This window comes from Henckelia pumila, chromosome 3 (assembly GCF_033568475.1).
Source record: "Henckelia pumila isolate YLH828 chromosome 3, ASM3356847v2, whole genome shotgun sequence".
Taxonomy (NCBI): Eukaryota; Viridiplantae; Streptophyta; class Magnoliopsida; order Lamiales; family Gesneriaceae; genus Henckelia; species Henckelia pumila.
In genome coordinates, this window is record NC_133122.1 from 87,644,710 (window position 1) to 87,706,040 (window position 61,331).

At 38.8% G+C, this 61,331-nt stretch overlaps 1 protein-coding gene and 1 long non-coding RNA gene across 3 annotated transcripts; one reads left to right on the forward strand and one right to left on the reverse strand.

Moving 5' to 3' along the window:
* Positions 1-31,541: 31,541 nt before the first annotated feature.
* Positions 31,542-33,712, reverse strand: LOC140892154 (uncharacterized). The gene is made up of 5 exons (XM_073300919.1): positions 33,565-33,712; positions 33,361-33,484; positions 32,590-32,691; positions 32,134-32,294; positions 31,542-31,923 (listed from the first exon to the last, which is right to left on the reverse strand). The coding sequence occupies exons 2-5, from the start codon at positions 33,455-33,457 to the stop codon at positions 31,807-31,809; spliced, it is 477 nt and encodes a 158-aa protein (XP_073157020.1). The 5' UTR covers positions 33,458-33,484; positions 33,565-33,712; the 3' UTR covers positions 31,542-31,806.
* A 20,510-nt stretch (positions 33,713-54,222) lies between these two features.
* Positions 54,223-58,158, forward strand: LOC140891205 (uncharacterized). 2 transcript variants are annotated; one of them, XR_012152452.1, is made up of 4 exons: positions 54,223-55,242; positions 56,132-56,253; positions 56,535-56,569; positions 57,817-58,158. It is a non-coding gene; the product is annotated as an uncharacterized lncRNA (long non-coding RNA). The 2 variants fall into 2 exon arrangements; XR_012152451.1 differs by having other exon boundaries at positions 54,223-56,253; positions 57,817-58,156.
* The last annotated feature ends 3,173 nt before the right edge of the window (positions 58,159-61,331 follow it).

Sequence of the window (61,331 nt, forward strand, 5' to 3'; positions counted from 1 at the left end):
TCGTTCAACAAAAGACAGATCTGGCTCTAGCTGAATATCAGTAGACTGAATCACATGAGATTCATCAGCTATGTACTGTCGAAGCAACGAAACATGAAAAACATTGTGTATACTGGAAAGAGATGGCAGTAAAGCCAAACGATAAGCAACATCTCCGATCTTCTCCAGTATCTGGAAAGGCCCAATGTAACGAGGAGACAACTTGCCTTTCACACCGAATCTCATCACCTTCCTGAAAGGTGATACTCGCAGAAAAACATATTCACCAGGCTCAAACTGAAGTGGCCTGCGGCAAATATTCGCATAACTGGCTTGTCTATCTTGAGCAACTTTGATCCTATGCTTGATCAAATCTACCTTGTCTACAATCTGCTGCACCAATTCAGGACCCTCGACTTGCCGTTCCCCGACTTCATCCCAGAATAACGGAGTACGACACCGTCGACCATAAAATGCCTCGAAAGGTGCCATATCAATACTACGATGATAACTGTTATTGTAGGCAAATTCAATCAAAGGTAACTGATCCTGCCAAGATAAGCCAAAATCCATGACAGAAGAACGTAGCATATCCTCCAGCGTACGAATAGTGTGCTCTGACTGCCCGTCAGTCTCCGGATGATACGCCGTGCTCAAACTCAGAGTGGTACCCAACGCTTGCTGAAAACTACCCCAAAAACGTGAAGTAATCTCTATCACTGACAATACTCACTGGAATCCCATGTAATCGCACAATCTCCTGGATATATAAGCGTGCCATGCGATCATAAGAATACTCCCGGTTATAAGGAATGAAATGTGCTGATTTTGTCAAACGGTCAACGACAACCCAGATAGCATCACACTGACGTGAAGTCATAGGCAAGTGGGTAACAAAATCCATAGTCACGTGCTCCCACTTCCATTCGGGAATCTCAAGATTCTGCAGTAATCCACCTGGTCGTCGATGTTCAGCCTTGACCTGTTGACAAACCAAACATCTCGAAACAAATTGATACACACTTCGCTTCATCCCCTTCCACCAGAATCTAGTTCGCAAGTCCTTATACATTTTCATACTTCCAGGATGAACTGATAATCGACTCCTATGAGCTTGAGATAGAATATCATTCCTGAGCTCCGCAACATTAGGTACAACCACTCTATTGGATAGGCACAATAAACCATCTGCCTGAAAATGGAATCTAGATGTATTAACTCTATTGGCTAGACGTGCCAATCGCTGAGTCTTAACATCAGATATCTGAGCATCTCTGATCCGAGAATACAATGCTGGCTCAGATAGAATAGTATACAAACGAATCCCATTCCTCCCTTTCTTGTGCTTGAGCGTAAAACTCAATGAACAGCACTCTTGAATCATATGAGATATTTCATTAGTTTGAAGTGCAGACAGTCTCACCTGCCGACTCAAGGCATCAGCAGTAAGATTAGCAGAACCTGGATGATATTTGATTTCACAATCATAATCCTTCAGGAGATCCATCCAGCGTCTCTGTCGCATATTCAACTCTGCCTGAGTGAATAAATACTTCAAACTCTTGTGATCCATAAATATCTCAAATTTCTCGCCATAAAGATAATGTCTCCAAATCTTGAGCGCAAATACAATGGCGGCTAACTCGAGATCATGCATTGGATAGTTATTCTCATGCGTCTTCAACTGTCGAGAAGCATAGGCAATAACATGTCCATGCTGTGTCAACACACATCCCAACCCCTGACCAGAGGCATCAGTATAAACCACATAACCTCCTGATCCAGAAGGTAGAGCTAGCACAGGTGCAATAGTAAGACGTCTACGCAGCTCATGAAACGACTCCTCACAATCCGAGGACCAAATGAAGGTAACATCTTTCCGAGTAAGCTGAGTCAAAGGCCTGGCCAACTGTGAAAAATTCTCGATGAACCGACGGTAATATCCCGCTAGACCCAAGAAAATACGAATCTCAGCAACCGTTGTCGGACGAAACCAGTTCAGCACTGCCTCTATCTTACTAGGATCAACAGATATCCCTTCACTCGAAATCACATGACCGAGAAATACTACCCGATCAAGCCAGAATTCACACTTGCTCAATTTCGCATATAGCTGCTTATCTCGTAACATCTGTAGAACAATCCTCAAATGTTGTGCATGCTCATCCTTGTCATGAGAATAGACAAGAATATCATCTATGAAGACGATGACAAATCTATCCAGATATTCTCGAAATACTTGATTCAACAGATTCATAAAGACTGCCGGTGCATTCGTCAAACCAAATGGCATCACCAGAAACTCATAATGCCCGTATCTGGTCCTGAAAGCAGTCGTAGATATATCTGAGTCTCGTACCCGCATCTGATGGTATCCAGATCTCAGATCTATCTTCGAATAAACAGAAGTACCCTATCATTGATCGAATAGATCATCAATCCGCGGCAAAGGATACTTATTCTTGATGGTGACACGATTCAACTGCCTGTAATCAATACATAATCGCATCGATCCATCATTTTTCTTGACAAACGAAACAGGTGCTCCCCACGGAGAAACACTCGGACGAATATATCCCTTATCAAGCAGATCTTGCAACTGCTGTTTCAATTCCCTCATCTCTGACGGTGCCAGACGATAAGGTGCTCGGGATATAGGCGTAGTTCCTGGTACTAGATCAATACCAAATTCAACCTCTCGAACCGGAGGAAAACCAGGAATCTCATCAGGGAATACGTCAGGAAACTCGCTGACAATCGGTAGCTGATCAATACCCGGACTACTCGCAGACATATCAACCGCATAGATGAGGTAGCCCTCCCTACCTGACTCCAAGACATGACATGCCTTCAGAGCCGAAACAAGTGGCATCGAAGGTCGCGCACCCTCACCATAAAAGTACCAGCTATCACCCTCAACGGGATGAAACTGTACCAGACGCTGATAACAATCCACAGTAGCGTGATACAAAGTCAGCATATCTATTCCCAAAATACAATCAAAATCCGTCATCGCTAATATCATCAAATTAGCCGATAACACATTACCCTCAAATTCCAGAAGGCAACCCATCACTAGACGCTTAGTTACTACCTCCTGCTCTAACGGAGTAGATACAACTAAATCCATATCTAATGATACGTAAGGTAATCTATGTCTCTTAACGAAGCGACTAGAAATAAAGGAATGCGATGCTCCAGTATCAATTAATACAAGTGCAGGAATACCACATAACAAGAAGTTACCTACCAACATGCGATCGCTTCCCTCAGTAGCGTGCTCCTGAGACAGAGCAAACACCTGCCCTTGAGTCTGGGAACGAAAACCAGAAGAACTCTGTGGTGCTGGCTGCTGATGTGGAAAAGTAGAAGCCTGAGATCCAACCTGGGATCCCGATCCACTAGCAGAACCCATGCGCTGAGGACAATCTCTCCGCAGATGTCCCTGCTGACCGCAAATATAACAAGCACCAGTAGCTCTCTGACATGAAGCTGCAGGATGCTTCCCTCCACAATGGCTACAAAACTCCTCCTTCTTCTTCTTCTTCTTCTTTCCGAAACGGAACATACCTCGTGAACCACGAGATCCAGATGAAGTAGTAGGAGTAGAAGAAGACGTAGGTCCAGATTACACAACAGATTGTGCTCGAGGCTCAAAAGATCCACTAGGCTGTGCTGGCATCATCAACTGTGCCCGCCTGTTGCTAGTCTCCACAAGACGACAACGGTTCACCAGAGTCTCAAAAGATACCGGGTCATCACAGACGACAACCTGAGAGTAGATATCTTGGTTCAAACCTTGTAGAAAGATATCATACTTCGATGCATCACTCTCATTGATATAAGGACTGAAAGGTAGCAGATCAAGAAATCGTTGCTGATATTGATCAATAGTCATTGATCCTTGCCTCAGAGTAAGCAACTCCATAGATCGTGCTTAGCGAACAGCCGGAGGAAAATACAATTTCTGAAACTCTCGACAGAAATCCCCCCAAGTCACCTGTCCTCTCTCAGTACGTGCCTGAGCAACCTTGGCATCCCACCAAAAACGTGCTCTATCCTCTAGAACGAATTCTAGAACTTCCAGTTTCTGCTCCTCAGTACACTCGAAAGCTCGGAACGTACTCTCAAGTTTAGACATCCAGCCTCTAGCTTGTTCAGGATTCTTGCCTCCCACTAAGGGTTTCGGTCCTACCTGCATAAACTTATTAATAGTATAGCGACGTCGACCCTCATGAGGACGATGTCGATCATCCTGATGATGATGGCGACGATGATGATGACCACCTCCCTGGCCAACACTACCGTGACTCTCGTCAGCCATATCCTGAAAAGAATTGCACATTAAAATCCCAAATGCGCAAGAATTACTCAAGACTAAACTAAATCCCAAGTACCAATCCCAAAATCTATGCATGCTCTGATACCAAAAATGTAGTGACCCTGCATGGAATCACTTACTAACTGACAACTAATAACATGCATTAAACTTAATACAGCAAAATACTTAACAGAGTAAAAACGTGCGGAAACTTAACCATAATTTACATATCAGCTTAGTAATATAATCCAGGCTTAAATCTGTAGTGATACAACCATATCGAAATTTTTAAAAGTAAACATTATACAGCTAATAAATCATGCTGTATAAAAACTTTCAAAGCTCCTGCTCCCTAGTCCTGCCTTGAACTACTAGTTCCGTCCATCCTGCAACCTGCTCCATGGAATAGGGTGTCCAAGATAACAACTAGGACGTGAGCGCTACGCCCAGTACATAGACATGAGTAAACATATGTATATAATGCATGCAACATGATGACTGGTAAAAGATCATCTGAAAAGTCATGCTCAGAACCGGCGCCATATGAGTGCTGCCACCGCACGGATCAACCTCTGGGTGCAACCACACTCGTCTAGTACACCAGAGTAGACAGACATAAATGCCCCCGCCATCGCGGTACTCTCAGTGACTGACTATCGAGTATAGAGTTGAGCGGCTCTATAATCAGGTATAACAAGGTATAGGCTCAATGTGTATATGCACATGACATATGAGTATAGAAAATGGTAAATCATACATCATGCCATATAATAATGCCAAATAAATGCAACATATAAACATGTATACTCGCTGGCAATCTCAGTCAATGTGTACGTACCTCTAGGCTAGTTCAAGTAAAGTAGATCCTAGGTTCCAAGCCTATATTCAAAAGTTCACCGTATCACTACACAAGTTCTATAAGCCTTAACTAAGCTAATAAGTACTCCCAAAACTTAAATCGATTCTCGGACCATACCTTCGTCCGAAGTAAGCCCTTTGAAGACGCTAGTCCCGGATGACTATAACCACAACTTGGTTATTCCAGAACTTTGATTAAAACCGATAAGGCCCTCAAGTGTATATCTCATACTATATAACTGAAGAAGGAAACTCGGGAATTCGTAATTGAAATGAACTCAGAACTGCTCTATTTATAGCCAAATTTCTCGGCCAGGATCGGAACTTCCGATTTCGGAATCGAAGCTTCCGATCCAGCTCATTGCGTGCATGTCTGCCACGCCAGGATCGGAACTTCCGATCTACGATCGGAGCTTCCGATCTGCTCTATGATCGACACTTGTCAAAACTCGCGACTGAGTCATCGATCATTGCTGGCAGCTGGGGATCGGAACTTCCGTTCCAGGATCGGAGCTTCCGTTCCGATCGGAGCTTACTATCTAGGATCGGAGCTTACTATCTGGGATCGGAGCTTACTATCCGACCCAAAATTAAAAAGCCCAAAATTTTAATTCTGAAGTCCAATAACACTCCGAAATTGGTTAAATACCTACCCTTAATCATGCTTAACATATTATTATCTTAAAATGGTTTTTGGGTTACTACACTTAAACTATATTTAAGTCAACTATCCACAAGCTCAACTTATTATAAAAAACTACACTAGACAACGGAAATATTCAAGGGACAATGATTGGAAGCAGTTGAATTTATGACGGCTATAAACCACGACTAAGCGTATCACCTTGACTGTACCATAACTGGATGATTTTCTCGACTAGTCAAGGATGCTCAACTGAAAATACCACAACTGAAGCAAAATAAAACTAACGCACTTAAAGGAATATTCCAGAATGTCAGTCAAGATTTTCATAGAATAATCAATTGTGATTCAAGCTATTTGATATTATTCTCCGTACATCCAAACGATAATATTTAAAGCCTGCAGCCACTAACAGTGTACAAGGAATATTACAAGTGATGTGGACAAAAAACACTCAAACGTCTATTGTTCTCCACAACATATCTACTTGAAAAATGTGACTATTACTTCAAGCTTCCTATAAATAGCCGAAGAGATTTAGTTGAGTTGTCTCTCGCATTTTATGAAGTACAAGAATATTATCAAGATTTCAACAATCAATTGAATCATCAAAACTCAAAGTTTCAAAGCACACTAGGAGTTTCACTTGTAGATATTTGTATCTTTAGATCAGTCGAGGATTGTTATTGTAAGCAATTAAGATACCAAGAGTTTCAATTTTGGTAGTGTTAAGTCCAAGACTAAACTAGGTTTTGAAAATTGTTTTAACACTAAAAGTCTTTTAATGAAATCCTTCCAACGTTGGAATAAGGGGTAACGTTGGAGCATTTGAGTCTTCGAACATCCAGAAACAACCCTTGTGTACTTATTTTCAGTTGTCATCTACACTTTTGTTTATTAACTCACATCATACTTTGTTATAATCTACCAGTTAACCTTTTTTTCCACACATTTACTTGTTTTTCAATTGATATCGACAGCCGAAAAAGATAGATCGTTCAGTTGCCAACCAATCTGAATTCAAATTTGAAGGAGAAAAGTTTTTAGTATGTGTCTTTTCACCCTCCCTATACATACTCATCCGATCCAATAGTTTTGAAAAACAAAATATAATAATTAATATACTTAACAATTATTTTGAAAGAATTTATATCTTAAAAGCATATGCACTTTTTCAAATTAGCACAAATATCTAACAGATCTTTTACTTTATACAATGTTGAAGGACCAATCACTCGGCTTTACCAAAAGATATAACTGGTGGTAATGGTCCAACTCAAATATTTTAAATTTCACATTAACCCAAGCGCCATTGTTCGATCTTTCTACCCAGAAGAGACAATTATTGCACCTCAATAATATCTCTCTCAATAATTGCACTCCTTGCAATCAATGAGAATCGAACTCATGACCTTAGCTCTGATATCAATTGTAGGACCGAACACCTATCACTTTACAAAAATCTATATCTGGTGGTAATGGTGCAACTAAAATCATTTAAACTGAAAATCCAATCGACATGGTTCGATCGCTACCTAGTAGAGACAATTATTGCAGCTCAACAAATGTCATTTGATCTATCATAAATGCTATTTCACAATAAATTTTGTCCTATATTCGTCGGAGCATATAAGAAAATAACATTTATAAAATATTTTATCATTCATTAGAACTTTAAAATAAATGCTATTTTTAATCAAATAATTTGGGAAGATCATTTTCTTTCGAAAAAGAAGATTAATTTCACTCTATTTGTTTGCCATACTATTTATCACTAGGCTAGATGTTATCATTGGCTTCATGATCACCACACTATGTTTTGCAAAATAAATACCTTATTTAAAAGTACGTCAAGTTAGACACAAAATTCTTATGAGACGATCTTAAAAAATCAATTTTATGATATGGATCTCATACTCGACCCGACCATGAATATGCTGTGAGTATGAGCTGCGTCGACCGTCTCATGGGTACAGATATAAAAGACCTGCTCAGATTAAAATTGAGATCAATGAAAACAAAAATGATCAAGATAGGAATGCATACATATATATGTGCATGGAGACAGATGCAATAAAGAAATGACACACTCTAACCTTCCTCTGTACACATCCAAAATTACATAATAGAAAATCCTAATCTCACTACAATGATCGTTCAACTAGGGTTTTGTGATCTTTCAGTTGAAATATCACAAAAGAATGTGATTGAACTTGGATACACATTGGCAAGACGAAGAGGTTGAATGAGGCACAAAACCCATGAAAGGCCTCGAACTGAATTTGTTTCTCCTCGTCTTCTATATCTGCGAATTCCTTCCGTATGCGTAAATCCAATTCTTGAAAATTAGTAATTTGGAGATTCGAGTCAAAAACTTCGAGTCTAAAGGCGTGAGGTCGGATGATCACATAGAGAAGAAAGATGCACGTGATGGATATAAGTTATTTTGATTATTCTATAATAATTCTAATAAAGGAAAAATAAATAAAAGAAATTGGTAAATAAATTTGTAAAATTGATCCTCTAAGAGGATTGGATATTAATATTTAAACTTGAAAGTGTTTATTTGCAGTTTAGATCTATCTTAATTTGACTGTAAATATCATGAGTTCTTCTCATTAAGAGATATTTTGAATAGAAGCAGCTCTTTACTCTTGGGTGTTTCAAGAGGTGATATATAACGCCCAAAAAAATCTATGAATCTACTCACGAATATTAAAAGATTTTAAATGATTTTATTTTATTTATTATGAATTAAAAGTTATGTTTAATTAAATACTTTTATTTGATATATTAATGATTTAAAATTTGTGTTTAAAAGATTTTATGCTATGTATACTGCATGAGATTTATGTTTCAAAATTGAGTTTTTAGGTGTCAAAATATATTTTTAAATATTGTGTTAAATGATTTTATGTTATGCAAATTTTTTTATGTTTAATGATCGCAATTTAGTTTTAATGTGTTTTAGGTACGTATGAGTTTAATCCCTATGACGAATGAATCGAGATTAGCCTACGAATGAGGGTTTAAGAATTTTAAAGAGGTAAATGGCCATTATGTAGCTTTTTGATTAAAAAATGATGTATGTTATTTAAGTTTTAAGTTAAATGTGTATTTGATGCAAATTATTTAATGTTGAGTTTGACAACCAAGTTCTAAAGTAATTGAGGGAGAAATTTAAAAGTAAATATTTATTTATTTAGTGGGCCAACTTTTGGCCCATTAGATAAAAACATAAATTGGCATTCAAGGGGAGAATTCTCTCCTCTCCTAGCCGCTAACTCTCATTCTCTTATCCCCAAATTCAAAAAATGCACCTGTAGAGTTTTGAAGAAGAAATCTTTCGATGATCCATTCATGGAAAGGCTAGATCGAGTTCCTGAGTTACCAATTACTCGCTACCAAGGTGAAAATATAATTTTTAAACGCTTTTGAAAACACCATTCAAGGTATATGTATTTTGATATGAATATATGCATGTTGATGTGTATATGTATTCATTTGCATAGATTTTGAAGAATGTGATGTAAATTCGTGACGCATGAATCGTTCTTAATTTTTTGGTGAGATTTATGGCTTGAGATTGTAGAAACGTTTGGGAAATATATTTTTTATATATCTCAAAATAAAGATACAATATATATTTATATACAATCTCATGAGATGGAGATAAGGAAGCAAATAAATAAAAAGATTCAAAAGATATACACAAAATTTATAAAGATATATTACAATAGGCCCCCTCAAAATGGTGGATGCGGAGAGAAACCTATGTTGGAACAAAGTAGATGAAGACGTGAACTAGCAAGCGGCTTTCTCAGTGCATCAGCAAGCTGGTCAGAGGAGGATACATGAGAGACACGAACTTTACGACATTGAACCAACTCATGAACAAAATGATAATCCAGGGCAATATGCTTCATGCAAGAGTGAAAACTGGATTAGCACAGAGATAAGTAGCCCCAAAATTGTCACAATAGATAGAAACATGAGATGAGATATTAGTGAGGTCGAGTTCATCAAGCATCGAACAAACCCATTGTAGTTCCGCAACAGTTGAAGCAATGGCACGGTATTCAGTCTTAGTAGAAGAACGAGCAACAGAGTCTTTCTTGCATGAGCACCAAGAGACAAGATTGTGACCCAGAAAAACAATATATGCACTAGTAGAGGTGCGATCATCAACATCACCCGCCTAGTCAGCATCAAAAAAGGCATGAAGAGATGGTGAGTTGTGGCAGCGAAGCATTAGACAGTAAGAGCGAGTGCCATTCAGATAGTGGAGGAGACGCTTGGTCGCCCCCCAATTTAGAGAAGTTGGAGCATGCATGAATTGGGATAGCTTATTAACTGCAAAGACAATATCCGAACGAGTAAATGAGAGATACTACAAACTACCAATGATCTGACGATATAGGGTAGCATCAGCAGAAGGCAAACCATCCAAGAGCTGCAGAGCAGCAGTCATGGCAAGGGGCGTGGAGACAGGCTTTGAGTCAACCATGTTTGTCTTGGTGAGAATGTCAAGGAGATTCTTTTGCTGAGATAGGAAAAGGCCCCCCCTAAAGTGGTAATAACTTTAACACCCAAAAAATAAGAGAGAGAACCCAAATCCTTTATGGAGAACCGAGCACCTAACTGATCAATGAAAGTTTGAAGTGCAGCAGCATCATTGCCTGTAAGAATTAAATCATCGACATAGACTAGGAGATACATGATGACATTACCAGAACGAAAAATAATAAGGATGAATCAGCTAGGGAGGCAACAAAACCAAGACTGATCAGAAATCGATGAAGGGATGTGTACCAAGCCTTGGTGCCTGTTTAAGACCATAAATCACTTTGTTTAACTTGCAGACATGCCTCGAAAAATAAGAGTTAACAAAGCTAGGCGGCTGAGCCATATAAACACATTCATCCAGTTGACCCTGGAGGAAAGCATTGTTCACATCCATTTGACGAAGAGACCAACCACTGGAAACAGACAAGGACAAGAGAATTCGAACAGTGGTGGGTTTTTCCACAGGACTAAAGGTGTCAGTGAATTCAAGACCCGGACGTTGATGAAACCCCTGGGCAACCAGGCGAGCCTTGTAGCGATCAATAGAACCATCAGAATTTCACTTAAGCCGAAAGACCCACTTGAAACCAACAACATTTTGTGCCATATCCGATGGAACAATATCCCATGTGCCGTTAAGAAAAAGTGCATCAAAATCCTCAGATATGGCAGCATGCCAACGAGGATCCTTGAGAGCAAGAGTATGCGATGTAGGCTCAAACGGGGCAGCGTCAGTGATAACAATGTGACCGAAGCGGGGATTGGGCTGAAAAATATTGTTTTTGAAATGAGTGACCATGGGATAAGTGTTGGAATAAAGGGGAGTAGGCAGCGGGTTGGCAGGAGAGGTTGCGTGGGTAGGGAGTGGCTCGGTGATGGCGTGGGTGAGGAGTGGCTCGGTGGTTGGTTCGAGGTCGGGCTGTACAGCAGGGGACACAGGTCATGGGGCAAAGGATTCAATAGGTAAAGAATCAATGACACAGGGGTCCTCCATAGGCGATCCAGGTGGCGTACCAGATCAACATCCATTGTCAGAACCACCACTAGAAAAAAAGGAAATGCAGACTCAACAAATACAACATGATGATAAACAAAGACTCGACCACAAGAGGGCTCGTAGCAAAGATAGGCGCTCTGCATAAGAGAATAGCCAAGAAAGACACAGGGGGATGACCAGTGTGTAAGCTTATGAGAAGAGTAGGGACGGAGCCAAGGATAACACAGACAACAAAAATTCGAAGCTTGGATAGGTTAGGTGTTGTGGCAAAGAGACACTAAAAGGAGGATTTATATGGGAGGTTGTGTTTCAGTTGGCGATTTATGAGATAGGTGGAAGTGACAAAGGAAAAAGGCCAAAAATGAGTAGGGACTGAGGCATGCTGGAGAAGGGCAAGCCCGATTTCCACAATATGGCGATGACGGCGTTCAGAGTAGCCATTATGTTTAGGAGTATGAGGGGCAGTGGTGAGATGAGAAATTTCATGCACACTAAGAAATTATTTGAGTGCAAGAAATTCTCCACCATTGTCAGTATACATAGTGATGATGGGACAATTAAAGCGCTTCTCAACCAAAGATTTGAAACATTTATGTTTTAGGGGATACAATCAGATATATTTGCTATAGTGATCAACAAAGATAACATAGTATTTATACCCATCATTTGAGATAACCTGAGAGGTCCAGACATCAGAAAATATTGGATCAAGAGGTAATGACGAAGTAAGTGAAGAGTCATGAAACGGAAGTTTGTGACTTTTAATTATTACATAAACACAAATTACAATGAAAGTGACGAATGTAATGTGAACAGGACATGGACTTAGACACAACTAAATAACGTAAAACAAAAGCAGACGGATGGCCTAAACGACTATGCCAGGTAGAAAGAGACACGACAGAAGCAGCGAGTGCTAGTTGCGGAGAGGACGGAGATGCAGACCATGAGTAGAAACTGCCTTTAAGTGGACCCTGATGGAGAATAACCCCCGTGCGAGGATCCTTCACTTGAAAATCAGTGGAAGAGAAAACAACAATGACATCATTATTTTTACAAAGTTGAGACACAGATACAGATTTTTGTTAATGGAAGGAACACATAGGGAGTTTGGAAACAAAAGCATAGAGGAACTAGAGGGTGGTAGGAAACAACATGTGTGAGTGATGGGGAGACCACTGCCATCACAAACAACAACACCATCAGAGCCAGCATACGGAGTGTGGAGAGATAGATTTGAGAGATTGACGGTGACATGATGTATGGCTCCAGAGTCTAGGAGCCAGTCCGACGATGCAGGCGAGGCAACAGTATATGCAGCGGCCAAGGAATAGGGCGAGCCCGCGGCAGCACGTGGGTGACCAGAATGGGGCACAGAATATGGAGCTGGATTGAATTGAAAGTCGGGACATCACCGAGCAGGGTTACCTTGGCGGCTGCAGAGCTCACAACGCCACAGATACGGGCGCGAGAAGTTCTGGCCCTGCGCATGGGCGGGCTGGTGGAATGCAGGCCGCGCTGTCCAGGCATCGCCGTGACGAGGCTGGGCGGTGGAGGCATCGACAACATGAGAAGGTGGCGGGCAACGGCCTTGATGGATGGAGTGTTGGGTGGAGTGGGCTGTTGCTGAAAGAGCAGAAAGGGAGCCCCGTCGAGCCACAAGATGAGCCTCATGATTGAGAAGATTTTCATGGAGCTCCTCAAACGAGATGCAGTGTCACGGGCTTGAATGACATGAGGAAGCTCGTTATAATCATCATCAAGGCCATGTAGAACTTTGATTTTAAGATCTTTGACATCGAGAAAAGCATTCATGAGGGCCAGTTCATCAGCCTTTGATTTGATGAACTGCATGAATTCTGTGATGGTTTGGGATCCCTTGACCGGATTCCGAAGTTGTGCATTGAGTTGAGTGATGCGACAATGAGAGTGCTTACCATAGTTATTGCCAAGAGTGGTCCAGGCGTCAGCGGTCGTGGTGGAAGTAGTAATAAACGGAATCAAGGAAGGAGAGAGGGATTCAATGATGATGTTCAGAATCAACTGGTCCTGACGAATCCAAACGATATACATAGGATTCAAAGAGGAAGCGACAGGAACGGCGATGGCGACCGTGGCAGGCGTGGCGGCGACGAGGATAGTCCGAGGTTGACAAAGGAAAGGTCCATCAATAAACTCAAGGAGATCATGACCAGTGAGGAGGGTCGTGAACTGGAGATGTGAGGAAAGATGGTTTGTGGATTTCAGCTTCAAATGCTAATGAGCATCAACTTTGAAGGAGATCGGGAGCGTGATTTCCGAACCGGGTGCAGCAGCCATGTGAGTCACCGGAAAAAAATATTGTAAGAAAAGTGGCGGCGGCGACGTGCTAGGGCTAGGGTCTAGTGGCATAGGCCGGGAGCTCTTGATACCATGTAAAAACATTTGAGAAATAAATTTTTCATATATCTCAAAATAAAAATACAATGTATATTTATATACAATATCACAAGATAGAGATAAGAAAACAAATAAATAAAAAGATACAAAAGATATACACAAGATTTATAAAGATATATTTCCAATAGAGATGTGTTAAATTCAGAATTTTGTTGTGTGTATGATGTATGCAAGGTTTTGAATCAAACTTTTGGAAGTTGGATCGTTATCATGGATTACCTTCGTGTTTTGAAGCTTTTTGGGGTGTGTATTCGTTCTTTTCAACGTATAAGTGTGTATTTTCTCAAAAAATGAGGTCGAAGGGGAATGAAACAGAGCATTATGATTTATTTTTTGTCACGTTTGCACCAATGCCGACCTGCCTAAAAGCCCCATCCAGATTGTGTAACGCCCCAAATTTATCTTAATTGAGTTTATTTGAGATAATCGGAGATCACAGAGTTCAAGAGACGACTTGATTTTGATCAGGGTCTATTTTACAATTTTTGGAAATTTCAGGGACTAAAATGCAAATAGTGGTTTTTTTATATTATTTAAGGCTCCTTTGACTCTTCCTTCTCCTCCCCATCACCTCCTCCATCTCGTTTCCACCATTGAAGCCGCCCATTTGAGGTTTTAAGCTTTCAGATTTCAGTTTTCGGTCGATCCGTCCGTTGAAATTTATTTCTGAAAGCAGATTAGCGATCACAGCAGCAAGAGCTTTGTTCTATCGTAAGTATTTCTCCGATCAGTTGTACTTCTATTTTCGGATGTTGTTAGAATCGATAGAGTTTCGGTTATGTTGTTCTTGATCGAGTTCTTATCATTTATTCTCGGTCGGTTTTGAAATAGAGCATCGTTCAGAATTGTTATGATTTTTGGAAGCTTTTTCAAAAAAGTGGATTTTGTGATTTGTTGGATTCGGATTGTTATTGTTGTTTTAGCATTGATTTGAGTTGTTTGCAAAGTTGTACTGCTGTCTGTGTTTCCGGTTTGATCAGTTATAGTCGTTATGTTGCCGGTTTGAGTTTTTGGATTTCGAACCGTTTTGATTTGTAGAACTTTGGCATTTGGGTTGATCGTCATTGTTGATCATCTTTTGTCTCCGTACAGATTCATTTGAAGTTTGTCGAGCCCAGAGTTAGTAGCAGTTGATCGTCGAAGAGTTGGACGAAGAGCGGTAAAGAGTTTACCTTGAGAGTTGTTGTTTAGGTTGTATAGATTTTGATATAACCTCTTTTGTAGCATATCCAGAGTTGGAGCTAATTGCATCAAAAGGTACAAGCAGTCATCGTTTTAGCGGGAAAGCACACTCGAGACAGTTGGTTCTTGAGTTTTCCTTAAATTGCATACTTGCATCAATACTAGTTCTAGAGTGTGGGACTTGTATTTTGTTTGAGCTTTTATTATATGGCTTAATGTTTTATATTTTCTTATGCATTCATCTTGAGCCAAATCCTTGATTTCAGCGGGCAGAACGTCCCTTTTTGTTTAGATGTTTTGGGGGCTATACTTCGAGTGGCCTGGGTTGTAGAAGTTCACCTAGCGTCAGAATACTCCTTATAATCGCACCAAAGTCTAGGGGATTGGGATACGTGGCACGACCTCGATTGGGAGAGTCAGTGAGTCGTTACGTGATCTCATCCTCGGGATCCCAAAAGCATAGCAGCAATACCTTGTTTATAAGATTTGATATCCTGATTTTAAAGACATGCATTTCATTCGTCTTATCATTGAATATGTTTTCTTTATATCATGCCATTGATATATTACATGTTATTGCATGTTATGTTGCTTTTACTGGGAATATCTTTCTCACCGAAGTTATCCGACTGTTGCTTTATTTTGTATGTGTACTTGGCAACAGGTGGGGCAGAATCGAGTCAGAGAAGACCTGGTTAACATCAAGAGTGAGAGATAGAAGTGAGACTCGGTTTAGAAGTTGTATCAGCATGTCTATCTAGTTATATTGGAACATGTTTAGATCTCGAACTTCTTATTATCTGTTGTATCGTTTATGCGAATATTGAGGTTTTTATGCTGTTGTTGCATGTATTTTATACTCTTTGCGATGTATTGTATGAATTTTGGAGTTGATTTGGTATGCTTAACTTCTGGAAATTCTTGTTCAGAGCTGGCCGCTCAATCGGTAGAGTTTAACCGATCGAGCGAGAGAGCTGCAGCCTATTCCCTGTTTTTGCAAAAAGCTTTCCCGCTCGATCGGTTGAACTTTACTGATCGAGCGGTGTTGGAATTTACCCCGGGCAGAAAGTTTTGGATTTCTTGCTCGCTCGATCGGTTGAGTTCTATCGGTCGAGTGAGGCACTGTTTATTTTTTTAAAAAAATTTCTTTTATTGCTTTTAATCTTGGATCTTGTATGCTTAATTATTGTTTAATCCGCAATTAGATATTTAGAACTGAGGTTTCACATTAAGTGGTATCAGAGAGATAAGTTCTTGGTTGAACTAGAGTGAGCGGGGTAGTTCGAGTCCGCATGTATTGGCTCCTAGCATGTGATTGAGTTAATTGTTTGATTATTTAAATTAAATGCGAGCATGCTTTATTATTTGAAAATTATTTGAATTACATGATTATGTGATTTAATTTATTAAGCATGGAATACTTGAGATATGAATGTTTTTGTTATCGACTGGTATCCGATATTCTGAGAGGTTGAAAGGGCACCGATTTGTTGCAATTGAGATATCTCGTGTCCTAACCTTTGATTATCAAATGGGTCCTCATCGAGTTATTAACAGAAACCCTCCGCCAGTTACTCCTCCGAATGAGCAAGCTAGTACCGAAACTGATCAGATGGATTCCACAGCGACACCAATGAAAACCTTGCCGAAGAGGTTTCAGTCGTTTAACCGGCATTTGTTGCTGGGTACAGAGAATCCTGTTGATTGTGAGAGCTGGTTGGATGACATTGACCTGTTGTTCGATTCCCTAGATTATTCAGACGACTGCCGAACTAGGTTAGTCATTCATCAGCTTTGTGGTGTTGCTAAGAACTGGTGGATCATGACGAAGAGAGCCATGGAGAATCGAGGTACAATAATTACTTGGACTATTTTCAAAACTGAGTTTTATAAGCGGTTTTTCCCTATTTCGTACCGAAAGGATAAGGGAGCCGTGTTTGCCAATCTAAGACAAGGAAAATTGAACATCGAGGAGTATGTAGCAAAGTTTGACAGTTTGCTGAGATTTGCACCGCCCATTGCCGACAATGAAGAAGAAAAACCGACCAGTTCATTAATGGTTTGAACCCCGACATCTTCACGTTGGTAAATACAGCTAGGCCTGATAACTTTGCGGATGCCATGAATCATGCAAAGGGAGCTGAAGCCGATTTGTTGAGACAGAGAGGAACTTCGTTTGTACCTCAGCAGCCGAGACAGTCTCAGAATCAACCGTCTCAGCATCAGAATCAACCACCTCAGTATCAGAACCAACCACAGAGGTATGAAGGAGAAAGCATTGGAGGTAACGGAAAGGATCATTTCAGAGCCAAATGGAAACAGTTCAAGAAGCAGGGGAACAGTTCTTCTAGCTCCAGTGGTTCCAAACAGTTCGGTTCTGGACAGAGTTCTGGATCTTCACCTTTGTTTTGCAACAATTGTGGTGTTAGACACTCCCCGGATCAGTGTGTAGGAGTCTTTGGGAACTGCAATATCTGTCAGCAGTCAGGACACTTTGCTAAGGTCTGCCCTCAGTGAGGTAAAGATCGAGATCAGAGTGGGAGTTCTTCTAGAACTACAGCTCAGCCTAAGAGGCAGACTTCTGCTGTTCACTCCTTCCAGCCTCAGCAGCAGAACATACAGGGAGGTAACCTGAATGCGAACCAGCCTCCAAGACAGCAGACACGAGTCTTTTCTTTGACTGAGGATCAGGCTCAGGCAGCACCTGACAATGTTATAGCAGGTGACTGTTCGATTTTAGATTATTCTACTCATGTATTGATAGATACAGGTGTTTCTCATTCCTTTATCTCTGAAAAATTTGTGTTGATGCATGATTTGCCAACTGAGCTTTTGCCTACTGTGTTAGTTGTTACTTCACCTTTGGGTGGATGAATTGTTTCTGTCAGATTAGTCAAGAACTGTAAATTTCGTTTCGAGGAAAATTTGTTAGAATTCGACTGTATTGTACTTGGGCTGTCAGATTTTGAATGTATTGTTGGTATAGATGCTTTAACCAAGTACAGGGCAACCGTCGATTGTTTTCAGAAGGTTGTCAGATTCAGATTTGAAATGGCAGACGAGTGAAAATTCTTTGGTAAGGGTTCTCGTTCTAGAATTCCTTTGATTTTTGTGTTATCGATGACTCGTTTGTTACAGAGAAGTGCATATGGATTTTTGGTTTATGCAGTTGACGTACTGAAATCTAGCCCTGATTTGGTTGATATAGCAGTGGTTAGAGAATTTGCTGAAGTTTTTCCAGATGAGATTCCTGGATTGCCGCCTATTCGTGAGATCGAATTCAACATTGATTTATTGTCAGGTATTCAACCTATTTCCAAAGCTCCTTATCGTATAGCACCGGTTGAATTGAGAGAATTGAAAGAACAACTTGAGGATTTGATTGCCAAGGGATACATCAGACCTAGTGTGTCGTCTTAGGGTGCTCCTGTTCTATTTTTTAGGAAGAAGGATGGTTCTATGCAGCTTTGTATTGATTAACATCAACTGAATCAGGAAATGGTAAAGAACAGGTATCCTTTACCCCGAATAGATGATCTTTTTGATCAGCTGCAAGTTTCTTCTGTTTATTCAAAGATTGATCTGAGGTCAGAATATCATCAGCTGAGAGTGCGAGAGGAAGATGTTCCTAAGACTACATTCAAAATGAGGTATGGTCATTTTGAGTTTATAGTCATGCCGTTCGGTTTGACTAATGCTCCAGCAGTTTTTATGGGTTTGATGAACTGTATCTTTCAACGTTTTTTGGATGAGTTTGTTATTATCTTCATCGATGATATTCTTATCTATTCAAAAAACCGTACTGACCATGCAGAGCATTTGAGGATCGTCTTGCAGATTTTGCGACTTGTGCAGTTGTTTGCCAAGCTATCAAAGTGGGAGTTCTGGTTGGACCGAGTTGTCTTCCTTGGTTATATAAAATCTGGAGATGGGATTTCTGTCGATCCCAGCAAGATCGAAGCGGTTATGAATTGGCCTAGACCAACATCAGTGCCTGAGATCCGAAGCTTTATGGGTTTAGGTGGTTATTATCGCCGATTCATCAAGGGATTCGCTTCTTTTGCCAAGCCGATTACCCAACTGACTCAGAAGAATGCGCCTTTTATATGGACTGCAGATTGTGAGGCTAGCTTTGTTGATCTGAAGAGGAGACTGTCCAGTGCTCCAATTCTTTCTATTCCATCAGGTACTGGAGGTTTTACCGTGTATTGAGATGCTTCTAACCGAGGCTTGGGATGTGTTCTTATACAGCATAAGCATGTGATAGCGTATGCATAGAGGCAGCAGAAGCCGCACGAGACTCGTTATCCGGTTCATTATCTTGAACTCGCTGCGATCGTATTTGCTTTGAAGATCTGGCGTCACTATCTTTATGGTGAGTCTTTCGAGATCTTTTTTGACCATAAGAGCCTTAAGTACTTGTTTTCATAGGCAGAGCTGAATATGAGACAGGCAAAGCTAAAGGATTTCGATTGTGAAATCAAGTACTACTCGGGAAAGTCGAATGCAGTTGCAGATGCCTTGAGCCGAAAGCTTTGTTCTTTATCTCTTTCTACTATCGGTGTTTCTCAGTTGATCGATGATTGTTGCACTTCTAGTTTGGAGTTTGAAATAGATAGGAGTACTATCAGAGTGTTTGCTATTCAAGCCAAGCCGGAGTTATTTATTTTGATCAAAGAAGCACAGAAGTCTGATCCGAGCACTCAGATTTTAGTAGAGAAATTCAGATTAGGGCATCAATCTGAATTCCAGGTTAGAGATGATATTTTGTTTGTGAATAACCGTATTGTTGTGCCTGATATTGCGGAGTTGAGATAACGTATTCTCCGAGAAGTACATTGCAGTCGGTTCAGTATTCATCCTGGAGGCCGTAATATGTACAATGATCTGAAGAATCAGTTTTGGTGGAAGAGAATGAAGAGCTATGTTGCGAGGTTTTTATATTGATGTTTGAACTGTCAGCAAGTGAAAGCAGAAAGGAAGAGACCAGGTGGTCTGTTGCACAGTCTATCTGTTCCTGAATGAAAGTGAGATCACATTTCGATGGATTTTGTCACGAAGCTACCACGATCTGTTCGAGGATGCGATACTATTTGGTTAGTGATCGATAGATTGACGAAGTCTGCTTGCTTTATCCCATACAGGATGATGTATCGTCACGATCAGATGGCTGAGTTGTATGTTAGCAATGTTTTGAGATTGCATGGTGTGCCAAAGTCAATCGTTTCAAACCGAGACCCTAGATTCACTTTGCACTTTTGGCATAGTCGAGAATAAAGTCAGCTCAGGATAGACATGCAAAGTATGCAAATATCAGACGTAGACCTCTGAGTTTCGATCAGGGAGACCAAGTATTCTTGAAGATTTCTCCTTTCAGAGGCACTGTTAAATTTGGAAAGAGAGTGAAGTTATCTCTGAGATTCATCGGACCGTACAAGATTCTCGAGAAGTTAGGCGATCTTGCCTACAAGCTTGCACTTCCTCCATCTTTATCTGGTTTTCATGACGTTTTTCAGGTCTCTATGTTGCAAAAGTACCATCCAGATCCTTCTCATATTCTTCAGCCTGATGAAGCCGAACTTGACGAGACTTTGAGCTACTTTGAGCGACCGATTCAGATCCTTGACCGAAAGGAGAAACAACTCATAACCAAGTTGATTCCTTTGGTGAAAGTGCAGTGGAGCCATCACGGAGTCGAGGAAGCGACTTGGGATAAAGAATATGACATGAGACAGCGTTTTCCTCAGTAATAGGATGACTTGAGTTCTTTTTACTGTCTTTTGTTGTTTATTCTATCTTATGTGATTGACTCTTATTGATTTCGAGGACGAAATCTCTTCTTAGAGGGGGAGAATTGTAACGTCCAAAATTTATATTAATTGATTTTATTTGAGATAATCGGAGATTACAGAGTTCAAGAGCCGATTTGATTTTGATCAGGGTCTATTTTGCAATTTTTGGAAATTTCAGGAACTAAAATGCAAATAGTGGTTTTGTTATATTATTTAAGGCTCCTTTGACTCTTCATTCTCCTCCCCGTCACCTCCTCCATCTCATTTCCACCATTAAAGCCGCCCATTTGAGGTTTCAAGCTTTCAGATTTCAGTTTTCGATCGATCCGTCCGTTGGAATTTATTTCTGAAGGCAGATTAGCGATTACAAAAGCGAGAGCTTCGTTATATCGTAATTATTTCTCCGATCAGTTGTACTTCTATTTTTGGATGTTTTTAAAATCGATTGAGTTTCGATTATGTTGTTCTTGATCGAGTTCTTATCGCTTATTCTCAGTCGGTTTTGAAATAAAGCATCGTTCAGAATTGTTATGATTTTTGGAAGATTTTTTGAAAAAGTGGATTTTTTGATTTGTTGGATTCAGATTGTTATTGTTGTTTTAGAATTGATTTGAGTTGTTTGCAATGTTGAACTGCTGTCTGTGTTTCTAATTTGATCAGTTATAGCCGTTATGCCGCCGGTTTGAGTTTTTGGATTTCGAACCGCCTTGAGTTGTAGAACTTTGGCATTTGGGTTGATCGTTGTTGTAGTAGCCCGTATCCAAAACTAACGATTAATAAGTAATTAATCGTATATTCATGTTGAGATTAAGTAAAACATGATTAAGGAAATTCCAAATGAATTAACGGAGTCCAAAAATGGATCCAGGACACTCAAAAATGGTGGATATGGTTCGGCAGGTTCGGATGCTCCGAACTTGAGTTCGGACGATCCGAACATGGACGGAGCCAGGCTTCGGAGGCTCTGAAGACTTCGGACGGTCCGAAGTGGGTTCGGACGATCCGAACTCATGCGGCCAGCTGTCCCAAAATAATACGTCATTGGTGACTTCATTCGGGAGATGTTCGAACGATCCAAAGAGCCAGTTCGGACAACCCGAACAGTGTATTGGACAGGTGTATGGTTGCATGCGATTGGTTGGACGCGTGGCGGAGATTGGACGATCCGATAAGACGATCGGACGGCCCGAAGCAGCTCGGACGATCCGAAGTCAGGATCGGACGATCCGAACGTGCTCTATAAATATGAGGTCCGAGCTCCTCATTTTCTTGCCAATTCCGAGTTCCTCTCCTTCGCCTGCAAGGTTCTATTTAGGGCTTTGGGTACTCTTATTTTTGAGTTGGAGTAGGGAACATATTTTAGTATAGTCAGAAAGTGTCTGACACAGTAGCAGAGCAATGCTCATGTAGCGGAGCAGTGCTCAAGGCTGTGGAGCTGCAGCAGGGGTGTGCCCCTAGTTGCAGGATAGTCGCCATCAGTGGGCTGACGATAGACGCAGGTATAGCTATGGTCTCTTTAAATTATTTAGGAGTATGCAATAGCTTAGTTAAGGCTTTTAGAGCTTATTGAATGATGCATGGGTATTTGCATTGTAGACTTGATGATAGGCTTGAAACCTAGAGTGGGACTACTAGGACTGCCTTAGAAAGGTACGTAAGTACTGACTGAGATTGCCAGCGGATATGCATGCTTATATGTTGCATTTATGTGTTTGCATGTTATTATTGTTATGCGGCATGTGCATATCATCTTGTGCCTGTAGGTCTGTATATCTTTCGAGATGATCCCGTTAGGGTTGCTCAGCCCTATTAGGACGTTTGATATCGAGTACCCTTAGGTACTGATACCTGAAGGACTCCATGGTCCACGTCCGTGATTCGGGAATGAGTGGTCGCACACAGTGGTTAGATACCCCGATGTGACGAGCTTATATTCCAGGCGCCAGTTTGCAGTTTTGTATACAGTTATCCCAGATATGGATACCCTGTCATTTGCATGCATCATATTTGTATGTTTATCTGTGCTTTTGTATTGAGCTTAGAGCTCACGTCTAGTATTTTCTGTGTATCTGGATACCCTATTCGACGGGCAGGTGTAGGTGCAGGATTGAGCACCAGGAGCCTGGAGGAGCCAGCGACCTTGAAGACAGCAGTATTTAGCTGTAGGTTTTTATCTAAGTAATTCGATTGGGTTGTATAAATCGAGTTTGTTAGCCGGTTGTATTCTGCCGGCCTACTTGTATTTAAGTCTTCCGCAGTGATTATATTTAATGCATGTTTAATTATGCTCTTAACTCTGATTAGGTAGTGGATCCGGGTCGGGTCGCTACATTTATGGTATCAGAGCTGCATGCAAGGGAATTAGGAAATTGATAATAAAACTTCTTGATTATCCTTGTAGGATTGATTGAGGCCTAGAGAAAGAAGATTTGGTTCTTCATTGCCGAGGTTTGCGGCATAAGTCTTTACTATAAGAAATGCAACAGTGATGAGAACACCAGTAGTAGCATATCGATAGATAGACTGACTGCTATGGACGGTTCATCATTCGATGCATTGGGATGTTGATCGAAGAACATATGGATTCCAGCCAGGGAAGACTGGAAGAGAAGATTGGGTATATCGCGTCAGATATCTCTGATGGCTTTTTGGAACGAATGTTGTTTAGTAATCCATGTGGTTCCAGTCCTTGAAGATTCTCCTCTCGTAGCTAGAGAGATTGTCAGATAGACCTTCACCGGAGATACCTTGAGTGCCTAAGCATGACAGGTTTCGAGCGTAAGGTCTGTAAACTCGTGTAGAACATGGTTTTGCCGGTATGCTTGTATCGATGCTTTTGGTAGGCATACGGGAAACTTCATGTTCAAGAGCATGATTTGGGTACAAGAAGAACGCTGATGGTAGATCGCGAGCAAAAGAAGTCGACTGACATACACTGACGCAGAGCATAGCTGGTTAGCTAACACGTGCCATTTCTCCGGAGTTCTTCGCAGGAGAACATGTAGAGAGACTTGGACGGGAGTATGCTTTTATCAATGCATGTGTCGATTGGAAGCTTCATGCTCAAGGAGCGAAGACAAGTTCGATGATTTAAAATACTGTATTGATGTATTTGTAAATAGTATTTCAGTTGTAATATATCATCAGAATTTGGTTGTATTAGTTCAAGTTATTGGATGTACATTTTGTTGTATTTTGAATACTGTATGTATTACATGGGATTGTAATAAAAGAAATTGTACAAACTTGAAGTAATGATACATGTGTTACTTATTCAGCAATTCGTGATTGATTGCAAGTAATTTTATAAAGTTTGGCTTGGAATTAGTTGATTGGTAATCAACTAGGATAGCTCATGGATTTTGAGTAAGCCAGTGGTAACAGATTGACATGGGGTTAGTCTAGGTATTTTTTTAGGATTGACCTAATTAGTCGTTTGACTGGGTTAGTTCCATTGATGAGGTAATTCATCTGGGGGCATGGAAATATTGATCTTGTTTGGAATTTTGAGTTTTTGTTCTAAGTTCTTTCCTTAGGACAGTAGTCTGATTGACCTTCATTGGTTGAGACTTCGTGATGATGGGATTTCATCGGGATACCAAGTCGAGTATATGCCGAGAGTTGTGGACTATGACCATGACTAGACATGATGGAGCGCGACCCTATGCCAGTGTTACTCTGGGAGTCTTTCGTACTTCGGAGAATGCCTGGAAGCCTTCGTGCTTCAGGATTTGGCGGTGGGAAGGCTACTTAGTCTAGAGTTTTGGTAACAGTCACGATGGGGCATGACATTGGATTGGATGCCTGGTTAGGTATCGGCGGTTTAGATATCGTCTGACTGTCGTCAGAGATATTGGTTTGCAGTTTTGTCATAAGGACCAGTCTTGGAGGGATTTTCCTTGACGAGTGAGTACTCTGAGCAGATAGTTTTAGTCTATTGGATACTGCTAGACTAGTGGATCTAGTTGGGGTTTGGATGCTCTTGTGATAGGAGCTATCCAGGAGATGGGTTTGTAAAATTCCTGAAACATTTGACTCGGAGATAAGTAGTTTTCAGCATTGATGGTTTCCTTCAGTGATAGATTATATCCGATGCTAAGGATTGTACATGACTACTTGAGGCGTGAGGATAGCGTGATTTATGCCAGTGTACACTTGGTGGTGATTTCAGGTGGGACACCACGACAAGTAACCTCAGTCTCGATTTGTTGCAGTCTTAGCAAGAGATATAGTTATCAGGAGCATGTTCAATGATAGTTGAAATATTTCGGACTTGTATTGCGGCTTGGGTTGAACAAGTCCTTATGATCATCTTGGATGAAGATAGACAGTGATAGTATGTCTAGACTGGTGCAGGTTTATCACTAGTGACTACTTGTAACTGTTGACTGACTCTGTCAAAGATGAGTGATTGAATCAGCTGTGATTATTTTGATTCCAAGTATTTGGGATATGCGGACATGTGGCAGTGAGATCATCAATATTGATCGAGCCATGAGAGTTTCATTGATCAGTGATTGTCTGATTAGGGTTGATATCGTCAGGCATGGCGAGAGCTACAGTATATCGATTTGATTGATCAGATTATTCCAATCGGTACAGATGGGATATAATGAATCAAGAAGTACTGGGAATGGTACTTTAAGTTTGGTATGCTTTAATATAATGATTCAAGTGCATTTAGGAAATTCTTTAGTCGCTAAGGGATCTCCAGGAATGCGGGAATTCGGACTTTTGGATTCTGCGGATCACGAAAGTGGTCATTATTTGGATCTTGTGATCGTAGTTGTTGGTAACGTTGCTTTGGCTACCAGTGAAGGATTTTGATCTGAGCATTGCTTGGTGTTAGCAATTATTGATCCAGTTTGAGGAAATAGGATTCAGTGATTGTCCCAGGATTGTCAGTGGACAAATTTTGGGGACTATTGGTCAGAGTGTTTTGCTTGGGGTGCTGGCAATATATGTCTCAAGAGTTGTTCTTGAGAGGCGATTCGACAAGTGCTTATGGATTTCAATGAGCATTAGCAAGTTAGCATTAGTCATTTTATGGGATGAGACAACAGCTGAGACTTGTTTTTCTGAGTCTGGCAGGGTTGTTGTCACTGATATCCTAGTGTATTCTGATATGCTGTGTCATTGAGAGGTTGAGATAGCGGGATTGCCGCTAGTATTGATAGATTTTGTGCGGGATATAGTTGAATTCGTTTGGTTATCTCCGCTAGGGAGCCAAGGATTTGGTTATCTGGAACAGGATTAACCGGAATCATTTTCGTCGATACTATCTCTAGTTCCGAGATAGAAGTAAGCATCTGATATAGACTACTGCTGGGGATGGTGTTGGTCCATCTGGGAGTTTCAGCAAGATGATAGTGAATTTTGAGGCGACGACCTCTAAGGGTGCATTAAAACAAGAAATTGTGTACAAAGATTTTGTAGCAATTGGGGTTAATAAGCAGAGATTTTGTCATCTGTTTACTTAGTTGGTACTCTTTGGGAAACATTCATTGGGAAAGTAAGTTCTAAAGGTACGTACTATGATGCCAGAAATTGTCAGGATTTGGTGGTTATCCATGATAGGATGACTAAGATGATAAATTCGATACCATCTACGATAGCGAGATTCAGATCAAGGTTTATTGCAATCAGTCTGAGGGTTTCAGATGGTTAGAGTCGTGTGCAGTGGTGTGATTGCTCTGCGAGCTGGTGGCCGGTAGTTGCCATTTCTATTCGCATAAGGTACTGTTTTGGAAGATACATTTTATCCTTCGTGATAAAAAGTAACCCACACGAGTTCTTGAAAAAGGGATATCTAGGATTTGACCGAAAGTCGAATCTAGATCGATTTGTTTAGAGCTTTGCGATAACATCAAGGGATGCGATGTTATCGTTACACTAGTGAGATACAATGAGTTGTATCTTGTTTTCTCAATGGGCAGCGATAGAGTTCGTGCGTGTCCAGAGATATCTGATAACTAGTTACAATCTTAGCATGAGTGTCATCGCTAAGATCTGTAGGCAGTGTGACTGATTCAATGGGTAATTTGGACCGAATGTGCCGTGTCGTTGCGGTTAACGATGGATAACTGACGGTAGTCAGTAGTGTGACAAAATTTAGCAAGGATTGGGGTTGTCGAAGGTTATTCGACCCAATGTTTTGAACCGGAACTATTAATGAATTGGACGAATGGTTTATACTATATTCCCGGGGTTTACTTTAGATTTTGAGGACGAAATCCTTTTAAGGTGGTGGGAATGTAGTAGCCCGTATCCAAAACTAACGATTAATGAGTAATTAATCGTATATTCATGTTGAGATTAAGTAAAACATGATTAAAGAAATTCCACATGAATTAACGGAGTCCAGAAATGGATCCAGGACACTAAAAAATGGTGGATATGGTTCGGCAGGTTCGGACGCTCCGAACTTGAGTTCGGACGATCCGAACATGGACAGAGCCAGGCTTCGGAGGCTCTGAAGACTTCGGACGGTCCGAAGTGGGTTTGAACGATCCGAACTCATGCGGCCAGCTTTCCCAAAATAATACGTCATTGGTGACGTCATCCGGGAGATGTTCGGACGACCCGAACAGTGTATTGGACAGGTGTATGGTTGCATGCGATTGGTTGGACGCGTGGCGGAGATCGGACGATCCGATAAGACGATCGGACGGCCCGAAGCAGTTCGGACGATCCGAAGTCAGGATCGGACGATCCGAACGTGCTCTATAAATCTGATGTCCGAGCTCCTCATTTTCTTGCCAATTCCGAGTTCCTCTCCTTCGCCTGCAAAGTTCTATTTTGGGCTTTGGGTACTCTTATTGTAGAGTTGGAGTAGGGAACATATTTTAGTATAGTCAGACAGTGTCTGACACAGTAGCAGAGCAGTGCTCGTGTAGCGGAGCAGTGCTCGAGGCTGTGGAGCTGCAACAGGGGTGTGCCCCTAGTTGCAGGATAGTCGCCATCAGTGGGCTGACGACGGACGCAGGTATAGCTATGGTCTCCTTAAATTATTTAGGAGTATGCAATAGCTTAGTTAAGACTTTTAGAGCTTATTGAATGATGCATGGGTATTTGCATTGTAGACTTGATGATAGGCTTGGAACCTAGAGTGGGACTACTAGGACTGCCTTAGAAAGGTACGTAAGTACTGACTGAGATTGCCAGCGGATATGCATGCTTATATGTTGCATTTATGTGTTTGCATGTTATTATTGTTATGCGGCATGTGCATATCATCTTGTGCCTGTATGTCTGTATATCTTTCGAGATGAGCCAGTTAGGGTTGCTCAGCCCTGTTAGGACGTTTGATATCGAGTACCCTTAGGTACTGATACCTGAAGGACTCCATGGTCCGCGTCCGTGATTCGGGAATGAGTGGTCGCACACAGTGGTTAGCTACCCCGATGTGACGAGCTTATATTTTAGGCGCCAGTTTGAGCAGTTTTGTATACAGTTATCCTAGATATGGATACCCTGTCATTTGAATGCATCATATTTGTATGTTTATCCGTGCTTTCGTATTGAGCTTAGAGCTCACGTCTAGTATTTTTTGTGTATCTGGATACCGTATTCGACGGGCAGGTGTAGGTGCAGGATTGAGCACCAGGAGCCTGGAGGAGCCAGCAACCTTGAAGACAGCAGTATTTAGCTGTAGGTTTTTATCTAAGTAATTCGATTGGGTTGTATAAATCGAGTTTGTTAGCCGGTTGTATTCTGCCGGTCTGATTGTATTTAAGTCTTCCGCAGCGATTATATTTAATGCATGCTTAATTATGCTCTTAACTCTGATTAGGTAGTGGATCCGGGTCGAGTCTCTACAGTTGTTGTTGATCATCTTTTGTCTCCGTACAGATTTATTTGAAGTTTGTCGAGCCTAGAGTTAGCAGCAGTCGATCGTGAAGAGTTGTAAGAAGAGCGGTAAAGAGTTTACCTTGAGCATTGTTGTTGTTTAGGTTGTATAGATTTTGATATAACCTTTTTTGTAGCATATCCAGAGTTGGAGCTAATTGCATCAAAAGGTACAAGCAGCCATTTTTTTAGCAAGATAGCACACTCGAGACAGTTGGTTCTTGAGTTTCCCTTAAATCACATACTTGCATCAATACTTGTTCTAGAATGTGGGACTTGTATTTTGTTTGAGCTTTTGTTATATGGCTTAATGTTTTATGTTTTCTTATGCATTCATCTTGAGCCAAACCCTTGATTTCAGGGGCAGAACGACCCTTTTTGTTTAGACGTTTTGGAGGCTATACTGCGAGTGGCCTGGGTTGTAGAAGTTCACCTAGCATCAGCATATTCCTTATAGTCGCACCAAATTCTAGGGTATTGGGATACGTCGCACCACCTCGATTGGGAGAGTCGGTGATTCGTTACGTGATCTCATACTCGGGATCCCAAAATCATAGCAGCAATCCCTTGTTTATCAGAGTTGATATCACGATTTTAAAGACATGCATTTCATTCATCTTATCATTGAATATGTTGTCCTTCTATCATGCTATTGATATATTACTTGTTATTGCATGTTATGTTGCTTTGACTGGGAATATCTTTCTCACCGGAGTTATCCGGCTATTGCTTTGTTTTGTATGTGTACTTGGCAATAGGTGGGGCATGATCGAGTCAGCGAAGACCTGGTTAGCATCAATAGTGAGAGATAGAAGTGGGACTCAGTTTAGAAGTCATATCAGTATGTCTATCTAGTTATATTGGAACATGTTTAGATCTCGAACTTCTTATTATCTGTTGTATCGTTTATGCGAGTATTGAGGTTTGTATGCTGTTGTTGCATGTATTTTATACTCTTTGCAATGTATTGTATGAATTTTGGAGTTGATTTGGTATGCTTAACTTCTGGAAATTCTTGTTCAGAGCTGGCCGCTCGATCGGTAGAGTTTAACCAATCGAGCGAGAGAGATGCAGCCTATTCTTTGTTTTGCAAAAATCTTGCCCGCTCGATCGGTTGAACTCTACCGATCAAGCGATGCTGGAATTTACCCCGGGTAGAAAGTTTTGGATTTTTTGCTCGCTCGATCGGTTGAGTTCTACCGATCGAGCGAAGCACTGTTTATTTTTTTTTAAAAAAAATTCTTTTATTGCTTTTAATCTTGGATCTTGTATGCTTAATTATTTTTTAATCCTAAATTAGATGTTTAGAACCGAGATTTCACAGATTGTCTTGCGCTGGGCGCATAGAATTTCATGTCCCAGTGAGCCGGGTTCTTTACCGAGATTTTTGGTACGCGTTTTTGAAGTTTAGAATTCATGTTTATGATCTTTTAAGACGTTTTAAGTACTTTTAAGAGTTTTTATACAAAAAGTTTCGAGTTTTTATGTCAAGAACGGAAAGAACAACTCACGTGAATCGGTTTAATTATGTAATACATTATATGCTAGTATGTTTTCACGAATGCTATGTTTCTTATGAAATCATATACATGAAATGTTGTGAAATTTTATTGGACATGTTTATCTTTCTTTTAGTTAGCATGCATGATTTTCAAGCATGAAATGATTTAAAAAGTATGACATGTTAAGTTTCAAGCTATATTCAAGATTCATGATGACATGATGATTTTAATATGCTGTGATAATGTATTAGGATGTTAATGAAAGAAATCATTGAAGCATGTTGAAAATATTTATGGTGAGAAAGTAAGACGGAGATATATGATGACGATGATATTTCAATGATGCATGATAAACTATTTTGATATTGTATGTGTTCTAGTGGTAGCAGAACGAGATTGGTACTTCAGGATGAGCTCCGAAGGGGCCCTACAAGGAATGAAGGTGCGCATATTGACCAAGGCCGGTATAGACTGTAAGAATAAAAGACATAAAAAGATTTTTCTTTTGAACTTCTATATATCTTGTGTTATTTTACTTCTACACTTATTCATCTTATCGATTTGCATTATTTGAGTGTAGATTATCACAACACATTTTGCACTATTGGTGGTTCCACCATTTTTGAATTGTTGAAAACATTTGGTCTTTTATAGCTAATCCTATAAAAAATTTGTAACAAATTCCAGTGTTTTAGAAAAAAATTTTAAAGTATTTATTTACCTCCTCTAAATACATCCTCATTCCTAACAAACTTAAAGATGTCGATGTATAAAATATCATAAGATTTTTTTTATCGTTATAATCACAAAAACGAACATCATACTATGCAAAAACGATACAAACAAATACTTTGTCAGGTACGACCAGGTCAGATGAGATCTCCATTTATGTACTGCCAATCTTGATTGAAGTATCATATTTTGTCGATTTTCGATCTTGATCGTGGTGCAAAAGAGACTTGTCTGAACTTTGTGTGTACCGAGTATAGCTTTTCTTGGATTACTGATCTTGGACATGGATGCATATCTTCCTCCCTTTCATTCTAGACAAAATTCAGATGGGCTAAGGTTGTGTCCATCTAACACATGCCGTTGCTGTGTTCTTCGGCGACAGTAGAGGCTTTTTGAGTTGAATTGGTGTTTGTTGGGAAAGCAAGGAATGCTCTCTCAAATCAATCAAGAGTCCAAGACATTCTGTATCAACGTATTGATATCATTCAAGTAATTTTCATAATGAAAACTCTGTGATTGGCAAGTTCGTTTTTTTGTTTTGTTTTCTTTGTTTTTTTTTTTTTTTCACGACGACATGGCCACGAGATACCAGGTACTGTGTTCCATCTGTCATTTGAGAGGGCTACTTATGGATCATATTTTAACAAGAGAAGAAGATCTTTGAGATGTATTCATAGTCAAGTAAACGAGTAAAGCAAGATAAGATAATCGCAACCTCGAGTGATTTGGGTTTAAACAGCAGCTGCAAGTCTCGATCACCATAAATACATGCATACATAACGAAGTATAGGCGCGATTTGGGTTTAAACAGCAGCTGCAAGTCTCGATCACCATAAATACATACATACATAACGAAGTATAGGCGCTCGACATGGAGCACTTGGAGTAGTACACATGGAAATATGTAAGACTGGGATTAAGAAACCACAAGAAAATTCTTCAACATTTTAAGCTTCAGCCAAGCCTTCTGCAGCTTCAATAAAACCCATGCTGAAGTAAAAGTTGATGCACGTCAATTCCTTCTTGTTTGCATCAGACAACGTCATTTTGAGGGTGTAAGAGCCCTGCATGCGACATAATACACATCTAAATGTCAAATTTATGCCTGATTGTCAACCTTTTCATCAGGGGGTTGGTTCGAACTTGGTGATGTCTCATGTTGTAACACCACAAGTCCACAACGAGGGAATGCTTATGCTATATAATTAAAATCCTGTTAAAATGCATTAAAAAAAAAAAGAAGTCCTGAAATACAGATAGGATAAATGACTTACAAATGGTGTGATTCCAGGCAACGCTTGCTTGTGAGTTATTGTAAAATTGCCGTTGGAAATGGGGCATTCTGTCTTTTGACATAGGTCATGACTCTCACTGTGGATGTAAAATCCCCAGTATGCAACATCAATTTTCAGTTTTCCACCGGAAATTGTTTCATCTGCATGGACACCTCAGGTGAGACTTCAGCAAAAGAGAACATAAAATTTTGATCGTTATAATAAACTTTTGAGATTCCTACCGAGTATAAACTGAAAATAAACGATGCTCAAGGTTTATAATGTGCTCTTGGTGAAGATTTCATCATGAAGGGTTCAAATTTCCCCTACTCATATTCCCAAACTAAGGACAACCGAAACTCAAGCCTCAAAAACACCGAACTGGTGCTCTACATTCATGTTGCACTTCACCAATTATAGGACCATAAAAGATTAAAGCACCAATCAAGAAAATACCTGTGGCCGCGTTAATTGCAAAGGTGGTCTCCACGTTTCTGGAAATGGGATAAGGGGTTATATCAATTCCACTGACCTTGACAGCATAGTTGGCCTTCTTATCTGCCAATTAATTAGACAAACCTCATATGAAAAAAGATAATGCGAAAATCACCACAGATTCTTTTGCAAATTACAAAGCCATCCAGTTCTAAGATGAGAGGTATGTTGCACACAAACAATCAACTCCATTTTCCTTTACTACAGAAAGAGAACACAAAACAAGGCAGCATAAGCTTAAAACAGCGGCAGATCAAGAATTTAGCATTGGGGCAGATTAACTACACTTGGGGTGAAAGTTGTGACTTTGGATAATGAAAATGAAATTTTGAATTTGTTTTCCTAACATTTTGGAACATGCATGCCAAATAGATCCAACCCTTTTCTTATATGCATCAAGTTAAATCCATGAGCAGTGAAAGGGGACTGATTTCAAGATTTAGGGGATTCGTCAAAATTATTTACAAACACCAGCTTTTACAAAAAAAAAAAACTTAGATCAAGATTGAACGCTCTAAAAACGAAAATCATAATGACACAATTCGATTACAATTTCAAAATTTTGAAATTCCAGGCCAGATAACTTCAGCAAGCACAACCCAGAACAAGTAATTACAGTAACGAAGAAATTCGATCAACTCCACCGTAAGGGAACAAATAGGGCAAATCCCGTTCATCATATCACAATTAAAAGCGAAATTAAAATAGGGAAAAAAACAAAGGGAATCATACTGCAGTATTCTACATCGCGGGTCGTTGCGGAATTCAACGGTACTAGCAGACAAACCACGCAAAGTAGGGCACCAATCGTCTTCTTCAACTGCGCCATAGTCACCGCGACTCCAATTATCAGTTCCTGAAAAGAAATTGAAATTTTCTGATGAAAATTTTCAGTTCGAATCCACAAGGAGAACAATTTTTGGAATCAAATCTCACCAATAAATTGAAAATAAATTGAAATCGATCGGTTTATGAGGTTGAGAAGATTATTTTCTTGAAGAGAAAGCTAGCTGTGAGGAAATGAATATAGGTGGGGAATTAAGAAGGCCCTGGTGTCCCGTTCTCAGCTATCTTTTTTTTTTTTTATAATTTTTTAATTCATGTCAATAATTGATATTGTCTATGTATTTAATTTGGATTTGGATGTTCTAGACAACTGAGAGTATATTAAGAGCAAATTGGTGATAAATCCCCAAATTTAAACTTGACTTTGCCCTAACTTTTTATCCATAAGATTCTTTGCAATAGCTTCCTAAGACCACAAAACTTGAATATTTAATTGTTTCATTCTTGTACTGGATTTATGCTTTTTTATGCTTAAAATCTAAGGACTTTATGCTAAAATCTGAAGATTTTGTGCTTATTCATGGTACAAAGAATTATCCGTAAAAATGGTATCAGAGCCTTAGGTTAATTATTCAGACATAATATTATTCGTTAATTCATGCTTTTCTTTGTTGAGGAGAAGATTTTTTTTTAAAAGATGACTTCAAACGAAGGTTTGAATCAAGAAGATTTTATTCATATGAAATCCTATAAACAAGTTAATCTATTCACAATAGATTACTTACAACAAGTTGTGACTAATGCTCTTAATTTTGAAGAGATAAAGAAAAATGATTTCTAACTCTCAATTTTTAGAGATTACCCCAGATTCCTCTAAACTCTTTGAAGATCTTAGAGAAATTCAAAAGACGGTACAATATTACAGCAATCAGCTGTATGAAATACCTCGACAAATTGAAGAAATCCTTAAGAAACAAGAAGAAATTCTTGGAAACCTAAAGGATCTTCAAAATAAAATCATAAATCTAGAACATACTTCGGGTTCTAGAAAAGAAAATACAAGAGGAAGGTTACCACTCTTATTTGGTACCGAACCTTTGTTACATCAGAAAGGTAAAACAAAAATGGTCCAAAAACCTTTAACCAATGATGAAATGATGATTAATCTTATAAAAGCAGTATCAGAGAAAAACACTATCTGATGACTACTTTAGAAAGATTAAATCTCGAGGATCTACAAGATCTTGTGGATTCTTTTGCGAATCTCAAAGTAGTAGATCTAAAAATGAATTTCCCTGAGGGTGAACAACTCATAGGGAATCCTCCAAGATATGTGGTTAAAACAGAAGAACCACATAGTGAGTTCCAAGTTGGAGAAAATTCACATTCAGCAGGAACCAGATCGAGAAGGAGTAAAATCTCACTCCATCAAACTCCTTACGAAAAAACTGTTTTAGATCTAATACATCCTTATGGGGTTATGTTAAACCTTGATGTTTTGGACTTTAAAAATAGAGAAGATCTTATAGATGATTGGACGTCAGCTATGAGAATAGCAGCAGGGACATTAGATCTTAATAAAGAAGGATTCATTAAACTTCTAGAAATGAGTCTAATGGGATCTGTTAAGATTACATGGGAGATAACTATGCAAGAAACTAGGGAATCAATCTTAGCAGGAGAATCCCTCAGCGAAATTGGAGAAAGAATGGCCACCCTATTTAAAGCACAATTCATAGGGGTAGACTATTTCAATAATCAAGATACAGAAAAAAAGAGAAGATATACTCAAGCTCTTTATAGCCTCGAGTTACATGATATCTGCTTAGTTGATGAATACATTATGTTATTCATTAAATACAGATGGAATTCGGGAGTCGAGTAAAATATAGCTATTCAGCTATTTTTTGCAAAAATGCCAAGTCCCTGGAGAGAAATGCTGATTAAAGAATATGTTCCAGGCAATCTTGATACATTGGCAAGACGTGCCTCCTTTTTGAAAGGAAAATTAGCAGAATGGTGCCATATGGCAGCATTACAGAAGAACTACAAGAAAATAAGGGGTATAGATAAGCGTACACCTTTGTGTTGTAGAGAAAATGATCTTCCAAAGATCATTGGAAACAGATCACAGGGATTTAAAAGGAAGAAATTCAGAAATAATCCCTATAATAAAATAAAAAAGTTCTTGGAAACCAAGAACATTTTGGTCCAAATAAAAGGCCAGATCCTATAGATCAGGTAGAAGAAGTGGACCTACAAGAACATCCCCAGCAACAGGCTTATCACAAAGCAGGGGAAGAACACCATCAAGAAGAACTTTCAGAAGAACTCATACAAGAGCAAGTGAAAGTTTCAAGGATTGCAACTGCTGGACATGTGGAGCAAGAGGACATATATCTACAAATTGTCCAGAAAACGAGAAAAAAGGATTTAAACTCTTTGAAGCAACACCAGATATGGATGATGCGGTCTTCTTTCAAGATCTAGTCCAAGTATATCAATTTGAGGATATCCCCTCAGATGAAAGCATATACGAAGAAGCGATATTGTTTAGTCGAAAAGTTTCCAAAGATGAATCAGAATCATAGTAAAAAAGGAAGTGTTTCACCATGAAACACATGAAAATTTGGCTGGGTTCTTTAGTCAAACCACGATATCTCATAATATGGTCCAAAGGATTAAACATTACAGAAGTACCAAAGATTTTCGGCAGGACAAGTTGAAAGAGTCTTAGGAAACCTAGAGCTAAGACAAAGAAGACATAATTTGATTTATAAGTTATCCAGAAGGGAAATGGCGATCCCTATGGAATTAACCAGTAATCAAATTGAAATGCAGTTAATTTCCTTTGAAGAAATTCGAGAAGAATTACAGAAATTAAAAGCAGAAGTAGCAAAGACAATGTCTTGGATTCATATTGGAGCAATCCAGATTATGATCAAGGCTACTTTTAAAGAGGGAATAGATTCACCCATAGATATCGTAGTATGCGATAAAATAATGAGGAATATACAAGATGCGGTTCTAGGAACTATATCGGGAAATTTATGTGCAGGAAAAATTGTGGGAGTTATTTATCCAAGAATAGCCTACAATTTAGCTGATAGAGATTTTAGTCGAGCCTTGAATTTGCATCAAAACTTGAAGGAAAAAAGACTAATGAAGGAAGGTAATAGGCCATACTCTATTACGTATCAAATTTCATATGCTCTTTCTAATACTCACCATTCTGAATTATTTATTAGAAATGAGTTCATTGAAATTCCAGAGATCTTTGGGAAAGTTGCTCAAGCAATATACCCGGAAAGAATCGAGTTTCCTTTAATTTAGGAAATAGACATTCAAATTCAAGACAGACCGGTTCTATACAGAGACCTTAAAATAGAACCCCGAAGGTTATCTTTCCAAGGAGACAGAATGACAAGCAGGAGATGAGACAAATCTCCTATTCAAGAAATTCCACCAGAAGAAAAAGAGTTTTCTATAATAGGAAAACTTAGATCTCCAGAAGGATGGAAAGAAGTAAAAATAGTATTCGAAATTACAAGTCATCGGAACTTGTTCCCTTGTAACTCGATTTACTATTTGGAACAACAGGAAAAAGGAACTTACCAAGGAGTGATAAATATTGAAGAATTGGAAGTTCAAATCTGGGGAATTCCAGGAAAAGAAATGGATCAACTCATTCTTGGTCTAGAATTCCTGGAGGACCATAAACCATGGAAATTCCTTGAAAAAGGAATAGAGTTCATGACAAAAGAAAAAACTTAGAGGATTCAATAAGAATTCTACGAAATGGAAAACCAAGAGAATTGGATAAGGGACAATCCCTTAATCAGATTCGAGAACTCTGTTCACAGACAGAGGAAGAAGCAACCGTTGAAATTAGTAAGTCATGAACATGATTTACTAGAACGCATTGAAGAAGTAGAAAGGAGTAACCATACTCTACCTTCTGAGGCCTTAGGGAAACTAAAGGTAAATAGTCTTAATCGGATTACTGAGTTAAAACACATTCTGTTAAAAATGGCGGGGCAATTTAGTAATCCCTTTAAAAAATGACAACAAGTCCTTTCTCCATATACATTCCGATAGGGATGTTATATGAACAATATAAGGCTGAGTATTTTGCAGCTTATATTGACTCGGGAGCGGGAATTTGTACAGCAAAAAGAGGAGTCTTCCCTGAAGAATGTGAAGAGGAGTTGCCAAAAATTGCTGGACGAGATTTCTCTCTCAGAATTTTAATTCTTTGCAAAGGAATAAAACAAGCAGAGATCCTTATGGGAGGTGCAGGTCAAACACCTTGGTACAAGGTAAAAACATCACCAATCTATTTCCATGATACAGGAGCTGATATCCTGTTAGGAAATAACTTCTTACAAATGTTTAAGAAGTACACACAAGACAATGATTCAAGAAGACTTATGTTCACTACAATTTATGATCATAAAATTATCGTTCAAAGACTCAAGGTTGCTTTTTATCGACAATTGCCGATACTATTTCGCAGCCAGCGGCCAGCGTGGTGATAAAGGACAACTTTTTCACCCAAAAATGAAAGAACCAAGAAGGTTTGGAGAAACCATGTTGAAAATAACTACAGAACAAGAACTCCAAACAGAGGATATGGAGCTTCTCAAGGTAACTCTAAATCACAGAGATATAGAGTTAGAGAATAAAGTATCCCTTGAAGATGTCAAAAAGAGGCTCAAAGAAAGTTACAACGAGCATCCTTTGGCATGGTGGGATAAAAAATCAACTCAAATCCAGTCTTACTCTAAAGGAAGGCGAAGAGTATGAATTCGTCAGATATAAGCCTATCCCGATTGTTACGCCTTAAACGCATACAAATCTCGTGTAATGAGATTAATGTTTTTAATGCATTAACAATTCTCATAATTAAATTGTTTTGATGATTACAAAACTCGGTTAAACGTTACTAACAGTTTAAAGTGAGAAATTTGCAGGTAATATTATTTTTGAGTATAGACAATATTGGAAGCAAGAACCGATAATCAAAAAATTGGGAATAAAAATTCAAAAGTTCAAATCTATCCAGGTTCGAACGACCCGAAGACAACTTCGGATGCTCCGAAGTATTTTCAGAATTTAATAAAGATCGAAGGACAAGTTCGGAGACTTCGAAGACTACTTCGAACGATCCAAAGTGAGTTCGAACGACCCGAAGATTTTCCAGAAATTAAATAAAGATCGGAGGCACTCTCGGAGGCCACGAAATGACTACTTCGGACGACCCGAAGACAGGTTCGGACGACCCGAACTCCTTTACGGCCATGAAGATTTTGTTGGAAGAAAATTTGCCTGAAGAATTTAATGCCGCCGTTCGGACGACCCGAAGATGACTTCGGACCACCCGAACAGTTCACCAGCCGTAAGAATTTGAATTTCAATCAGACAAGATTCGGACGACCCGAACCCGTTCGGATTGGCACCTATAAATACATGCCATTTGAAGCCTTCTCAACTCACCAATTCACTGTCAACTCTCTTTGCAAGCAAGTTCATCTCCTACAAGAGTTAAAAGAAATATTTGTGAGATATATATTCAAAATCGAGGGTTGTTTGTATAAGTTCATTCGTGAGTTGGTTGCTCCGTTATTGTAAACACTTGTGTGAGAAGCCAAGTGTATTTACGAGTGTTGTGGCTATCCTTGGAGCCCTTAAGGCCAAGTGTTGAGTTGTATCGGCGCGGTGATCATGTCAAGTTGTAAGGCTATCCTTGGAGCCATCAAAGCCAAGTCGTTCGAAGTGCTAGTGGATCCTTGGTTAATCGATCTTAACCAAGAAGAGAAGACGTAGACGATTTATCGTCGAACTTCCATAAACATCTCTTATCACTTTTACTGCTTTATTTACATTACTCATTTATTTACTGTACTTATTATTAATTGCTTTAAGTCTTCCGCTTGCGTATTTGCATAATCACTTTAAATTGCTAAAGTTGCCAATAGAACCTAAATCCCCCCCCCCCCATTAGGTTCTAACAAGTGGTATCAGAGCCACCTTTTTCAAAATATTTTCAAAAAGGTTCTTATGGCAAATCTAGCGAGCGACTATGCTCAAGGGCAATCAACAAATCGTCCTCCTCTTTTCAATGACACAAACTACGGATATTGGAAAAACCGAATGTCCCTATATATCCAATCTGTAGACTATGACCTTTGGAAGGTTACTGTGAAAGGTCCCTACATACCTACTAAAGAGGTTGAGGGTGTCAATTCCTAAGGGAATAGACGACTTTTCTAAGGAGGATATGAAACTTATATCTCAAAATGCTAATGCCATGAATATTCTTCATTGTTCCTTAGATATGAACGAGTACAACCGGATCTCAATGTGCTCATCCGCTAAAGAGATATGGGACAAGTTGGAGATATGCCATGAAGGGACTAATCAAGTCAAAGAAACGAAGATCGATCTACTCCAACTCAAATATGAAACATTCGAGATGAAATCAAATGAAGATGTAGATACTATGTTCCGAAGGCTTACTCAAATTATCAATGAGCTAGCCCAACTCGGGGAACAATATCCAACCAAACAAGTGTGGAGGAGAGCTCTACGCGCCTTACCCAAGGAGTGGGATGCCAAGAGGACGGCTATCATAGAATCCAACAAAGGCGACACCGCTTCCTATGACATTGATCAACTTCATGGGACTCTAAAAACCCATGAGTTGGAACTGTCAACAAGGAAGGAAATAAAGAAAGAAGATATCAAGGAAAAGGGGATTGCTCTATCTAGCCAATCCAAAGAAGATCAAGATGATGATATGACACTCTTTGCAAGAAAATTCAAAAGATTTATGCGAGGAAACAACTTCAAAAAAAAGACGGACAAAGAAGTTACCTGCTACAACTGTCAACAACAAGACCACTATGCAAATGAGTGTCCTCTTAAGAAGAAAGTTGACAAGGAAAAGAAGAAAGCACTCATAGCCACTTGGAGTGATAGCGACGATGACGAGGAGGAAGCAAACATCTGCCTCATGGCTAAAAGTGATGACATCGTCTCCGACGACGATGACGAGGTACCTTCCTATGACGAACTACTACATGCATATAAACAAATGTTTGATATGGCTAAGTCACTTAGAAAGGAAAATAAAAACCTTAAAAATGAATTAGAAACTAAGGGGCATGAAAACGTAAGATTAAAGGATGACATAGCCCACTTAGAAAAATATTTTAATAAGTTCAATGTCAGTAGTAATAAATTGAATAATCTACTTAGCATGCAGAAATGTAGTTTTGATAAGGGTGGAATAGGGTACGGTAAGAAATCAATAGACTTTACTAGTCTAATTGCTAAAGCAAAAATGAGATCACCCCCTAAATGCTCTTATTTTTGTAAAATTGGTCATGCTAGATATAAATGTAGATCCTTGAGATTTCAATATGATCAAAAGAGTTATATGAAATGGAGGCCTAAGAGTACTTAATAACTCATCAGTTGGCATTATGAGATCATGATCTAAGGGATTTCATCATAGACCGGTTTAAACTGCCTTGACTTGCGACTGGTCTTCCTGATGAACGCTGCTCTATCCAAGAAAATAGGTTTTTAAAGAGGCCATAGCCCTACCTACTACTAGGAGCACTCTTAGAAAGTGGCGATGATGTTGCTATGAGAGACTGAACTCTTAGAAGTCTATTTTATCTATCTTTTCTAATATTGTGGACCCAAAAGAACTAAAGGGTACCAAAACCAATTTTTGCAGGGAAATAGAAAAACTGTTCTCCCTAGCATATGATATCTAGACAGTGGAGTTCTAGACATATGACGGGAAACAAAGAGCTACTCCAATCCATCAAACCAAAGGATAAGGGATCTGTCACCTTTGGAGACAATAGCAAAGGAGTTATCGAAGGAATCATCTCAATAGGTATTTTTAAATCCTTCTTGATTGATGATGTACTCCTAGTGAAAGGGCTTAAACATAATCTACTAAGCATAAGTCAATTGTGCGATAGAGGTTATGAAGTCAAATTCACTCCCCAACACTGCACTATATCACTCATGACTGACAAATCCATAAATTTCAAAGGATATAGAAGTGAAAATGTATACAAGGTTTCTTTAAACAATTTATCTTTATCAAATATTAAAAGCCTTGTATCCTTGAATGTTGATGACAGCATTCTTTGGCATAGACGACTAGGTCATGTTGGTCCTAGTACCATAGAAAAACTTTTTAAACTTGATTTAGTTGTTGGTATGCCAAAACTCAATTTAAAATTAGATTCTGTTTGTGATGTGTGTCAACTTGGCAAACATACAAGAGAATCTTTTAAAAGCAAAAATTTTATATCTACTTCTATGCCTCTTGAACTTCTTCACCTAGATCTATGTGGTCCCTCGAGGAACGCTAGCCTAGGAGGGAAGCTTTATGCATTTGTCATTGTGGATGATTTTTCACGTTACACGTGGACATTGTTTTTAGCCCACAAAAATAATGCCTTTGATTATTTTAAAACTTTTGTCAAACGAGTTGAGAATGAAAAAAATCTTTCTATAAAACAGATCCGTAGTGACCACGGAACTGAATTTCAAAATGAGAGTTTTTCAAACTTTTGTGAAGAAAAAGGCATCGGTCACAATTTTTCTTGTCCTAGGACTCCTCAACAAAACGGGGTTGTTGAGAGGAAAAATAGGACACTTGTGGAGATTGCGAGGACCATGATATGTGAGCATTCTCTACCAAAATATTTTTGGGCTGAAGCAATGAACACTGCTTGTTACATCATCAATCGTGTATCAATAAGACCAATTCTAAAAAAAACTTCATATGAATTATGGAGAGGGAGAAAGCCTAACATTTCATACTTTCGAGCTTTCGGTTCCAAATGCTATATTCATAATAACGGTAAGGACAACCTTGGCAAATTTGATTCCAAATCCGACAAAGGTATTTTTCTCGGATATTCTACCACAGGTAAGGCTTTTCGAGTATTTAATAAACGCACTTTACTTGTTGAAGAATCCATGCATGTTATCTTTGATGAATCTATAGTTTCTCGTACTACTAACGATGATGTAGAATTACTCGAAGAAGAGATGGCTTCATCAAGTCTAAATGATTTAGATATTTCTGTTGAGGAAACACCACTTCCAAAGGATTGGACGCTTCACAAAGATCATCCTATAGATCTTATCATTTGTAGTCCTTCGAAGGGAGTAACCACTCGTTCTTCTCTTAATAATATTTGCAATCATCTTGCTTTTGTTTCACATGTTGAACCTAAGTGCATTGATGATGCTTTATTAGATGATTCTTGGATTATTGATATGCAAGATGAATTGAATGAGTTTAAACGTAATGATGTTTTGAATCTTGTTCCTAGGCCGCATGATAGATCTATTATTGGAACTAAATGGGTGTTTAGGAATAAACTTGATGAGCATGGCACTATCACTAGAAATAAAGCTAGGCTTGTAGCTAAAGGATATAGTCAAGAAGAAGGCATTGATTATGATGAGACATATGCGCCTGTTGCTAGACTAGAATCCATTCGCATGCTACTTGCTTTTGCTTGCTCTAGAAATTTTAAGTTATTTCAAATGGATGTTAAGAGTGCTTTCCTGAATGGTGAATTGAAAGAAGAAGTTTATATTGAACAACCTGATGGCTTTGTTGATGCTTTACTGCCTGATCATGTGTATAGATTAAACAAAGCTTTGTATGGATTTAAGCAAGCTCCTAGAGCTTGGTATGATAAACTGTCTACTTTCTTGCTTTCAAATGCTTTTTTAAGAGGAAAGATCGGCATTACTTTATTCACCAAGAATGTCAAAAATGATCTTTTAATTGTGCAAATTTATGTTGATGATATAATATTTGGTTCTACTGACGAATCTCTTTGTCAAGATTTCTCCAAGCTTATGCAGGAACACTTTGAGATGAGCATGATGAGGGAACTTAACTATTTCCTCGGATTGAAAATCAAACAGTGCAAGGATGGATTCTTTGTGAACCAAAGAAAATACATCAAGGAGATTCTAAAGAATTTTGGGATGGAGAACACAAAATCATCATCCACACCGATGAGTACAGCAATCAGACTCGACAAGGATGAAAATGGTAAAACTGTAGATCAATCTTCCTTTCATAGTATGATTGGCTCCTTACTTTATGCTACTGCTAGTAGACCGGACATTATGTTTAGTGTTTGCTTGTGTGCACGATTTCAATCATGTCCAAAGGAATCACATTTGTTCGCCTTAAAACGCATTTTCAAATATCTTTCAAATACTTCAAATCTCGACTTGTGGTATTCGAAAAATTCTTTCTTTGATTTAAAAGCTTACTGTGATGCCGAATTTGGTGGATATAAGGTGGACAGGAAAAGTACTAGTGGAACCTGTTTCTTTTTAGAAAACTGTTTAGTTTCTTGGTTTTCCAAAAAGCAAAACTGTGTTGCGTTGTCAACGATCGAAGCCGAATATATGGCCGCCGGTAGTTGTTGTGCGCAAATTCTTTGGATGAAGCATCAATTGGTCGACTATGGCGTCTCTTTTTCAAAAATTCCTATTTTCTGTGACAACACTAGCGCCATTTGTCTTACAAAGAATCCGATTCAACATTCGCGCACCAAACATATTGACATTCGTCATCATTTTATTCGTGACCACATCGAACGAAATGAAGTTGAACTTCAATATGTTGACACTTCAAATCAAATTGCCGATATTTTTACAAAACCACTAGATGAAAATAATTTTATTCATTTGCGTGGTGAACTTGGCATGATTGAGTTGTAAACACTTACGAACATAAATAAATTTAATGTCATATTAAGGGAGAGCTTAATATTAAAATCGAGCAAATTAATTTTGGATAATATAAATCAATTATATTTATTCAAAATTAAAAAGCTCACATTTTATGTGAATTATTTGATTTAATACTTAAAATTGCAAAATTTAATTTAAGGGTCATTTTTCGAATTTTTGAAACTTCGGCTGGTTCGGACCACCCGAACCATAGTTCGGATCGTCCGAACTGCCTCGCGCCCATTCAATTCAAGACTTTCAAAATTCCCTCCTAATTAGCCAGTTCGGGCCCTCCGAACCAAGCTTCGGATCCTCCGAACTATGGGCGGTAAAACTTTGAATTTTGACCGCCTCAGATTCGGGCCCTCCGAAACACTTCGGACCACCCGAACTTAAAAATGTACTGTTCGGACCATCCGAATGTACTTCGGGTCCTCCGAACTTGAATTACAGACTGTCAATCTTATCCCCTCGGTAATCAGGTTCGGACCGTCCGAACCCTCTGCTATATATACCCATTCGGGCCATCCGATTTCTTCACCCCTAAAAACTTTCTTTTCTCCTCTTTCATCCAAATTCTAGCCTAAAAAATGCCTATCAAACGCCGTCGTGATCAAGCCAGATCTAGCCGCCCAATCCCTATCCATGATCCAAATTTACCGGCTATCTCTCGTCCTATCCCTGAGGATTATCCCACTCGACCGATTTTACCCGGTTGTATTTTCGATGTCACCTATCTTGCGACATCACATCTGCTTTTATTGCCTCTCATTGCTGCCCAGCATTGGGAATCCTTTTTCCAGCCTTTCATTCCGGATGCTATCTTTCCAGAGTTACTTTACGAGTTCTACGGCAACCTGGAACTCGAACTTGGCGAGGAGCTTCATATCGCCACGATTGTCCAGGGTCGGCATGTTTGCTTTTCTGTCTCCAACTTTGCCGAGTGGTTTGACCTTCCTTTGCTGGGACCCAACAACTATTTTGGTCAGGGATGTCCCACTGATGATCCTACTTTTGATCGAGATGAGGTTCTTTCTACCATTCTTGGTCGTCCAGCCACTGTTGCCGACGATCGTCTTTCTTTGAAACAACTCCGTCCCGACTACCAAATCATTCAGAAATTGATCACTACTTCCATCATTCCACGCAGTGGAGACTCATCCACCTGCAAATATCTTGATCTTTATGTTCTCTACCATATTGTGTCTTCCCGTCCTTTCAACTTTCCTCGATTAATTATGCAGGCTATGCATAATGCGGCTAAAGCCACGAGGAAAGTTTCTCTACCTTTTGCTCGTGTCATCAACCGCATTTTGACTCATTTTGACATCTCTTTTGATAACCCAAATGCTCTTCCCATCTCTGATTTCCACACTTTCAACCATTCTTCGATTACCAAGATGGAACTATCTTGGAATCCTGTCCTTTCTTGTTGGGTTAATGATCCAACTCGTGCCTTTAAAAAATATCTTTCGGACAAACATTTTTCCTTTCCTTATTCGAGTCTTTCACCCACTTCTCAAGCTAAGGGTTTTCCCAATGGGCCGCCTGCCGAAGAAGGAGGACCTTCTTCTTCTGGTTTTCATACTTTTCCAAATCTTGGCGAGCTTCCATTTGAGTTACCCGAAGTTCCTGCGACCCCCGCTCGTCAGACTGATCGTCTTTTCGAGACTCTTCAGCGCATTGAAGGGAATCTAGCCAGCCACTTTGCATCTTCTACTGCCTCTATGGATGCATTGACTATGAGAGTTGCCTCGCTGGAGACTCGCTTCGATGACTTTTTCTCTCGCTATCCTCCGCCGCAGCACGATGATGACTCTTAGATTTTATTTTTGCATTTTAAGTTGTACTTGTTTATGCTTTTAATGTAAAAATTTCTAAATTATTTTAATGAAATTATTGTGTAATTTAATTTTTTTCGTCTTTTAATTGCTTTTTGATTATTGCAAAAAGGGGGAGAATTAATTTGGTTAAATAATTATTCATTAAATTTATGGGGAGTTTTATTCATGCAATTATATTGTGCAAATTTAAATTATTTATTTAATATTGTACATTTATTTTTCATATTTAACCAAGTTTTGTGATCATCAAAAAGGGGGAGATTGTTACGCCTTAAACGCATACAAATCTCGTGTAATGAGATTAATGTTTTTAATGCATTAACAATTCTCATAATTAAATTGTTTTGATGATTACAAAACTCGGTTAAACGTTACTAACAGTTTAAAGTGAAAAATTTGCAGGTAATAATATTTTTGAGTATAGACAATATTGGAAGCAAGAACCGATAATCAAAAAATTGGAAATAAAAATTCAAAAGTTCAAATCTGTCCAGGTTCGGACGACCCGAAGACAACTTCGGATGCTCCGAAGTATTTCCAGAATTTAATAAAGATCGGAGGACAAGTTCGGAGACTTCGAAGACTACTTCGGACGACCCGAAGATTTTCCAGAAATTAAATAAAGATCGGAGGCACTCTCGGAGGCCACGAAATGACTACTTCGGACGACCCGAAGACAGGTTCGGACGACCCGAACTCCTTTACGGCCATGAAGATTTTGTCGAAAGAAAATTTGCCTGAATGAATTTAATGCCGCCGTTCGGACGACCCGAAGATGACTTCGGACCACCCGAACAGTTCACCAGCCGTAAGAGTTTGAATTTCAATCAGACAAGGTTCGGACGACCCGAAGGCCCATTCGGACGACCCGAACCCGTTTGGACGACCCGAACACGTTCGGATTGGCACCTATAAATACATGCCATTTGAAGCCTTCTCAACGCACCAATTCACTCTCAACTCTCTTTGCAAGCAAGTTCATCTCCTACAAGAGTTAAAAGAAATATTTGTGAGATATATATTCAAAATCGAGGGTTGTTTGTATAAGTTCATTCGTGAGTTGGTTGCTCGGTTATTGTAAACACTTGTGTGTGAAGCCAAGTGTATTTACGAGTGTTGTGGCTATCCTTGGAGCCCTTAAGGCCAAGTGTTGAGTTATATCGGCGCGGTGATCGTGTCAAGTTGTAAGGCTATCCTTGGAGCCATCAAAGCCAAGTCGTTCGAAGTGCTAGTGGATCCTTGGTTAATCGATCTTAACCAAGAAGGGGAGACGTAGACGATTTATCGTCGAACTTCCATAAACATCTCTTATCCCTTTTACTGCTTTATTTACATTACGCATTTATTTAGTGCACTTATTATTAATTGTTTTAAGTTTTTCGCTTGCGTATTTGCATAATCGCTTTAAATTGCTAAAGTTGCCAATAGAACCTAAATCCCCCCCCCCCATTAGGTTCTAACACCGATGAACATAACAGATCAAAGGGATATGAGAATGATTATCAAGGAATATTTGGACCTTGGTTTAATCAAAGAAGGAGTTTCACCATATAGCAGCCCAGGTTTTTTGGTTAGAAATCATGGTGAAATAAAAAGAGGGAAACCCAGGCTAGTTATTAACTACCAAGGTATTAATAAAATCTTGGAGTTTGATGGATACTTCATACCGAGTACAGAATACCTAATTAGCTGTGTACGAAATGCTAGAGTGTTCTCAAAATTTGATTGTAAGTCTGGATTTTACCAGATTCGAATGGAAGAAGGAAGTAAGAAATTCACAGCCTTCTCTACTCTACAAGGACACTATATTTGGGAAGTTATGCCTATGAGATTAGCTAATGCACCCCAGATATTTCAAAGAAAGATGGATAACCTTTTTAAATATTATTTCAACTTTATGTTTGTTTATATTGATGATATTCTTATAGCATCAAAAAATATAGACGAACACGTTAAACACTTAGAGATTTTCTCTAAAATTTGTAAACAAGAAGGACTGGTTTTATCTGAAAAGAAAGCAGTCATAGCAACGAGAAAAATTGAATTTCTCGGTATTGAGATTGATGAAACTGAAATAATTCTACAACCCCATATTGTGGAAAATGTAAAGAATTTTCCAGATAAACTCAAAGATGTAAAACAACTCCAGAGTTTTCTTGGAGTAGTTAATTTTGCAGGGATGTTCATTAACAATCTAGCAATGTACAGAAAGGTATTCAGTCCTTTGTTAAAAAAAGATGCTAGGTTTATATGGACCGAAGACCATACTAAAGGGGTAAACCAATTAAAAGAGATATGTAAGAATCTCCCAAAAATGGCTATACCCGTAGATGAAGATGATCTGGTATTATTTACGGATGCCAGTGACGATTGATGGGCAGCAGTCCTTAACAAGATCACTCCAGATGGGGAAATACTATGCAGATACTGTAGCGGTCTTTTTTCAGAATCTGAGGCCATTAGATGGCATATCAACAAGAAGGAATTTTATGCAGTTAAAAGGGCTTTTAAAAAATGACCATTATTTTTACTTGCTAAAAAATTCACTCTGAAGGTTGATAACACCCAGGTAAAAGCTTTCCTAAAAAATAAGATTGAATCTAAACCTGAGAAAGGTAGGTTATTAAGATGGCAAGAATTATGTCAAAATTATATTTTTGATATTGTTATTATTAAATCTCATGAAAATTTTCTTGCAGATTTCTTAACAAAAGATGGAAAGCAGTGACGTGGATTTCATCATGAAAATGCAGAGGCATCTCAGGGAACAACTTGGGTTGCTTCAAAACGAGTTCAACCAGTTAGCCATTAATGCTGAAATGGCCGGCAGGTTACAACAAGCTGATCGGATCAAAGTATCTAATCGAATTACAGGATGTATGCAAGCTCAAACACAACTATGGGCTGCTATTCAAGGGCCAATTATGACTCATAAACAAGATATGCTAAAATCATTGGTTTTACAAGAACAAGAAATACAACCACCGGTTGTGAAACAAGATGTTGAGGAATCTAAAACTCAAGAAACAAGTGCTAATCTATCATCAACCTTTGATGATCTGGATGAAGCAACAATTGATGAGGATAACTCATCAAGTCAACCCTCCGCCTCTGGGGTAAAAGAGGAAGAGATCAATCTTAGGCCCAACACTGGCAAGGGAAAATCTAAGATTGATACTAATCCATCTATTATTTCTCCATTCGAGGTTTATCAACAAAGGTGGGAGAAATTAAATACAATGAGTGAAATCAACCCGAACACTTGCAGGGTTGATGTTGCAGGAATATATCCAAGGGTTTGGCTAAAAAACAATGTCAATCCTAAAGATTTAAAAATCTGGTATGAATTTGGGGCTTTGGCCTCAGTTTATACAACATCACCAAGCTTCCCGGAGATATCACAGTTACCAAAATGGATCCAAGAAGGAGTCCAAAAAACATGGGCAAATAATGATCATTTGGCCAGAGGAGATGTGCTTGAGTTATACTTTTTTAGTGCATCTCCAGAACCAACAGTGAAAGGATCACACAAACCCTTTCGTTTTATCAAGCTGAGGAGACCTGATATAAACAGTCATAAATTTATCAAAGATCCTAAAACTGAAGAAATACCCTTGGTGTCCACTTTCGGGAAAAATGAGATCTCAACCAGAAGGGCATTGGGTATTTGGGTCTGTCTTACTGAGATGGATAAAGTCAAGTTTCCATTCAAATTTTATCATAATTATGTGAATGGATCGTTCCTATTAAACACAATGACAGGAAAAACTACAGCATTTGCGAAAGAACTCTTCGAAAAGAAGAGAAATCTTTTGTGGAACAACAAGATGCCGGAGAGTAAAGAAACTCGCCGAAAATTCTGTAACATGGCTCATATTGGACGATGGTCAGAGAATATCTGCCCAGAATGCCCAAACTAGAAGGAGCCAGAATTTGGAAAAACCTTTAGACCCCGAACGGATCGAAAAGATTTTTCCGAGACAAGCAAAAGTGGACAAGGACCACCGAAGATGCGTTTTCACAGGGGCCTACTTCAAAAGCAAAAGATGCCCCGACAACAATAAAGCAGGCATGTGAGGAGAATAAAGCCAAAAGAAAGTGGCAGGCATGTGAATCCTCCACTAGTAAAAGATGCCATCAATAATGACATAAAAAATTCAAGACAGCTGCCTCCTCCACTAGTAAAAGATGCCATCAATAATGGCATAAAGAAATACAAGACAGCTGTGAGATTACCTGAATTTTCTCGGTGAAATGAGTGGAACTACAGCTATAAATACAGGCATTTGAGGAAGCTGAAGATATCGATCATTCCCTTCAGTTTTCTTACAAATAAATTGTTGTAATATTTCTTTCTCTTTGTATTAAGTTTTCTTTCATGTATTTCAAGAACAAGACTAATATGAGTAGCTAAACAAGTTGTCTTCTCCTCTTCAAAGGAGTTGATTTATGTAATAATATTATGTCTGAATAAATTTCCTAAATCTCTCGTTCTTTCATGTTCATATTTTATAATTAAATTTATATACCATACGCCTTAAGGTAGAAAATGAATTAAGGCTGTGTTGGGTGTCGTTGAAGGAGCTTGTGCAGAAACCATCTGTTGCGACTGCATGGTTGGAGTGTGAGGAGCACTTTGTAAAACTCGGCAGGTATGATCCGAAGACATTATGGTCAAAAAAGTATTTAAATTTAATTCATCTTACGGAAGCATGTTGGACCCTAATCTGGAGTATATCGGCTGGAAACCTTGCGTAACTAATAGTCTTGCATGACTGGGACTGGTTCGATAGGTATAACAAAGCCACGTACAAAGGATTAGTTTTAATTATATTTTGATTCAAATATGAGGACCACTAGGGAGTGAAAATAAAGAAAGGGGTGGATAGGGTGTTAAGTTAAAGAGAAGTTTGGTAATGGAGAGTTTAAAATAATTTTCCCGTATATTAAACAAGTACTTTACAAATATTCTCTTAGAAATAATACAAATTAAATTATTAAAGAAACTGAACCTTATCTTATCGTTATCTCTTTACCTTAAATTATGTCCAAAATACTAGATTGTATCAAATACGAAAGATGGAACAATTTAAAAGATAAAAGACTCATTTTATCTTTGCGGAAAAATGCAAACTCATCAGAAATATTTGTTTCACAATGAAAAGAGTACTTATATATATATATATATATATTTTTTTTATTTTTGGAATTTACAATGTTTTAAGCATTTTTCTATTAAAAAATCTATCTACAACAAAAATATACGACTCCCTGTATATATATAAAAAAAATACTCTACATACCAAGCAAATCACCTTTTATTCAAGATCAATTGTAGTGACTCGTTCCGAAATCATTAACTAATCAAAGCTTAAACATGCAAAATAACTTAAAAACAATAATCATTTAAAACAGTGAAAACTTAATCATTCAACTAAGACTATAGACATGAATACAACCGACCCAAAAATAAATATCGATAAATGTTATACAACTCAATCGAAGATAATGCTAAACTCCACAAAGAAAAATCTGGTACAATACAATCCACTCTACTGCTACTCAACGACTGTTACCTCTCAGTCCGTCCAACCTAATTCCTACCCCATATAATGGGGTGTCCAGAACCAAAACCGAGGACGTGAGCTAACAATGCTCAGTAAGAAAGTATGAGTATACACATGTTATGAATGTTAAATGCAAATAAACGAATACCAAAAATCTATCATGGTAGAAACTCTTACTCAACAAATGACACTATGGTATGTAGCACACTGGGTCATCGCATCAGGAGGTACTCTTATACCATAGAAAATAAGTGGAATATCCGGACCCAAATCCATGGCATCCATCCACGTAAAACCTCGGGACTAAGCAACCCCCTACAGGTAATATCAAGGTGTAGGCTCAACGCGATAATGCATGCATCATAATAATCGTGATATAATAAATGCAAATAAGTCATGCCATATAAACCATGTAAACATAGAAGATGCATAAACCAAAGTATCTTGGATAGTACATTCGTATCTCAGAATAAGCAACCTAGAGATACTGGTTCTCTAGTCCAAGCTTATTAGCAAACAATCATTCTATCACTAAATAACTAGTAAAAGCCTTAACTAGAATAATAGCTTCTCGATGAATCTAATCAGATTCTAGCAATATACTTGCGTCCGTAGTCAGCCTTTTGATGACGATTTCCCTAAACTCAAGGCACAACACTGTTATAATCCCGATAGTGCTTCGTCACCGCCTAGCCCTCGAATATGTCGCCCGAAAATCCTAAAATCTAACTAGAAATGAGAGCGAATCTGTAGGAATGAGTGAAGAAAATGAAGCTCTCGACCTCTATTTATAGACCACGATCGGAATGCCCGATCCCTGGTTTGGAGCTTTAGAATGCACTTCGCAACTACCGGAGCTTTCGAACGCACTTATATTTTGAACACACTTCGCAACTACCACAGCTCAATGACAACGGATTCAAGAAAGAAAAACTCCAAAAGCAATTCAAGACATAAAAACACCAAACAAGCCATTCTTAAAAGAACCCACGAAAATATACTTCCTCGAAACACAAGATCAAAATTTTATACAAGAGCAAACAGATTTCATGCATATAGAAGTTAACATATTTCCATCAAAGAAACCAGAACATAAATCAAAGGAAGAAAAACTCACAAGTTGTACAAGAGCGCGATGAGAAGACTGAAGCGTCCTAGCATGATTTACATTGACCTCCGCCTGCCGAAAATGATTCACCAAGCCCTTGTAAGAAGTGGAGTCATTGTAGACAGTGACCCGGTCAAAAATCTCCTGGTTCAACCCCTACAAGAAGTGATCATATTTTACCTCAGAACTGGCGCCAATGTGTGTAAAATAAGGTAAGAGATCGATGAACTTCTGCTGATACTCATCAATAGTCATGGATCCCTGCTTCAAGTTAAGCAACTTAATCCCCTTCACCTAACGAAGGGCTGGACGAAAATGCAACTATCTGAAAAATCTACAAAAATAAGACTACCAGACATGACCATGATCCTGGAGTAACTGCGCATATGCGGATCTCCACCATTTACGAGCACGACCTCCAATAGAAATGTAGCAGCCTCCATCTTTTGATCTTCTGAGCAATCGAAAACACGAAACAACCCTCCATCCGCTCAAGCCAATCCTCAGCTATCTCAGGAGTCTCACCTTCTACTAACGGCTTAGGCCCCATCTTCAGGAACCTATGCATCTCAAATCGGCATCTTTCCTTTAGCTGATGGCGGTGTGCACGAGGACGTGTCGGGGCATCTTCATCTCCCCATCGGCTAGTGGCTCTCCCCATATCTATCAGCCATCTGAAGGGATGAATGAAAATCGAAACCCAAAGAGCCAAAGCTAAATCCCAAGATATCTTATGCATGCTCTGATATCATAAAATTGTAGTGACCCAACCAGGATCACATACAGCTAAACATGATTAAACATAAAATTAACTTAGTAAATTATAAACATAATTAACAACGAAATTATACCAATATTACAACCCAGTCGGCGGAATACAACCAAAAACTAAAAACCAAAAGGAAATATTCTGTTATACAATCATATCGAATAAATGTGTCAAATCCCTAAAACCAAGAGAACTCAAAGTTACCACCGCTCCAGCTCTCAACCCTGCCTCGCTCGATCCGCCGACGTCGTCTATCCTCAGACTTGCCTCGTCGAATAGGGTGTTCAAACAATAAAATAATGGACGTGAGCGACTACGCCACTACAAGAAATTTGGGATTTAACAACACCCAATAGACAACGGGTTTTCGAAAAACCGTTGTCTTTTTCCATTCAACAACGGGTTTATTAAAAACCGTTGTCGTTGTCCGTTTTTTGTTGAAAAAGACAACGGTCTTTTAAATAACCGTTGTCTTATATATGTCTAAGACAACGGTTTTCGTAAATCGTTGTCTATGAGCGGGTTTTATTTGGGCTACGACAACAGTTTTAATTAACTGCTGTCGTATTATCAAAAAACCCGCTCATAAACTTCGATTTTTTTTTAAAAAAAAATAAAAATTGACTACCTTTTTTTTTTGACCAACTTTTATTACACTTACCTCGACTCCGTGTTTTCCCAGTCATTTAGTCACTTTCATCACCCTCACATTGCAACGACCACAATTTTTCCGTCTTTTACCGGAATTCCAAATTTCTTGAGGGGTTTTGTTCCTAACATCTTAAGCTTCGATTTAAGCCATAAATCATAATTTTTGAGCAAGAAATCGATCCCGAGTTTTTTCCTGGGCTTAACCCGTTTTCGCCTCTCCACCCAAAGACTCACTCGCTCTCCAGCATTTCGAAGACTGAAGAAAAAGGCTACAGTGTATAAAGTGATTGCCCATTGTCGATTGGTTGGATCTGGCAACCCGCCCCATTTCAACCACACAGTCGGAGTTTAATCCGATTCGGGACTAAGTGGAAACGGCTGGATCTCTTTGGGTCAGACGCCGAGGATCTGCGAATGGATGCGTTGCAGGAGTCAGGATGGGAGGAACTCCAAAAAAAGGCTCGGAGAATTGAAAGCTATCTCGATGTAAAACTCTCCTCGTATGCGAAGCTTGGTGCTCGCTTCACCCAGGGAAGTATGCTGTTAATTTTTCATCCTCGTACTTGGATTGTCGTATAATCTCTGTGACATTAATTTACGTGAAATTTCATGGTTTTTGTGGTGGAGAGACTTGCGTGAAGGTGATTTGAAAAAAATATGGAGCCTGGAACTTACTATTGATAGATCAAGCGTAACGGGCCTTGGTGCTTATTAGTTGCAAGGTGAAATTTTGAATGTTTTCTCATTGGCACAATCTTGAATCCTCCCTAGGGCTGGGTCTACGAGAAATGCAGAATCCGAGCCACACACGGTGTAGCAAGGGAAAATTGGCCCCTGTTTAGAAATTCTTTGGTCTCGAAGGAAAATGCGCTATTCGATTTGCGATTTCCCATAGTTTTTTCTTGGATTTCAGGTTGATTTACTTCATTTCGAGCTTAGTAGGGAATTCGAGGTAGCATAACAATAAGTTCACAGGTAATTTAACAGGATTCGCGGTGCAGTGCCTTCAGAAACTCCCTGCTACTAACAATAAATTCACCTACAACTACGATAGTCGCACCATCAATTATCTCATCGAGGATGGACTCAGTAAGCTTCCGAGTGTCTGATCTATTTGCTCTTTTATTTGTTTTGTTTTCTAACGTTAATGTTTGATTTTGGTTCTTTCTTTGCTTAGTGTTTAAGATTAATTGATTGTTTGGGTATTTTACTAATAATAGGTTGTGTATTCTTTGTAAGTTTGTGTTCTGGAGCTCAAGAGAAGGAAAGAGTCTTCAATAAGCAAAACTAACAATCCAGTTTGGAGTGTTATTTTGTTATCTTTTTTTAATATTTATCCTTTCTCACGAAATTCTTTTGGAAGATGTATGTTTTTTATGGACATCTTATGTTCATGTTGTTTTGTTGGAAAACTTTCAATTTGAACATTAGATCTGTGATGAAGTGCCTATATTTTGAACTAATCCAACAAGAGTTATGGAATTCTTTTTAACTGGCATGCTTCATAATTTTTGCTTCCATGTGTAAAGTTAAAAATATGCGGTGTAACCGAGAACCCGAGCTTGTTATAAGTTAAATATGTCTTGGGATGGAGACATAAACTCTTTTGATTTCTCTGTTATTTCTTGTTGTTTAATCTTTGGTTGGGCTTTTTCTCTTGATTTTCATATAGAAGTTTGGATGGAGATTTGACAGACTGTGGATTTGTGCAGTTTTGTTTAGATGGTTTGAAATGATAGGGAAGTTGGAGCAGTTAAGGCTTGCTGCCTCGTGGTAGAAGAACAATGTTTATTCTCGGGTTCACCTTGTCTATGAAGAAGTTAACACATTATCAGTTTTTCTAGCTTAATCTGGTTGTCAGATTTTGTTTATATTATTCCAGCTCTTCTGAATATGAATGAGAGAATTATGTCTTTCCATCTCTTGAGTTGTTGATCCTAGTGTGCTCTTCCTCCTTTTTTTGTTCAATTGTATTTAGGCTTATGTTGCTGCTTGATGTGTAAATGAACATGCTTGCGAATTGGAACTTGTTGAATAAATTCCCTCTAGGAATCAAGCTCGCCATCAAGAATTCCGGCCTCTGGTTCTGCCTCTTAACCGGTGATGCCATCTATAATTGAGTTCCACACTATGTTTCAACTAACCTTATGTTTCGTTTGAGTCTCCAATATCCAGAAAGCTACTGATTTTTTGCTTGGGTTTTTGGTTTTTGCAAGTTTAAACTTGATTGTGCCACACACAAATCATTAACATTTGTAAATATTAGTAGGTTTTTAGTTTAGAAAGAACGATTTTACATCTATACATTTATCTTAAGATTGGTTCTTTTGGTTATTATATCAACTTAATTACCACCATTGAACCAGTGTTGGTTTTTGCAGTGATTCTTGCTTGTCATCCTAATTCCCCTGATTCGGTGAGTTCTTTTCGTTTTAAAAAAATATTATAAATTATTGCCATATTATATATATATATATATATATATGATAATGATAATAAGAATAAGAATAAATTAAAATAAAATAAAAGATTTAAGTTTTTAAACCTTTTTCCACCTCCATGGATATTTTTTTAGTCAATTAAAGTCTGTAGCACTATGCTGTCATCTTAACCGACCTCACCGCATTAAACTTATCCTATTTTATCTAAGAAACCGTGAACACATTTTATTATATAAGGCTAAGCATGCATCTGATTGGTCCAACTCTTTTTTCATATAATAACAATACATTTCGACATAGTCCTATGCCTATGGTACAACAAAGTTTATATGAAACATTGGTTATTATAAAATTGGCATTATATCGATCATAATTATTTGTGGCCTTATTTATTTATTTGTTTATTTTTTACCTTGCTTTTCAAAAATATATTTAACAAATATTCAAAATATGATTAAATAACTTTACTTACGATCACTATCTGTACAAATAAATAATTCTTTATGTAATTAAACAATGAAGTTAATGTTGGTTTATTTTTTGGGATTAGACTGATAAGTTATTTAGTGGTAATTATCTCTTGAATCTGCCTTCCTTTCATCCCTTGCTGGTTAATTGTCAATTAGTGATAATTGTCGTTACATTTACTTAAGGCTACATATGGTACACTTTTTGAAGTTGAGAATCGTTCTACATTTTACTTTCCTTATCGGAAAATTCCATTGGCCAAATGGTTAGTTTCTCAGCAGCGGATGTTCCAGAATGACCTCAAATAATCAATGATTGTCTCGATGATTTGATAAAAAATGAAAAAGAGACAAGATAGGTGAGACAATTTACAGCTGAATTTTCATGGTAATATATAAATAGCTATCTTTGTTTGGAGAATTGTAAATTTCTGGGTTTACTAAGCAAAGAATGAGCTGTTGTTGTTGGTTTCTCACCCATGTCTTCCTGTCTCGGGTTATGGTCAAACTTATATTCAAGATTGTTAATACAACTGAGAAAATATTGTTATAATGCGTTCCTGTCTTAGAGTTGCTGAGTTTTTTTATTTTCCAGTTTCCCCATGAAAAGTGAGAGACATTAGTCTAAGTTTGATTATCCATGTTTACATTGGAATAAGTTTGTGTTGGCTATAATTTTGTAAGGACCGTATTTTCTTATAAGCTAAATGTCAGTTTTGGCTCACGGAGCTCTTGATTTGGCAACTATTTTACAGAGATTCAGGAATATTGATTCGGATTTGCCAACGAAGGTTTCCAGAGAAGCATGAAGCAGTTTTTGAAACACATCAAAAGAAGGAAGCAGAGTCCCCAGATGATGAGGCCACACGCGGCGACAGTGGTGGCACAACCTTGGCAGTACCCGACAAGCCATGGAGTGGAATCCAAGCTTGGGGGGATCTTGAAGACCTTGTCTGCCGGAGAACTTGGAATCCATGGAGGACAAGAAGTTCCAAGTTCAGGAAGAGTTGGAAAAGGTTCCAAAAAATTTAAATGATTGAACTGTAGAATGTTGTAAATATTATTTTCAAATATTGGAAAATTATGTATTAAATTTTATTTTTGAATTTTATATTTTAAATGATTTATAATACTGAAAATTTGTGTATTTAATTTTTTTTTGTTTTTTATCCGAAAAAAGACAACGGTTTTTATTTGTTGTAAAAGTGTTGTTTATTTCACCCAAAGACATCGGCTTAAAAACGTTGCAAAACTGTTATCTATGTCACTCAAAGACAACGGTTTAAAGTTGCTGTCAAACTGTTGTCAAATGCGCAAAAACACAACGGTGAAAAACTGTTGCAAAACCGTTGTCGTAGACCAAAAGACAACGGTTTTTTACCGTTGTCTATGAGCGCCACTTTTAACAACACTGCTTTTAACAACAGTTTTTAGGGGCCTACGACAACGGTTTTTTGCCGTTGTTGTTGGAACACGGTCGTTCTCCGGATCGAAAAGAAAGTGATACCCGTTGCAGCGGAAGTTTTAAAATTTTATATGGAACGATTCCATATGGGTATCAAATTCCTACGATTAAAATTAATAACATAAAATTTAAACAATGTAAATTTTACCTTAAAATCTCGAAACGAGATTATGGACACCAACAGATTAAACTGCTCTTGTTGTATATCCCAGGAACTGATGAACGAACGTTTCTTCAATCAGGTCCACGAACAGAAGTTTAATCCCTCTGATAGACTGCACTAGAATGTCTATCAGAAGTTTCTACGAAGAGAAATAACAGATTTGATCTGCTAATTCAGACTGCAAATTCAAAATTTGCAGACTGAAAAATCCCAAGACAGAGGGAAGGGGGGGCGGCCGAAACTTTGAGAGAAAGCTCTCTAGGTTTTTGAAATTATGACCTTGTGTTGTATAATTTCTGCACTGCAATAACTTATTTATAATGTGGGCTGCTAACAGCTTAGGGCCCATTAGTCATAAGTTCAAGCTTGACAAGCAAAGCCCGCATGTTCAGAAATTAATATAAAATTCATCGTGACTCAGATTGATAAACCAATTTCACCAATGTGTACAAAAACAATTTCTGCATTTTTTAAAGTCAAGATAAATTTTCTGAATCCGAATTCAGTGATTTCCAAAAATGTCCATCACTATGTCATTTTAGGAAATCTTACTCCCTCTTCTCTTAAATAAGAAGTCCCACTTCTTTATTCACTAAATTTAACTCTTTAAATTTAATTATCTCAACGGGAATTAAAAATCCATTACTTGTGTAACCCTCAATGGTTCAGGGATACAGCTAGCCGTGGGCTCACAACTCCTTGTGACTCGGAACAACAATTTCCGACTTACCCAACGAATCATGGTAAGAGCGCCTAGCAACATCGCCCCATGATTCCCTAGGTATCACTGATAGTGCCTGCAAGAACCAATAGATTTTGGTTAGCGTACAGTACGGTCCCTTCATCCATATATCTCGATCGAATCAACAACCATTGGTAAATCGAGAGTCGTTCGAGATTCGATAACTATGCAATGCATCTTGAAGATCAAATAGTGACATCGCATGTGCTACTAGGAAACCAAGTAACCTAAAACACATCATGTACTCTGTCCAGGGATTCGTCACACTAATATCTCCTCAGATTGCATAGGATATCCACACTCTCAAGTGTGCGGTGAATCCTTGACAACAAAGCATCGACTCCTATATGTGTCGTAACTGTACCCAATCCCGACACATGATGAATCCAATAGAGTCGGTAAACAAGTAAAAGTACAGTACTAGCATATAGAGTCTCAATGATGTTTCAAGTAGTAAGGACTAATGGTGTACAACGAAAACCGCGGACTCTATCCACTCGATAAGTGATAACCACTTGAAAAGTCCGGATATGGTAGTTCGATCATTCATCATATGAATATTCATTTGCATGCTTCGAACATCTCTATGTTCCATACCAATGAAACATGGTACTCGGCATCGCAAATGCTAGTCTCAATCTCGAGCGATCCTTATCCTTATTTACGGACGGCTCAATCGACTAGGAACTGTTTAGAATATACAGTGACTATAAGATGTGTTTCATGATAGCCATCCCCATGTGCTACCACATCTTACTTTAGTATATTCAAGGTCTTTATCAAAATAGCAATAGTATATCATTATATAATAATAAGATAAAGTGAACGCCATTTAAAGAACGTATATTATATTAAACAAAGACTGTTTACAAAAAGAGACTCTCAAAGCCCTTAGCCACAAGTTGGCTAGCGGGGCATCAACTCTTTCAATCTCTCACTTGCCCTAAAGCCAACTAGTCATACTACGTAGTCTTATTGCTTCGCGATGTTTGTCAAATAATGGTCATGGCAAGGGCTTAGTAAGTGGATCAGCGATATTGTCTGCAGAGGCCACTCTCTCGACAGTGATGTCTCCTCTTTCCATGATCTCTCGGATGATGTGGTATTTTCTCAGTACGTGTTTGGATCTTTGATGAGACCTTGGTTCCTTTGCCTGAGCAACGGCACCGGTGTTGTCACAGTACACCGGGACTGGACCAACAGCTTCAGGAATAACGCCCAACTCTTGGACGAAATTCCTCTTCCAAACTCTTTCCATGATCTCTCGGATGATGTGGTATTTTCTCAGTACGTGTTTGGATCTTTGATGAGACCTTGGTTCCTTTGCCTGAGCAACGGCACCGGTGTTGTCACAGTACACCGGGACTGGACCAACAGCTTCAGGAATAACGCCCAACTCTTGGACGAAATTCCTCATCCAAACGGCCTCTTTAGCACCAGCTGATGCCGCAATGTATTCTGCCTCAGTGGTGGAATCCGCTGTGGTGTCCTGGTTGGAACTCTTCCAAGAGACAGCACCGCCATTGAGCATGAACACAAATCCAGAGGTTGACTTCGAGTCATCCACGTCACTTTTGAAACTAGAGTCGGTATAGCCTTCCAATTTTAGTTCTCTTCCTCCATAAACCATGAATACATTCTTAGTTCTTCTCAAGTACTTAAGAATATCCTTCACGGCTTTCCAATGAATTTGACCGAGATTGGCTTGATATCTGCTCGTGACACTCAGAGCAAATGCCACATCCGGTCTGGTAGATATCATCCCATACATGATACTCCCTATGGCTGACGCATATGGTATGTGTGTCATTTTCTCTATCTCTTCGTCAGTCTTGGGACACATAGACTTGGATAGAGAGACTCTATGACACATAGGTAGATGTCCTCTCTTGGACTCATC

Bases quoted from the DNA above. Each gene is read 5' to 3' on its own strand.
- LOC140892154 (XM_073300919.1), bottom strand. From the start codon at position 33,457: ATGGCGCAGTTGAAGAAGACGATTGGTGCCCTACTTTGCGTGGTTTGT. The intron at 32,692-33,360 runs GTATGATTCCCT...ATTAATTGGCAG, and splicing joins CCGCGATGTAGAATACTGCA to ATAAGAAGGCCAACTATGCT. The intron at 31,924-32,133 runs GTAAGTCATTTA...TGTCGCATGCAG, and splicing joins TGCCTGGAATCACACCATTT to GGCTCTTACACCCTCAAAAT.